General features: G+C 37.6%; 1 protein-coding gene across 1 annotated transcript; it reads right to left on the bottom strand.

The window, feature by feature from the left end:
• Positions 1–12,070: 12,070 nt before the first annotated feature.
• KCNK5 (potassium two pore domain channel subfamily K member 5) lies at positions 12,071–53,430 on the bottom strand. Its single transcript, XM_039337103.1, has 5 exons — positions 52,071–53,430; positions 23,167–23,278; positions 19,785–19,951; positions 17,713–17,881; positions 12,071–17,034 (listed from the first exon to the last, which is right to left on the bottom strand). The coding sequence occupies exons 1-5, from the start codon at positions 52,254–52,256 to the stop codon at positions 16,214–16,216; spliced, it is 1,455 nt and encodes a 484-aa protein (XP_039193037.1). The 5' UTR covers positions 52,257–53,430; the 3' UTR covers positions 12,071–16,213.
• Positions 53,431–72,089: the final 18,659 nt, after the last annotated feature.

Genomic DNA, 72,089 nt, shown 5'->3' with positions numbered 1-72,089 from the left:
CAGCTCTGTATTTGTTTTGATGTTGATTTATTGTTTTTAATAATTGTTAGTTGTTCAGGGTCACGTTATTAAGAAGGGCAGCCATACAAATTGAATAAAATAATTAATAAAATATTAATAAAATAATAAAACAAAGGAGGAGGGATTGATCTGGCAGAAAGGTATGATATAAATGTAGCATAAAATCAATATTTGGAAAAGGGCCCTTGCACTTTCTTATATGTTACTTTCTCCTTTCCTGATATGGCCAGTGAAGGTCTTGCTCTGATACTGGAGGGTGACTACAAAGAAAAGTAGATAATTGGGATAATTGAGTGAGAAAAGGGACAGTACAGAATGCAGTTGCTCTGTCTTCTGTGCTCCTACGGAACTTACATCAGCATCCTTTCTTATAAGGGAGCAGAATAGACACATAAAAGGAAATACATGCCTACTCATATTACATCTAGTGAGGCTCCTAGATATATAATTGCCCATTTTATATTTCAGTCACTAAAAACGAAAGACTTGTGCAGTGTCTTCCCATAATAAGGTTAGTAGTTATGGTATGAATAAAAGATTGCACAGCTGAACCTGAGAATCTGGTTCCTCAAAGTGGCTTGTGTAATATGGTTTTTTCTTTGTTTACAACAGTAAGAAGCTGATGAAAGCCTCTTCTTAGCAACAAAAATATAAGCAACCCCCATCACTAACTGTACACTGCAAACTTAAGATTCATCTGCATGATCACTAAGCATTTGTTGAACTTATGCACACACGTTGTATCAAGATCCCTCAGCCCACTACCTAGGCCAGGGGTTCTCAACCTTGGCAACTTTAAGACTTGTGGACTTCAACTCCCAGCTTTGCTGGCTGAGGAATTCTGGGAGTTGAAGTCCACAAGTCTTAAAGTTCCCAAGGTTGAGAACCCCTGGCCTAGGCAGTTCCCTGCTCATCTTTTGCTTTACATCAAAAGTGATGCTTTCACCTTCACTGTATGGAGCAGTGAATCATTCTTAAGTAAGTTGAGAAACAGGGCTTGCCATGACACTAAGCTACTCTGGGCAGGCCCCTCTGTCTGGTTGATCACCAGTGATTGTTAGGGATGTTCACATTTTGACAGCAGGAAAATCCACAGTATCAAAAAAGCATCTATTGCCTTGCCAACTGACAATAATAGGAGAACAAGAGGAAAGAAGGAAGAAAAATGGAGATTTCTAGGACTCAGAAGATCCACTTTTGCATATAGAGTAGCCCACACCTTCATCGTAAGGTCAAAACACCTCTACTGCAGGAGTTTGGCTGCCAGGTCTTTGGCTTTGCTGTTTCCAAAGCCAAAAGCAGCACCAAAGCAAGAGGTGAGGTCCACTGGTCTTCTGATAGGGTCTAGGATAACTCGTCACAGCCAACTTGCCATGGCCAACTCCCCACAGCCAACTTGCCGCAGGACAAGAGTTACACTAATATAGAAGAAACGGTGGAATAGAATCATTGAAGAAAGGATGCAAAAGAAGGGACAAAATAAAATGTGAATGACAAAAATTAAAATTATTTTAAAATTATTTTAAATAATTAAATTGAATGGTTGAATTGTCCCACAGTGAGTTGGCCCATAACAAGTTGGCTGTGGTGAGTTGTCCCATTCTGCTTCTGATAGACCACTGCACATGTGTCTCAAATGCCTTCCACCCTCACTGGGTACATTAGCCCCTTTCCATGGGTTTAGGAGTACGGTCTTCTGATAGCAGATCTGTGGGTGTCTGCAACTGGTACCAAAGGAACTATTTCCCTACCCTGCCTCTCTCTTCCACTGGGCTCTCAGTGCAGGCAGAGCCCTATACTGTTTTCATTGCTATGGCAGAACAGAGGTTTTGAAATGCAATCAACCTTTTTTTGAGCTGCTATGTATTTGTGACAGCTCCTACACAGCATTTACGACTGGTTGAAGCATCATGTTTTGTGATTTTTTTTGCCATTTTCCAGCAAAAAAAAACCATTGGATAAGCTGGATTCGTACCTATAATGTGTGATTCACTTAATGACCCTCATAAAAACAGTCACATGACTTAGCTTGTGACTACAGCAACATGATTAAAATTCTGGGCTCAATTTTGATGGTAAGTCAAGAGTATTTGCACAATTCACTTACAAACCTCTTCATCACTTTGTCAATCTTGATCTAATTTCAAGCATTTCATTGAGCTGTAACATTGCTTAATGTTTCTAAGTAAAGCTTTTGTTGTAATCTTGGACACTAGTGACTATTGTTCTATTTCCGTAATTCTTTTTCTGACCAAGGTTGTCTGCTTGGTGACATGTTCTTGATACCAAGTTCTGTGGAGAACAATTGACAGAGCAGTAGCTGGCTGCTTCTCCTCATAGGATGGAACCATTGCTAGTGCTCTCTCCTGTGATGAAATGGATTAATGGAAGAGAAAGATTTTCCCACTCACAGATACTTATATACTCAGTGAAATATAACTGAAGTCTCAGCAGAAGTGATCAACTATATGTTTCTAGAAGAGTAAACCAAGGGAGTTATCATTCTTTCTGATTCACAGTGGTAACATGCAGTGAATCATCACGAGAGACAGAAGGCTAGGGACTTATTTACTGGACTGAATGCTGGCAGTGACAGGCATAGAATCAGTGGCATAGAAAGATTCTTCTGCATTGTGTCATCTTTAGGATTTACTCCTATAAATAAATTTCAAATCTTTCTTCCGTGATGATTCATCACAAATTACCTGAGATAATATTTCTATTATGTTTTAGGAGGAGCAACTATGTCCTTGAGTTACACTTCAGGAAGACTCACTTGTGCTATTACATTAAACAAATCTATCTTTGTATGCATTTACAAAAGGTGAAAATGCAATCAACTGCAATCCATTGTAGCAAAATGGGACAATGAGGAGAACAAAAGGCAATTTTCGAAAGGGCTGTGTGGTCAAATTTCAGAACTATAGATGTTAATTTTATTCTGAATCTGTTTTAATCTTCTTGGGATGGGAGAAAGGGCAGAAATAAATATTGTTTATCTATACTGGCTACAATTTTACATAAACATAGATTGCAAATTGCATGCATTTTGGGCAAATAACTATGCGTTCATAATCATAATAATAAATAAATGAAATGTAACTGCACTTGAATTCAGTGGGAAAAAAAATTTCTCCTGTGAGTTATATCTGGGCTACAAAAATTCAGACAATTGCTGTGTGATAGCAAAGAATGGTCATCCAGATTTTTGCAACACAGATAATAAAGTCATAATTTATTAAATGTACATATCATCCAATTCACAGTAATAATGGTACCTTCTCTATGTATGCAATTTACTTAAATAACTGTTTTAAGGTATTGTTGCCTTTATGATGACTATTCAAGATAAAAATTTTATCTCAAGAAAAACATTACTTCTAAATATTTTATTTTTGTCATTTTTTTTCTATATAAGCCTTGTCAAGTTTAAGTTGTGTCTTTCTTCACACAAATACTTCTGCTTCCCCCCAACCCCCGGTACTTTTAAAAACTCTTTGGTGGGTTTTATAATTTTCCTTCTTACTATGGCCTTTACAAGATTTCTATTCTCTTAAACTTACCTACAAGATTAGCTGAATTGCAGCTAATGCTTTCACTAGTTGCACAGTCAGATGTTTAGATTGGATTTGGCATTTTTTTACTATCTATCTGAAGCTGTTTTTTACAGACCCATGAGTTATCAATGAGATTCATATATATTTTCATATATTCATTCTTATATATATGAATATTACAAGACCTGCACATAGATTAGAGAACAAATGAAAGTGTATGATATCATCAAAAGAGTAAAAGAATTCAAATGGAAATGGGCTGGTCACATAGCAAGAAGAACTGATGGAAGGTGGACCAAGGCAGTCATAGAATGGATCCCACTTGATAAAAAACATCCACAAAAGAGATCTAAAACAAGCTGGATTGATGACATCAGCAAGTATTGTGGGGCCAATTGGCAAAAGGGAGCTCAGGACCATATTGGTTGGAAACGTGTGGAAGAGACCTTCATCCGAGTAAAGTTACCTGTCATCTCTACAACGAACCTGGCTGAAGCCACCTTGTTTGTTCTAGGTTGCCATGAGAATGGGAGGGGGGGGGAAGTGGAGGTTTTCTGCTAATCTAAACAATTTTCTGTCCTGTGAGAACTTAGGTCATTTCTACTGGTCGGATGGGGGATTGGGTGTTCTGTTAGAAAGTCCACCAAACTATTCTATTGGGATACATAATGGATTGCATCATATTGTGGTGGGAAGTTTAACTTTGTAATAGTATAACTCTTTGGGGGGGAATTTCAGACTTGGTTTCACTTTTGTTCATGCTAATACTTTGTAACCAATAAACATGTTCTTTGAGGAAGCATCTAGCCTTGGAGTTCTGATTTATGTGGTCTCATCTACTGAAACCATGACATTAAACCAAATCTCCTAAAATCTTTTGCCTCGGGATTCTGAGCCCCAGTCACCTACCCACTACTTTTGGGAGGACAGCAAAGACTCAGGGAAGAAGCCGAGATGGAAAAGAAGGGAGAATTGGCCACTAGCCTCAATGCACTGAATCAAAGCCAAAGCAGAGGAACTCACAACCTTGACGTGAGAAGTTGATTTGGGCCCATCAAGAGCAAGCTATTCGGGTCACTTCCCTCTACAGGGAGAAAAAGAAGCTCCATCAGAGTGCCTATCAATGCCTGTTCCTTATGACAGTGATGAGGAGGGTGAAGATGACGATGGTAAGTCGACCCATCCCACCTTTCGCCATCTCCACCAAAATCATAGTATCCAAGACAGGTGCCCAAACAGATTTAAATGTTCTAATTGACTCAAGTTGCACCAAATGCTTAATCAATCTCTCTATGGTGCTAAAGTTGGGGATCCATGCCAAGCTAATGCCCCTGGCCATGAAATTTGAGCAGGCAGATGGATCTCTTATCAGAGGAGCTCCTGCCATGCACCTGACCGAACCAGTGCATTTGGAAATGGGGAGACACCGGGAAATCATCTGTTTCATGGTGGTTCCTAAGATGACTGGGGCTGTAATCCTGGTCTGGCTTGGCTTGATAAGTGGTACCCCATGATTTGGTGGGAAGATTGAGTGAAGACTCTTCCACCCACGTCAACCAGCAAAATAAAGTGTCCTGCTGCAGCTGACACCCAAGGAACTCTTGAGACTCTAAAAGCTGTTGTAGAACACGTACCAGGGATCCAATCAATACCGAGCGAATATCAAGACTTGGTGGAGGCATTCAGTGAAAGGGAATGTGATGTCCTCACCTCACACTGAGCAACTGTACAACTGACTGTGCAACTGACTGTGCCTGCCCAGAGCCAAGCTTCTGAAGCCCAAAATGTACTCTGTGACACCCAGAGAGATGAAAGAACTGAGAGAGTACATTGACAAGAACTTAGCTGTGTTCATGCAATTGATCAATCAAGTACTCTGTGACACCCAGAGAGATGAAAGAACTGAGAGAGTACATTGACAAGAACTTAGCTGTGTTCATGCAATTGATCAATCAAGTACTGCATGATCACTTGTTCAGGGGGGTCTTAGTCTACTTTGATGACATCCTTATTTACACCGAGACCATGGAAGAGCATGTCAAATTAGTGTGCGAAGTGCTCAAGAAGCTGTTGAAAGCTAAACTTTATGCTAAGCTCTCTAAATGTGAATTCCATCAATCGCGTCTTGACTACTTGGGGTACAGAATTTTGAGTGAGATGGTGGAAATGGACCATGTCAATGTTAAAGTGGTGCTGAAATGGCCACCCCCATGGACCCACAAGCAGCTTCAAAGTTTTCTAGGATTCGCAAACATTTACTGGCAATTCATTCCCTTGTTCGCTAAGATAGCTCTGCCGATCACTGAGCTATTGAAAACTGGAAAAGGAGGGGGAAAGTCCTGAGCTTGTCAACCTTTACATTGGTCTATGGAGTGCAAAGCAGCATTTGAGCATTTAAAGAGACTGTTTGCAGCTGAACCCATTCTCAAATACCTTGACCCTGAGGAGCAATTCATTATCCAAGTTGATGCAAGTGATGTAGCCATGGGAGCAGTACTTTTACAAAGAAACCAAAAAGGAGACCTACAACCTTGTGCCTACACTTCTAGAAAACTGATTAATACTGAGAGGCAGTGGGCTTTATGGGAGAAGGAGGCTTTCGCAGTAAGGTGAGCAATGCTAACTTGGAGCCACTTTCTTGAGGGGAGCAAAGTTCCTTTTGAAATATGGACTGATCATAAAAAACTAGAAGCACTGAAAACCCCTCAAAGGTTGTCCCCTAAACAGGTCCAATGGGCACAATATTTTAACCATTTTAACTTTACTTAAATATTTCTTGGGAGGGAAGAATTTTTTGGCTGATGCCTTGTCAAGAATGCCCCAATACAAGAGCCATCAAGATGAAATCATTAATTCTATTATTCTGCTACTGCAATAAATTTCTCAGGTGATCACAAGGGATCAGACACAGGGGCAATCTACCAAGACAGATAGCCACGTGACCCAAAAGCTCAGGGAAGAATTGAAGACCGATAACTGATTCCAGGAGAATAAACCCCTGTTGGCCTATTGGGATGGTTTGGCCTGGAAAGGGTCCAAATTATACCTGCCAGGAATCCCTCAGAATTCAAGCCTTCAATACAGTCATGATGCCAAGCAGGCCAACCACTTTGGATTTTTAAAAACCTTGAATTTAGTTTGATGGCAGTTTTGGTGGCCAGGGATGAAAAAAGACATTGAAAGCTATGTAAAGAGCTGGGCCACTTGTGCAACCATGAAGAAACATCTTGGTAAGCTCCCAGGGTTATTGCAGCATGTAGCAGATCCATCCCAACCCTGGGAGGAGATAGTTGTGGATTTTATTGTTGAATTACCAGAGAGTAAGGGAAATATGGTAATATGAACTGTCATTGATCTCTTTTCAAAGCAAGCCCATTTCATTGCCTGCTCAGGGTTCTCCTCCACTCAAAAAGTAGCCAAACTGTTTATGAAACACATCCACTACCTCCATGGAGTGCCAAAGAAGATTATATTGGATGGGGGGGGGGTGTCCAATTTACTGCAAGGTTCTGGAGAGACTTTATCAAGTTAATTGGGTCCACACAAGGGCTCTCATAGGCTTTTCATCCAAGCACGAATGGATCGGCTGAATGTATAAATGCAATGGTGGAGCAATACCTCAGATGTTATGTTAATTACCAACAGACTAATTGAACTGACCTCATGCCTTTTGCTGAAGTGGTATATAATAATACAGAGCACAGCAGGACTGGACTTACCCCATTCAAAATAGCTACTGGCTGAGAGATTGTTCCTATGTCTGATTATCCACAGGAACCCCCTGTCTCGCAAACTTTAGACCAGTGGGTGACATTGTGGCAGGGTATTTGGGCCAATGTAAACAAAGCCTTAGCCCAAGCCACAAAAATGTATAAGAAACAAGCTGATAAGAAGCGATCCCCTCAGAGAGTGTTTTATGTAGGGGAGAAAGTCTACTTATCTACCAAATATTTAAGGCTCAAATTACCTAGCAAGAAATTAGAACCAAAATGCCTTGGCCCCTTCCCCATAACTAAACTTATAAATCCTGTCACAGCTGAATTGAAACTTCCTCATTTATTAGGAAAAATTCACCCTGTTTTTTTTACTGCAGTTTGCTAAAGCCTGACAGAGAATCCTCACTACAGCCAATCCTTAAGAAAGCACTGGATCCCATTTTATTTGAAGGGGAATCCCATTATGAAATCAAACACATTCTCCATTTGAGATTGTATAAGGGAAAGTTACAGTACTGGGAAACGTGGTGGATTGCATCATATTGGGGTGGGAAGTTTAACTTTGTAATAGTGTAACTCTTTGGGGGGAATTTTTGACTTGGTTTCATTTTTGTTTGTGCCAATACTTTTTAACCAATAAACATGTTCTTTGAGAAAATCTCCAGCCTTGGAGTTCTGATTTATGTGGTCTCATCTACCAGAACCATGACATTACCTTTTAAAATTTACTGATGGTGATTGTAAATATTATATTACTAATACTATTATTAAAATTACTATATCAATCCGTATGCTTTCCTTGTGATTTATATATACTGTAGTTACAATTTAATAGTTTGTCTGAATCCAGCCAGCTGTACTTTCTAAAAAACATTGTTAAATAAACCAACCCTTCACAAAGTGAATAATGTCAGCACAATTACAATAGTGCAGCATTACAATCTCCACAATCAGAAATAAGTTGATAAGAGTATGAATAAGTTAATAAGTTGCTGAGCATATGAATTAGAAGAGGGAGTTCGGCTAAATGTCAAATCTAAATGTAATGTGTATCTATAATTGCTTTATATAGGGGAGCTCATTTTTGGGGGAGGGGGAAACCTATATTGTTAAGCCTACATTTATCATTTTGTCAAAATATTTATTTTCTAAAATGGAAAATGGAGCAAAAGTAATAAGTCAAGGTAGAGTCTGAATTAATGTAAGGACCAAGCAGAATAGAATCTTGAAAAGCAAAAAAATCATTCTATATAATTTTTCACATGATATGCATCTGTCACATTATTGTCTTTCACAGTAATCAAAGTTATGTAAAATGCAAAAAGTACGATAAAACAGATAGGAGAAAGAAAAGGTGTAAGTAAGTAAAATAAATTAAAGGCATGCAATAAGAAAAAAGGAAAAGTAGTTAAAGAAGTTAGTTCTATTTTCCCATAACTTTTATCCTTGCAAAACATCCTTGCTTCTTTCATGTCCATACATTTCTTTGTATATTCTCTTTTGATCTTTGAATTTCTTACCTATGTATTTTATAAGATTTCATTACCTCGATCCAACCACAACTTTCTTGGTTTTCCCATTCATCCATCATTATATGTTTGTTTTTCAATTCAGTCCTTTAATTCTCTACTGTAGATGATCAAATTAAATTTAGAGGACCAAAAGTTAAGTTCAGTATTCTTCATATATTTATCAACAGTTCCTACATGCTTACCTCATGTCATCTATGGAACTCAAAGGAGTATATATCAATCTATTCTCCACCCCCTTCATCATAGTAATCCTAAACAGGTTAAACAGACACAGTAATATGAGTCACAGTTTTCAATAAGCAATAGCTTGTTGGGTAAGCCACATCTGGTTAGTTTCAATCAACACAGTAGCCTATAAATCATGACTGGCTCTATATATTGTGTGATGTCAAAAACAAAATTCAACTTTATTTATTATAGCTTGTATTTATTATAATGGATATACTGTGTGGTTCTCGCCAATGATTGATACAAAATAATTCAGGATTTTTTTATGGCCAATTATTCAGATTTCTTTAATCTTAATCTGACTCTGACAATCCATCTGGTATACCGATACAGCCCAGGTTGTCAGTTATGTAGGTCACATTGCCAATCTTGAAAAACAAGACAAACATAGCTCCTTTAAACTATAATCAATGTTAACAATCATTAGAGAACATTGTTTCCAAATACTCCCAGAAACTGATTACAAGGAGATAAAAGCCATAAACCTAAGACGTTTTTACTTCTTAAGAAGATAACAATCAACAATTATAAAGATCCATAATTACTCTGAAATATTTTTAAGATACATATTGAGGCCTTGCATATTTCCAAAGTTACTATACACTGATAACACAATCTATGAATTCTCTGAATGTAGTTCTTTAGGCATTTGTCTGCAAATATTTACTGCTGTATAACTGGAAAATAGCAACAAAATCTAACAAAGGCTTTGCAGAGTCTGAAAGTATATACTCTATAAAATTACTACACAATGATGTAGCAACCCCTCTCCAAATTTTTCAACCTTTATACTAGAGTTCTCCAATCTTTCTGGTTTTGCAAATGGGTAGGGAGGGGAGAGAATGGATGGTTTGCGTGAGCAGCCTGCAAGCATGTGTGCGCAGCTCCATTTGTGCTCACACAAATGGAGTGTGCATGCATGCACTCGCCTGCTGCTTGCACAAGTGAGGCTGCGCATGTGCACACATGCATGCATACTTGCCTGCCATTTCCATGGCCTAGTTGCAAACAGCTCATGGCTCACTAGTGGGCCACAGCCCAGAGGTTGGTGACCCCTGCTTATACCATTTAAGAATTTTAATTGGCCCAAATATGTTTAGTACTCCTCTATGTGTCACCTATGCTTTCAAAAATAGTAGATTTAATTTGTGAAGTTTTTTTCACTTTCTCTGCCTGAAAAAAAAAAATAAAAGTCATTTGATGGCACATACTGTAGATTTGAGATTGGCCTGAATCACCCTTTATGATGGAAGGAGCTCAAGATTTTTGATTTCAAGATGTAGGTTTCTAATGGAAACCCCGCCCTGTAAAAGAATGTGGTCTGGTTGGAGCCAGCCCAGCTATGTCCTAAGAGTTGCCTGATGGAAAAAGATACACATCCACATTTCCACAAAGTATCTGGCAGCGCTTCCCATCATCCCTCACCTTTGGCATCTGCATGTGCATATGCAAATAAATTAATACTAATCCAATGACTTCTTTCTAAGAAAATTGAATCTCAAATAAGGGCCATCTTCCAAATTCTCACTCCTTGCAAGTTATATTCATGCATAAAATTGTGCTTATGATACTTTGATTTTATGTTTACAGTTTGTAATTTTATTACTGCTATGAGCTCCCCAGAATTGATAATCATTGCCACCCAGCTCCTTGACTATATCCTTCGTTCTGACAGCTTGGCTGAGATTCAGGCTTGTCAATCTCCTGCTTCCTGCCCGTTTGTAGCTCAATGGATGTACAGAAACTGGGAGCGGGCCAGATTTGACATCTTTGCTTCAGCCAACAGACATTTGTGAAGAAAAGTCTATGAATTAATGTCCTTTCCAGACACTCTTATTCAGAATTGTTTTCTCTCTGATGAATTACAGCTCTCTCCTGCATTTCTAAGCATGTCCCCCTTTCTTGAAATGTGCTATTGCAAAGATTTTGTATATGGGAACACGCAATATAGTTAGGATCATGTAGCAGGACACATGCATGCCAGAACAAATATAAGTAAGTACTGGGATGGATTAAATGAAACAATCATTAGAATTCATGGGAATGAGCCTTATACAAAGTAGAGCTCTAACAAAGGACACTTAATTTTGAAAAGAGATACATTTGGAGCAGACATCCAAGACATGAGTGTGGTATGATGGTTATGATGCTGGACTAGAATCAGAGACACCCACTGCCATGGAAGTTGACTTTGGATCAGTTAGTCTTTCTCAGTTCAATATACCTCATAGGGTTGTTGAGGAGAAAAAAAATGGAGAGGATTCTATGTATACTGGCTTTGAGTTCCTGGAGGAAAAGTGAGATGTGAATAACATGCTTTGCAAGCAGGTTAGTCAATGCATTTTATTAATCTTTTCCTGCTTTGAGATATTGGGAGTTGTTGCTTACCAACCATTCAGCAACTGAAGTTATGATGGCACTAAAAAGGAGACTTACAACTCGTCTATGAAGTTGAGGCTGTCACAGTATCCCTATGATCATGTATTCACAATTCAGGCATTTGGCAAATAATGTGCATTTACAGTGGCAGTGTCTCATGGTCATGTGACCACCATTTGTGACCTTCACAGCCAGCTTCCAACCAGCATTAGGAAGCTGACAAGAAGTCATAAGTGCTGATCACTTGTGACATCACGCCTAAAAAACAGAAGCAGAACTGACATCATAGTCACGGCACATTTCAGTTTGTGCTGTTTAGTGATGGAATTGCCGGTTCCAATTGTAGTGAATAGGTGAGGGCTAAGTGATAATGGTTATGTTAGCCAATACTATGGTGAAAATCCCAAAATTTATCCCAAATATCGAGCATGTCCCCTTCAAATAGCCATTTTATTATGTTATTTACGATAAAATGGGCTTCTGTCCAATTGTATGGTGGTCTGAAAGTACATTTTAAACATGTATTTTATGAATGTTCAATGTCAATGCTAACTTTCAACAAAATGTTAATTAAATGGAAGAAAGCCATTACAGTTCATTTCTCATCTAGTCCCTTAAAGAATGAAGACATTGGGTATTTTTTTTTAAAAAAAAACCTTCATTTTTATTGAAAAAATGTTAAAATAAATTACATTTTATAAAGTCTAGTATTTACATACAGTGATTCCAGTGACAAAGTAGCAAAAAAGAACAGATCAAAAAAACCCTTGTGTCTCTTTATGTGATGGAGTGACAGAGATGAGTTCAAGACTGTACAGAATTTGTGAACTATTTGAAACAGTGATGCCTTAGTTCTAGGAGTTCAGTGCAACACAGAAGATGTAAAAAATAAAGATAGGTCAAACTGGTAGGCAAAATTTATGTCTCAATAGGAATTTTTATGAATTGTTTTTTTATTTCCAATTAAAAAAGATGCAAAGGGTAACATCCTATAAATGAAAGTGATAAACCAGGCCACATTTAGGGATAGAAAACGATAAGAATGGGCTGTGTTTTTGTTATGTTATGATATATCCATTGCCAGCAATGGAGTTAATCATATCTGCAAAGAAAGAGGACCTTTTTCGAAATGTTTCACTCTTGCTTAACAGCATACTATACTCTGTTCTTTCAATGGCACATTTTAAAGTAAGTATGAGTAGTGCGTGCTTTACATAAACCTGTTATGGAAACTGTGAATCAGTTTTGTATTAAATATACTTGGAAATCAATAGTAAGAGTAGTTTCCATTCTTTATCATTTTGCCATATCATTATTGGAAACAACCCCAGGAAATACTACCAGGTTTAATTAATTGTGGTTATGGGAAAATTCTACTGAGTAATATGAAGAACTCATCTCATTGCTTCAACTTCTGAAACAATTTTAGTTTCCAACAACAACACAGTGAAGTTTACCTAGCTAGGTTCTAGGTATTTCTGATCCAACTCACAATATTGGTTATAGGGGAAAACAGAGAAAGCAGTATTAGGGCTTCACGATCAACAGTTTATAGAGATAACTAGGAAGAGCCCCTCCCTCTTATATTGAAACATATGAATACTATTGATGCTCTGGTGCTTTTGATAGTTAGCAACCATTTTTTTTAAATGTCTTCTGTAAACAGCTACATAACATGAGCCCAAAACTGATCTGGTTAGCTCTGTTAAACTGTACACTCCTCCCTCTCCAATAAAAATGCAGTAGTGTTTTGTAAATCTTACATTCCAGGGTATTTCATCTTATGCAAATTCTTTCTAAAATGTAGTCAAGGAGCCAGAGAATCAAAGATACTACTATTAGGTACCTTCTTTCTGAATGATTTTTTTTTAATAATTACTTCATCCAATTCTACATTCAGTACAAAAATTGTCTCCTTTGTCATCATCTTTAATTTATTTGTCCAAAACCATAAATAAAGACTCAGAACAAAAAATCTAGCTTTTCTTAAAACATGGAAGACAATATTTCCTATCAGTAAGAAAGATCAATTCTCTAATAGGGCCAAGTTATCACCATGTAATGCCTGCTGGAAAATTGTACTCAGATAAAGGGCAATTAAAGACATTATGCAGTTAATAAAACATTTCATACATCTTTTTGCTAGTCACAGTGAGTAAGTACATTTTGTCCTTTCACCTGTAGCAAGGCACAAAATGGAATTATTAAGAATTAAGGCTCTTGTCAATGGTCCAAGCACTTGGAATAAATCTCCACTAATGAGATCTTCCCCCAAATAGCAAATCAAAGTCTAGCTATCAAGTTTATCTTGATTTTAAATTTAAAAACATGATGCTTATTTAACAGCTAGACAAATCCCTAGATTTATGGGGCACTTTTAAAGGAAGGTATTAATACCCTGTGCATCAAACCTGAAGAGCAGCACCAAGCTTGAATTTTAGAAAGGACCTTATTTCTAGATGCAAGCTGTTTCAAACTTGTATCATTTCACATCTGTCTACCTGTGCAATCCAGCACCTAAACAATCCAACACAACAGTCACCCTAAAAGCAGCAACATACACTTATCGTGCATTCTCACCTTTCTGTTCCTGTACTGTATTTAAAATGTTGTAAAACTTTAATAACATTCATTTTACACACTACTGTGTGCTTCTTTAGTGCAGAGGCAAACTTTTAGCCACTCATTTATGAAATATATCCCAGAATACATCAGCTTGAAAAAGTTACTTTCAGGACCTCCATATATAGTTTTGTCACATGACACAAGTGATACTCATTACTAAGAACCGCACAATTAGAAATGTAAATTTAAGGCAGCATCTCTGGGTCTTTGAGTTGTTTGATGATAAAGATGGTTTACTGTATAGCAATAAAAATCAACCTTGTTTTTCAAGGAACCATCTAGTCAAAATAGCTACCATGTTTTAGTGAGTAACAAGAATAGCCTCCAAAGGGTAACACTGGAACCTTCAATGAAATAACTGTGTGAAAATACAACTGTTGGGTTCCTTAGTAATTACATTTCTACAAACATTTATGCACAAACTGTATACAATTCAAAACAGGAATGGACTTTTTTCAACAAATATTTTAAAACTGTCTGTTCAAGAAGAGTTTGCTAACAGGAGTGTTCATCTAGTTAGAGACATGTTTCTAAAGATAATAGAATACATCCACTCTCACAACATAGTCAAAATTACAGCAATTGAGTGGATTTGAATGTTATTATTCACAATTAGTACCCCAAAATTCCACTTGGCCTTATTACCATTTTCAATTCCGAAATCCTCTCCCCAAGTTTTCAATTGCCATAATTTTCATTCCATTTCTAGACTAAAGCCACCGAACTATAACATAAAAGATTTACACTGGAGTGTAAATCATCCAAGTAGCTACAGTACTTATACTGCTAGAATATTATTGAGAATTGTTTTTCAGTAGAAAGTTAAAAATCAGAGGCAGTTTTCTACTTTAAAAATAATCCCAATAATTGTGACAGTTTCACAGCAATATAAAAAGATGGATAAATTTTGATGTGACAATTACATTTTGTTACTTCTGTAATACTTCTCATATTCCTTCTTTTGTGTTAAGGGAGTTCATTAAAAATAAGCTAATATCTTATTTAGAAAGCCAGCTGAAATACTGGTGGTATTTCAGCTCATAAGACAATATTACCAATATTACCAACTCAAAAGTACTGGATGGAGTGGAAAACTTTATAGAAATGGAGCCACTGACAGAACAAAGAAGAAAGTTATTAAATCCTTCAAATGGAACTTCAGCTATTCAACCTATTCAATAAGATACACTGATTCAAAAGCAGAGTTCCTTTAAACTTCACTTAGACCTATAAATGAAGTTCATTCAAGTATAAAGTATGGATGGTGAAAGAGCACTTCTGATGCAAAAGAGAAATTTGTCACTGTGCTTTTCTTCATTTTTAAATGTCCTCTATGTATCTTCTTGCACCATTCTGTTTTACTTATTTCAATCAGTTATATGTGCTTTTCATAAACACTGAGAACATTTGGAAATATTCAGCTTCTTGTCCATACAAGATCCATACTTCCAGTAGATTGATCCTGTGTTTCAAGTTAGTATATTTGTTCATGAACTTCAGCTCATAATTCAACAGAGCTATATTTATTAACTTAGACAGAAACTAGTCAAGCCACCCATGTATCTCAACTCTGGCCTTCAGGATACTTTGCTCTTCCAGTTCAAGCATTCCTTAAAGGAGAATGAAAAGAGTTTTGTGGTGATTATGACAAATCAATAATTTCTCCTCTGAACCGTGGCATGATTTGTATTGTTTCTTCAGAGCTGAAGAGTTAGTGCAGTAATCCAATGCAATCATGGCCTGCAATAAACTCAAAACCAGTCTGACTGCAATCTTAAGAACTTTACTCAGAAAGAAAGAAAGAAAGAAAGGAAGGAAGGAAGGAAGGAAGGAAGGAAGGAAGGAAGGAAGGAAGGAAGGAAGGAAGGAAGGAAGAACAGGCAGGCCCAATACGTTTAGGCTTTTCCTCTCTTAAATTCAAGAACCACCAAATCCCTAGAGAACCTTCAAGGTTTTAGAACAATTATTTCATAGTGAGTAAAATTCATCAATAGACAAGATCCAGGCAACACACCTTTTCAGTCAGCTAATAGAAGGAAGTAGCAGAAAATATCTCATAGGATATTCCTTCTTCTTCACTTATGGTTGTTGATTCAGATCGTTATCTGTTAAAAATTTGCATCATATGATTGCAAGAAACTCCCTCCCACCTTTCTCACGTTGCAGCATTGGCAGTATTTGCTGTGTTATAGTCATTCATAAGCTGTTCGTAAGGCACTGATATCTCCATCTCATTACCGGTAAAAGTAGATTCATCAGAGGATGAAAATTTCACCAGTTTCTCGGGGGTTTGAGGCTCCTGTGCAAGATTGTCATCCACTGAAGACTTTGAAGTTTCTTCATCATCTGAAAGGTCATCCTCTTCATCCTCATCCTCATTTACAAATGTTATGTTGGCATTTTCAAAAATCAAAGGTCGATAATCCCGCGAATCCCATGCTTCCCCTTCTTCTTCACTGATCCGGTCTAGCTGATTTACAAACACATTGCCCTCAACCGGGCTATCTCCAAGATGCTTGTCAGTCAAATGCCTCATCACGTGATAGTTCTGCAGTCCAAGAGAAACCTTGTCATAGTCAAACATATTGTTCCTTGTATACATCACTTTGAGATCTTTATTGGTATGTTGTAAGGTTGGCTTGGTTTGCTCTGAGTTGAGAATTTTGTCACTGCTTGTTTTCAAAGCCTTCTTTCCAATCTGCTTAATGAGATCATTGTAACTGTCTTCCTTTTTGGAAAGAAAACTGAATATGTTAATATCTTTTGTGTTAGACATCTGAAGAGCTTTTTTGGTGGGAGAGTGATTTTCAAAGGATTCTTTTCTTTTTTTCCTTCGTTTCTTGATTGCTTTGTGAACTTCTACAAACATGCTGACCTTCCAATTGACAAACAGTGAAAGCCAAGCAAGGCCTAGGTAGATCCACACCTCCACAAAGTATCTATAGAGGGAGTGATAGTTCATATTTGGATTCACACCTAAAAAGAGAAAAAAAAGACAGTGCAAGAAATATAAATTCAGCTACTGTACATCTGTAGGTGTTCCATTGATCCAGAAATTTGTTACCATTAGTAAAAACTCAACATTTTCACGGATAAGTTGTGCTTATGGCACATTTACAGGAAGTTTCAGCAAATCTCTAGAAGTCTAGCTTATCCCCTTTCTGTGACCTCAGAAATCAAATGAGGCTCAGATACTAAGCTGATAGCAGTCTACTCTGAAAATTACAAAGAAAAACATTCAAAGTTGTTAACTAAATGATTATACAGTCAGAATTATTTCTAACTGATGATTATTTCAATATCAAACACACACAAATAATAAATAACATTCTACAATATAGGCTTATTTATTTGTCAGGCTACCCATAAGTTTAGACAATGAAAGCATTGTAGATATCATCTGTCTTAGAGGAAGCAGAACAGCAAATACACACAGTTCCATGGTTGTTCTCTGAGATTTTTTTTTTTCATCTTATCCTTCCCTCTTTTTTTGTCTTAAGTCTCTACATAGCACAGAGACCAACATATTATTTAATCTTAATTGCAATTACTTGTAGTACTGCTCATTTCTATTTGCATGTTTTAAAATCTTTAAAGACATATTCACAAAATTTGCACGTTAGAAGCTATTCAAATGACAGCTTTATTACTGACCAGCAACATAGTCTCCAAATCCTATTGTGGTGATGGTGATGAATGAGAAGTAGAGGCCTTCAATGTAATCCCATTTTTCAGTCACCATAAAAACCAAGGGAGGAAGAACTAAGTGAACTAGAATGCCCCAAATGATGAAGATAGCTGTGCAAGTAATTTGTGCCTTTCTCTGTAATAAATGGAAGGAAGAAGGATCAATCATACAGTGCAATCTACATTTAGTAGATTTTTGCCCATATTTAGAAAATCCATCTTGTCATATTTTTTGATATACTATCTTGCAGCTACAACAGAATAACTAACTATAAGCTATAGGAAATTGCTATTATTTTTGGCTATTTTGTGCAGATGGAAACAAGGTTGAAAATTTCTACTTTACTTCCTGTTTCATGTGTGTGCACGAAGTCCTATATGGTAGATTAATAACATGTCATTTTTGCTTGGTGAAGTGTTCTCCTACTCCACCAGCTATAAAAATAAATTGTAGAAATTCCTTGAAAAATGTCCTTTTCAGAACACTTTTATAATTTCTAATTTCCCTTTAGAGCAGACATGTCAAATTCACGACGTCATGTGACATCACGCAACGTATCGGGATTGCTTTGCCATTGCTGGCAATGGGGTGGGCGCGGCTTCCGCGTGACGCATCCAGCCCGCGGGCCAGCAGTTTGACACCCCTGCTATAGAGGCTCTGTAACACATTTCATAACTGAAAAAAAATGACACACCAGATGCATTTTCCAAGACTATAACCATATAAAATATGATCTGTTAAAACAATATTCAGGCCTAGAACATAAGCACTGCTCTGCTGGATTGGACCTCTGTCAATCTAGTTCATCAGTGTATTCTCACTATGGCCACTCAATTGCACAAGGAGACTGCTGGTTTCCAGGAGATGACCTTCAGATGCAAAGTCTCTGATTCTCATGATTTTTATGAATTGGTCCAGCATTTTTTTTTTAAAGTAGCCAAGCTGGTAGTTATCATGTCATCCCAAATTCCAAAGATCAATAAAATGTTATGTTTAAAAAACAAACTCTTTTGTCTGCCCTGATTCAATTTCACTGGGTGAATGAGGAAATGAATGAGAGGTAACATAACTGAGGTGCACAAAATTTTGAATGGTGCAAATAAAGGAGACAACAAGAAACTATGTTCCCTTTGTGAAAATATAAGAATTCTAGTTCCTATATTTTATTAACACTATTGTTCTCTTTATTAACACCATTTAAAATTTTGTGCACCTCAGTTATGTCACCTCTCATTCATTTCCTTTCTAAATGAAAAAGCCTCATAGAGAAGCAGCTATGGCCCCTTGATCATTTCAGCTGATCTTAACTTTCTCTGACTATACTATATCCTTTTTGAAGTCTGGTGACCAGAGCCAGACATAATATACCAGATGCAGCTGCAACATCGATTTACATCAGGGCATTATGATACTGACTGGATGAATTTGCACTAAAATATAAATTGTTAGCTTATACTGGTTTACATTCAGCTTTCTTATTAGTCAAGGAAGCTATAAACAGCACCAAGGAACAGGAAACAAATAACTGACATAGCAAAATGCAGAGGTTGCATAAGATGGGCAGAACATCTGTCTAGTTGAGAAAGCAGAATTTTCAAATTTAGGGAATTTAAAAGAAAGGAAAAGTGAAAATCCTATGAAACCACATAGTTTTAATACAGGAGCAAGAAAGTGACACATACAATTTAAGCAGATTTGTTTTAGATAGTATTCTGCATTCTTACTTTAGAGATGATAGTCTTTCACTCATCAAATTCCTTGCTATAAAACAGTTAATACAGAAGACCTAGTGACAGTTCTGGGCAAAAAATCCAAAATTATGAAGAATTATGCCTTTAATAGAAATTATGTTTTTTTGGGGGGGGTTTAGCATTTTTATCCAGGGGCAAAGGTGTGGAACTGGAGAATGGATTTTTAAAAAAATCACATTAACTATTAGTTAGGATTTGAAGATGCTAGAGAATCCTTCCTTAAATTGGATTCCATATAATTTCAATAATTTTCATGTGCTAGAAGCAAATTAAACAGAATTCCATACCAGGCTTACTCCTCTCTTTGTCAGGAACTGGCCCAGCCTCTTGGCACGACCACCAAAAAATTTTCCCAAAGCACTGATCCATGTTAAGCAGAGTGGAACACCAAAAAGTCCATAAAAGATACAGAAAAGTCGTCCAGCTGAAGTTTTTGGAGCAACATTTCCATAACCTGAAAAATAATATTGTGATAAAAAGTTAATCATGCCAGGATAGTCACACATGATAAAAGGTGTAATTTGTCTTTTATGATTAGGTGCTGAAAAAAATTATAGAGCTTATTCACAGATGACAGTTTTATGCATGATGTTCTCATGTTGGATTTGCTTCTATCATGTACAACATGATCATTTAGAATGTGTGACTAATAGCACTGCCAATGTCTACAGCATCACACACAATAAGTAATAAAAGAGAACTGACCTGAACAAAGGATTCTATTATTGCATTGCATTGTGTAAATTACTTGAACTTAAAAAAAATGCTTCTGGCTCTGAAGATATTTTTTTAAAATGAAAAGTGATTCAGACAGCAGTCAATAAATTTGCAGCTGCAAAGATGCTGACTGAAGCATTCCTGCTTTTCTCTCTACCTTCTGTGGATTTCATAGACTTTCCTCATTTGATTTCCATTACTAGTCCAATTCTCACTATCAGCTTCTCAGTGAAAACCTCTAATTGTTCCACAGTGCATCAAACTGGAGGAAAATCACCTATTATAAAGGGCCCTGTGTTTTATTACATTGTTTCAGCTCTCAACAATTTCTCAGCAAAAGAGAGAAACAGGGCAGAGGCAAGAATGAAAACAAGGCCGAGTGACTATTTATTATTAAGAGGTTGGTTATGAGTAATCAAGTCAGTGTGGACTCTTAGCAATCTCATAGACAGAGATTTTTTCCCATGTCCCTAAAATGGTCTATCAGGTCTTCCAATGGTGACCATTTGCCACTACAACTGAGTCTATCCACCTTGCTGCTGATTGTCTTCTTTTCCTCTTTCCTTCCATCTTTCCTGGAATCACAACCTTTTCCAAAGAGTTAAGTCTTTGTCATAATATATTCTAAGAATATATTTTTCATAATATATCCTAGTCATTTGTGCCCCGAGTGACAACTCTGGATTGATTTCTTTTCTTGGCTGTCCATGATATTCTCAGGAGTCTTCTCTACCTTTCTTATCCTGCTCCTTCAAAGTCCAACTTTCAGTTTCATGAAGTATCACAAATAATATCATCGCCTTTGCAATTCTGAACTTTATAATTATAGACACATCAGGGTGTCTGAATATCTTTTCCAAGACCTTCATGGATGCTCTTATTCTGTGACATATTTCTTGATTGCTTGTTCCTTTATTACGGATTGGTGATCCTAAAAGGCATAAACTATCCACCACTTTAACACAGTACCTTCATTGTTAATTCTAAGGGTAGTTGTCTATTCTAAGGTCTGTTCTCATTATTTTGGTCTTTATGTTTAATTTAGTTCCATTTTTTTCACTGAGCTCCTTGACTTTTATTATTAGAGCTTGCGGATCTTTTGCTTTTTCAGTTTTCAAAGTAGTGTCATTGATAGTAGTTACTGATATTGATATTTCTTCTTCCAATTTTAAAGCCATGCTCATCTTCCAAACCAGCTTCCTTTAACATATTCAGCATATAGGTTGAATAAATAGATTATAGAGATTATATAATCTTGCCTCACTCCTTTGCCAATCTGGAGCCAGTCTATTGCTTCCTGACTAGTTTAAAAGTTTCTTACAAGGACAATGAGATGTTTGAGATTCCCGTTTTTAATAGCACATTCCACAACTTGACATGATTGACAATTCAAAGGATTTTTAATAATCTATTCAGCACATAATGACATTTTTTTGTATTCTTTGGCTTTTTCAATTGCATGCAGCAACAATAAAGTCTCATATTTCTTTTCTAAAGATTGTTGAACATTTGACATCTATTTTTCCATGTAAGGTTCTAATCTACATTGGGGGACCCTAAGCATTTCTTTGCTACAAAATTAAGAATATTGTACAATATTTCTTCTAGTTTTGTTGGCCACTATGTCATTCTCCTGATTGGTTGGTTATAGCTTGGTTATAACCTTGACTGATTAATTTGTATATATTTTAATCTTATATTTTAAATTTTAAATTTTATGTCACATAGTATGCCTTATTTTAATTGTGATGCTTCTGACCTGAATAAACAAACAAACCTTGACTAATTCTTCTTCAAGTTGCTTGCCATATTTCAATGGATAGTCCATTAGTTCCTATAGTCTTTTTTGTTAACGACTGGAGTGCTGATCTAACTTCATCTTCTAGTACAGAGTTCCCCAATGTTTCCAGCTTTGCAGACCGATGGGGGGGGAGAAGGGGTAGTTCCGTGCAAGCGGCCGGCAAGCACATGTGCGCATGCTGCTCCATTTGCATGAGCGGTGTGCACATGTGCCTGCCACTCACACAAATGCAGAATGTGTGTGCATTTGCTGGCCCTTTCCATGGCCCAGCTGCAATCCCCTCATGGTCCACTACTGGGCTGTGGCCCACAGGTTGGGTACCCCGGTTCTAGTAAACATTGTGAAAGCCAGAATATAAAAATGTTGTATTAGTTTTCTTGAATTGTTTATGGGAAATATTGGAAGAGAGGAACCATCATATATATTTGAAATAGATTTTAATAATAGTAACAAATAAAACATGGCACTTTATTTGATTTAGCAGCAAGGTTTCTAATTCCCTTTCCCACTTTCCCTGGTCAGTTTGTTTTCCAGCACTATGTGTGTTCTGCATCAGAACAAACAAACATTGTAACTCATGTTTTTTCTGTATCTTACAGGGATAGCACAAAAGCAAACCAGAAAAAAAATGTAATCCAACAGTTCTGTTATCATATTTATTCTGTAATTTTTCCATCAAAGTCAGCAGTACCTTGAGAACTGCGGGAAAAAAATTTTTCACTGCGGTATTGTAAACCACCATCTTGAAATACATAGCTTTTGAAAAATAATCTGCTATATATTCAGGAGAAGCTTGTGGGTTTATAAATCCAATTATTAGGCATTTCTATGAAAGAAAAATATTGTCATAGAAATCTCTATTTCCTCTGTGCTTCTTTCCCTATATTTTACATAACAGATTGATTCAAAGTCAGTAAATACGGAATCTATTCCTACTAGGGCAGGTACAGCTATTCATGATGGCAATATCTGTGTCTCTAAACTGCCAGTCTTAAAAAGGCAAAGAGACATTAAATTATAGAAGGCTGCCAAACTAAGACAGCATATAATCAATCCCCTCCAGCTTCCTCCAATGTTTCAATTTTTCATTTTATTAAATAGTATTTCCCCATATTGTGAATGAACCCCCATATGGACAAACTGATACTTGCCAATGGTTGTAATCACCGTAGCAGCAAAGATGACAGCATTAGGCCAGTTCCAGTAATTAAATGTATCATTAGCATCAATTGAAACTCCTTGCCCAGCAGCTTCTGAGACCACCTATAAAAAAATGATACAATCATTCAAAACACAGCAAAATATATTAAAAAGAGAGAAAATGTGTTTTTTCCAATTCTTCATATGTTTGTTGTGTAATGATAAACATGGCCATAGTAGATAGTTTTAAATTGCAAAGAAAATGTACTTACTACCAGCACAAATATAAAATGTTCAATAATTGTGGGTTTTAGAAACTAGAAAAGCAGCAATACATGGTAAATAATTTAATTCTGAGGTCATTTGGAAAAATATAATAAAACCCTTATATGCAGAAACTAATAACCTAAATTTGAAAGGGTGGGTGGGTTGATCCTGTTGTTGTGTTTAAAAACAACCAGTGTCATCATCTCTTGCAGGGCAGAGTAATGCTAAAAAAAAAAAAAAATCAAAACAATAGAACCACAGTGGAGTGCTTGTATGTTCACTCTATTTGGATTAGCTTACATCAGTGTTTCCCAAACTTGACAATTTTAAGGCATGAGGACTTCAACTCCCAGAATTCCACAGCCAGCAACGCTGGCTGTGGAATTCTGGGAGTTGAAGTCCACGTGCCTTAAAATTGTCAAGTTTGGGAAACACTGCCTTACATGAAACTGGACCTCTCCAGTTATTTTTCTTTGCTTCGTTTGTTAAAATCAATTTTATATTATCCGGTCAAATCTCAAAGATCAAACTGTCTATATTTATTACTGATTACTGAAATTTGATTTTCAGTATCAAAAGCAAATTAGATTCTGTGATTTTTAAAGCATTTTTTTCCAAGCATTTATCCAGTAACATTATTTAAGAAAATCAACTACTGTTCTGCACAGTCAGTACTTTGAGGCAACTTACACCTTTTCTTATTGGCCTATTTATTTATATAGCCACCATTTCTCCAGGAGCTCCAGGCACATGGGGATCAATTATATTTTATTCACAGTAAAATAACTTTGCGGGATAAGATATGTCACTGACCTGGCATCATTTAATGGCTGAGAGTGAGTTTGAACCCAATCGTCCTGGTTTTAGTTTACATCATTGTGCTAATTCTCTGAGAGAGGCATGTGCACACATTCCAGCAGAGAGAAAACCAATGTAAAATAGTCTAGTAGTTGAAGCATTTGACTGGGCTGGCGAAGACCATTTTTAAGCCTTATTCAGCCACCTAGTTTACTGCATGACTTTGGCCAGACATATATCTCAGCACAAGACTTTTCTTCTGGTGATAAAATAAGGTTAGACCTTCACGTACACCTCCTTAGGCTTCAGAAAATGATGGGACAGCAATGCCACAAAATACACAAACAATGAATCCATTGAAAAGGATTCATTCCTTCAGTGAAAAGGAATGAAACAGACTTGAATAATCTCTTCAATAAACAAACTATCTTTGCTTTAAGTAAATATTTCATAGAAATTGAAACCTAAAAGGTTGATCTGAAAAATTTGGATGTGGCTTGCAAAATAGCCCACATCATCTGTCCCATAATACAGCATGGATAGAAAGTCAGGCAATGCCAATAACAACATACCATCTTCTATACTTCCTGTATATGTTAAATAATACCATCACTCTCTGTTAAACAGTGAACAGGTAACACTGATTGTAATGCCAAGGCATTCGTGTAGAAACATCTGATAATTATAATCAGTCTCATAGTTCAGGGTCAGATAGAACATTGAGCACAAAGGTTGGCTTTATAAAAAGACAGAGAAGAGTAAGCAGAAGATAAGAATAAAGTTAATATCAAAACAAAATGCATAGAGATTATAGTTATAGCAGGTGAAGTCCAGGTCATATTGTTCAGTCCTATGTCCTCCACTGCAGATGGAATGGCCAATGGGCAGGAGGTGTATTCTGGTGACAATTGAAAGGGTCTCAGCTTCTCCCACTGTCACCCCACACTCAATTCCTGATTCAGAAAGGATATCTAAAGTCAAATACATTCATGAGCAAATCAGTGATGTGATGGCTTTGGTGCCTGTCACCTCTTAAAACAACTATAGCTGAAACAGTGATTCAGTCTGTCATGATCTATGCTACCTGGAATCACATGAACAATTGCTTTGCATAAGTGACCTTGCTTTGCACAACAGTATCCACCCAGTTACATTAATTCATCATACTACTTGCATGTTTGAATGGCTAGAGCCATTTTTCTGAATCTATAGTTACAATGACACAAACATATAAATTTAATCAAAATATGAAGAAAATAAAAGCTTGTGAACGTGACACTAGTTTCCCCACAATTGCCCCACAAAATAGGCCTGCCTGCCTGCCTGCCTGCCTGTCTGCCTGCCTGCCTGCCTACCTACCTACCCATCTATCTATCTATCTTATGCGAGATATTTAGACATCACTTTGGCCATTTCAGCTTTTAAAACTTCAGGACCAGCAGAGTATATACAGATGTAGAAAAGGATCATTTTCTGACAAACACATGTCTGTACTTCTGCTTTTGTTTCTGTTTTACTGCTAGCTGTTAGGTTAAAGGAACTGTGTTAAGCAGAAGTAAATTTCACTGGGCTTCATTTGATTTATGTCATTTTTAGCCGTTAACAAAGTTTCCACCCAAATGATTTACTCTGATTTCTTATCCATGAAATAGCTGAAACAATCTTTAAGTGTTTGTGTTGCAGGGTGAGAGGGGAAAGCATTAATCAGCAGATGGAAAGGAAGAACCCATCATTTCAATTCATATCCTGAGGAGGCTGCAGGGCCAACTCTTTTCACTGCTGTGTCAACATTTCACAAGTTTACACTCATAGCTGTTCCTCTGCCAAAGATGCACCTCCCTCTGGTCCCTATTGGCAGGCTTTGACTTAGGATGAGCTGTGGCCTTGCTTGACACCGCTTTCATTATATTTCCCCCATACTTTAGTTATAGTACTTCTTAACACAAGATTAAATCAACAAAAATAATTTCATAGAGCACAGACTAGCCATAAAAAAATCAGGAGAGTTCTGACAATTTGAAGTGTGAAACAAGAATTATCCTGTTATTGCTTTTAATAGAGAATTTAATTGTTATTATCTACATTTTTTCCTAAAGGTCCAATTTTTATTATCTGGAAACTGCAAAACCAAAAGAAAAATCAAAAGACTACATTTATGGCAATTATAAAAAGTCATAGAGACTTAGCATTCTTGGCTGAAAGTTTTTCTTTGCAAGACTCCTTGCAAATTTCATGCATTGTCTAAGCCATAGCTATTTGTAGGAAATTCCCTGCTGAAAACCATGCTTTTTAACACAATATATCTAAACCTCTTTAGATTTTTAGAAATTTGAAACTATATTTTGCTATTTTGGGTCTGATCAGGAGATAACTGAAGGCATTGTTCTATTAATTTGTAAAGTAATTGTGTATTATGGAAAGCAGCAACAAAACCACAGGATACATCTATGAATATTTGTCCAACACATGTTTAAAGCCACAAGTGTAATCCATTCACATAATTAAATCACAGACCCCTTATAATTTGGATTTCATGCTTTATAATTCTTTGTTATCCACCCTGTGCCTACAAGGAAGTATATTTTAAGTTTAAATAAATTCTAGTTACAGAATACAGTCAAACAGGATTTTTTTCCAAAAGTAAATCTTGCCTTTTAGCTATGCTATACACAGAAAATACATATACAAGGTTTGGCATATATAATCTTATTACTTTTGAGATTAAAAAAAAAATCTTACAGGATAGAAAAAAAATTACATAATGCAAAAGTATCAATTGGAGTTGAGTTGAAAAGGTTCTGCACTGTGACGAACATAAAACAATTGAGCATTCATACAAGCAAGCACTGTATGGGCCTGTGAACTCTCACCATACAAATTACTGAAATAATAAATCACAGGCAGTAGTTTGGGAAGTGGCAGGGAGAGCTAAAACCTGAATTCTGGAAACATTGCTCAGTCCTCTGGATGTTTTTTTAAGGTTTTAACAAAACAATAATGTAAATCTTCAATTTAACACACTAATGGAAAAAGGGGTGTCATCAGTGGGAGCTGGCTGTTTGTTAAATGGCAAATAGGATTTTTTGAATGTATAAAAGTCCATGTAAAACACTTGAGCATTATCTCCACTAATATGCTAAACAGGATTTTGATGGCTGCTTTAGACAAGTATTGTTAATTATATCCAAAATACTGATTCAAAGTTCATGAAAACAAGGTTCCACTGTAAATATCTTCTGATTGTAAACTTCCTTGAAAGTTATCCTTAACACTTGGAACAATTATGTGACAACTGACTAAGCTCCCTCAAAATTTTGTTATGAATGGCAGCTATTTTTTCTAAACATACTAGGGGCATTATTATCTGAAGTTATATTGGTGCAGTCAATTCTGATCAACTTTGATAAAGTGGAATATTACAATAATAATATTTAACAACAATGAAACTTGTTACATTATAGCCCCAACAGGTTTCACTAGATTATGTTAATAGTTTGCCCCCTTGGCATAAGAGGTTTACATGCCAATACAAGTAGGATCAACAACAGAGGCAGCAATAACATGAGTATTTTTAGTGCCAAGGAAGAGCTATATTGAAAGCATAAAATAAGTTATTGACTCCAGAATTCGATATAGGATTGCCTGAATGTTTACCAGTAAATACTTTTAGGACAGTTGTACAGTATTTTGTGATATTTAATGTATAGCATTACTCAAACCTTCCTCTCCCCATCCCCCATCCCTATTCACCAGTGTTCTTTCAGAATTCAATTCAAGAGTTGAAAATTCACCACAGGGCTATCAGAGCAGATGTGATGTAAACCATCAGTTTCCTGTACGGCAAAGTGGTGAATTTGTTCTCCAATATACTTTCCAATCCTCAAGATACAGTCTTTTTTTCCTGGCAGATAGGCCCACTTTCAAAGAAAGCACCAAGCTACAAACACCCCAAGATGGCACTTACATTTTAATTAAAATGATATTTTTAAAGTGGAGCAGGGAGAACAACAGGCATCTGGGGACTCCATTCCATACCATCATTGTTAAGTACTTTAAAAAAAAAAATCTGCTATTACTGAGGCCAATGAAGCAAATTTAGTACACAACTAAAGTTGGAGATATTTTGTTTCCTACAGCTAGCAAAGTACACACAAGCTGAGAGAAATCATGGCATGGGCTATGCCAGTGGTTCTCAACCTGTGGGTCGGGACCCCAGTTGGGGTCGAACGACCATTTCACTGGGGTCGCCAAACAAGGCTGTCCGCCATTTTTTCCCCTTTTCTTTGGCCACGCCCCTGGCACCCAGTGATGTATAAGTGGTTGGGGGTCACCACAACATGGGGAACTGTATTATGGGGTCGCGGCATTAGAAAGGTTGAGAATCACTGGGCTATGCCAAGCTAACTTGGAGTTGAAAAATGGGAAATACTTTTGTCATTTTAGAGATGATGTCTACAGCAAAAGCCATTTTAACATACTGTACAAATTGACTTTGGGGGGAGGGCTGGAAGAGTATGAACATTTTGCCCATTATTCAATCCTATATTAAACTGTTAAAATGTGATATTAGTTTTGCTTGTCAGAATTTGGGGTCCTTTTTTAAAACTGCAGACACAATTCAGCCATCTCATATAGTACAAATACTATGACAGTTTTATCCATTATCATAAATATTTCTCCCAATATCAGATAAATATTATAGGAAATCAGCCACTTTAGTAGTGGTTAATTAGTAGCTCATGTGGCCTGGACCCCCCTTAAGTGCAATTGGTGTCAGTACCCTTCTAGGCATTTCACAGAGGAAAATAATAATAATAATAATAATAATAATAATAATAATAATAATAATACCTATCCCAGGTCCTGGGTAAGGACTCGATAGGTAGACAAAATGCCAAATCCAGTCTGAACATCTGGCTGACTGTGCGATGATCCATAATAATACCAAACTGCCCTACAAGAAAGACCAAATGAAGAACAGAATAGAGGCATGGGAAGACAAAGCACTACATGGCCAATACATTAAAAAAATAGCTGGGAAAGCAGATATTAACAAGAACTGGCAATGGCTAAGAGCAGGAAAATTGAAGAAAGAGACCGAGGGACTAATTCTGGCTGCACAAGACCAAGCCTTAAGGATAAATGCATATAAAGTCAAAATTGAGAAGACAGCAACAGACAGTAAGTGCCGCCTATGCAAAGAAGCTGAAGAAACAGTGGACCACCTGGTAAGCTGTTGCAAGATTGCACAGACTGACTACTAGCAGCGGCATGACAAAGTAGCAACAATGGTGCATTGGAAGATCTGCAAAAAATATCATTTGCCTGTAAGCAAAAACTGGTGGGATCATAAATAGAGAAAGTCATAGAAAATGATAAAATTAAACTGCTCTGGGACTTCAGAATTCAAACAGACAAGCACCTGCAACATAACACCCCAGACTTAACAATTGTCGATAAGAAAGACAAAAAAGTCTGGATAGTGCATGTGGCAGTGCCTGGAGACAGCAGAATAGAAGAGAAAGAGCTGGAGAAGATAACAAAATACAAAGACCTACAAATAGAAATAGAAAGACTGTGGCAAAAGCAAGCAAGGGTCGTACCAATAGTCATAGGCTCCTTGGGTGCAATCCCAAAACAACTGGAGCACCACTTGAACACCATTGGCATTGACAAATTCGCTATTAGTCAATTGCAAAAGGCAGCCTTATTAGGAACTGCTTCCATCCTGCGATGATATCTGTAATACCATCAAACATCCACATCTGCCTATCCCAGGTCCTGGGTAAGGACTCGATAGATAGACAAAATGCCAAATCCAGTCTGAACATCTGGCTGACTGTGCGATGATCCATAATAAAAAAAGTTGGAAGGGATCTTGGAGGTCATCTAGTCCAACCCCCTGCTCAGGCAGGAAACCCTATACCATTTCAGACAAATGGCCGTCCAGTCTCTTCTTAAAAACTTTCAGTGTTGGAGCATTCAGAACTTCTGGAGAAAGGTTGTTCCACTTGTTAATTGTTCTAACTGTCAGGAAATTTCTCCTTAGTTCTAGGTTGCTTCTCTCCTTAATTAGTTTCTTGTCCTGCCTTCAGGCACCTTGGAAAATAGCTTGACTCCCTCTTCTTTGTGGCAGCCCCTGAGATATTGGAATCATGTTATCATGTCCCCCCTCATCCTTCTCTTCATTAAACTAGACATACCCAATTCCAGCAGCCTTTCCTTATTGTATATGCTTTAGCCTCCAGTCCCCTAATCATCTTTGTTGCTCTTCTCTGTACTCTTTCTAGAGTCTCAACATCTTTTTTACATTGTGGTGACCAAAACTAGATGCAGTATTCCAAGTGCGGCCTTACCAAGGCATTGTAAAGTGGTATTAATACTTCAAGTGATCTTGATTCTATCCCTCTGTTAATGCAGCCCAGCACTGTGTTGGCCTTTTTGGCAGCTGCAGCACACTGCTAGCTCATATTTAAGTGATTGTCCACTAGGACTCCAAGGTCCCTCTCACAGTTCCTACTATTGAGCAAAGTACCCCTTATACTATACCTGTACATTTGATTTTTCTTGCCTAAATGTAGAACCTTACTTTTTTCATTTTGTTTTCATTGAATTTCATTTTGTTAGATAGCGCCCAGTGTTCAAGTCTGTCCAGATCCTCCTGTATGTAAAATGTGTACAAGCAAATTATGGCTGCCTCAAAGTATATCCAAATCATACTTGATCACTGCCAATCTCAGTTTCCTATACCAAACATAAGTGGAAATGTTATGTCCCTACATTTAGCATCCTAGACCCCAGCTGTTTACATAGTAGCACATAGTCAGGGTCAAGAGCAAGCAGTTAAGGAAGCAGCTCTTGTAAGTAACTCAGCCACTTGACATACCAACCTCTCAAATGATTCTAGAAAATTAATATAGCCTGGCTGATCATTTTTTCTCTGGTTCCCTTATACCTCGTAGTGTTATCTGAAGTTCAACTTCACATTTTAATTTTCTGGAACATTCTATAACCTTTGGGTAAGAGAAAACAAAAAACAAACTCAAACTAGTAGGCAAGATGCTAGAAGTCACTGTCACCTACTGATATTTTTCACTTTCATTTAACTGGCACTTATTGAAAAGCAAACTAAAAGGTGCAATAGAAAAAAAAACCACAGGATAGGACTCAGCATTCCTCTGTACTTCATTTAGGAAATAAGAGATCATAATTAAAAGTTGTAAAACTTCACAAACACTCCCATCTGAGAACAATATCAATATTAACACAAAATGTTTAAGCATATTATTGTCTAAAATATATTCAAGAGACATTTCCTATTTTGATAATTTGTTTCAGCCAAAAACTTCAAAGTAACTTCTTACTAAATTCAGTCCCATAAATCTTGAAAACTTCATCAACTGCATAAACTCTTAGCTAGAGTTGGAATCCTTTTATGTATTTTACCAGTCCACAGGTTACTGATAACCTCAATCAAATTGGAAATGTTTGTTTACCCTTAATTTGTTGTTATGACTAAATTGAACTTAACATACTCTCTCTATATATCAGAGTTTTGCCATTTCTTGAAATAACAACGTAACATAATCTTTTATATATTAATTGGCATACAAATTCAATTCACTCATCTATTTTGATAGATGAATTTTAGTTTCTTTTGGTAAGGATGTGGAATAGTTATTCAGAGAAACAGGGCTAACCATGTACCAGTGGCCATCATAAAAATGAGCCCTTCTTCACTGATATGTAGAGGTGATGGCAGAAGTGACAAATACTTCCTCAAAATGCATGTTACTGCCCCTTTAAATCAGTAATACTGCTATTTTTAATGCTATCATTATTTGGAGATTATATACTTTAGGTATCTCAGAATATGTTTTTATTGTTTTAATATGCAAAGAGGGCGAAATAAATATGGCCTAATCAATCAATCTTTATTCAGTCATAGACCAGCAAATAAAACACAAAAATCACAGTTAAAGTAATGAAGGAAAAATATAATTGTTCTAAAATATCTAAAAATGATTAGAAGAAATATTACAGCACACTGTACAAAGTATAGAACAATACTGGTCAAGGAAATAAAAACAGATTGATGCTATAATAACAACTTAAGAGAAAACAAATCAGAATGACCAGGATATTTAGTAAAGAATGGGGATAATTCCTGGTGAGTACTTGCATAATGGGAGTAATACAGAATAATGTGTTCCATCATTTCAATTATTCATCCATCACATGGACACAGTCTCTGTTCAAAGAGGATCTTTAGGTATCTCCTATCAGTTATGGCTGATGGGGGGTGGGAGACATTGGCTAAGGATAAAGTCCTCCTGCGTTTTTGGATCATTATGTGGTTAAGATATCTAGGTGGTTGGACAACATGTGCAGAGTAGCTCAAGAAGGTGTTTCTGGGAAGAACTGGAGAGTCTGTTTGCAACCTTAAATCAATAGATAAATATGGACCACAAACGAGCAAAAACTACAACAGGCAAAGGAAGAACAGAATAAGCTAAAACATATTATATATAAGATCATTCAGTCTAGTTTTTCAGCATTGTCCATTCTGAACAATATTGATCAGACTTTCCATTCCTTGGTTAGAATACCAGTTCATGAGCAGAAAGTCACAATAGATTATTGATTCATGACAGGAAGTCTGGGGGCCACATTACCTTTCCAACACTGAACAGTAATCTTTTCTGCTGCACCCCATGCTCACTTAATCTATAGTTATTCATCAAATACAGCTAGTCCTCAACTTATAACAGTTCGTTTAGTTACCATTTAAAGTTACAACAGCATTGAAAAAAGCATTGAAATAAGCATTGAAAGGAGAAAGGTCATAAAATGGGACAAAATTCACTTAACAAATGTTTCACTTAGCAACATAAAGTTTGGACTCAGTTGTGGTTGTAAGTTGAGGACCACCTATATTAAAGTTCAAAATTTTGGTATATCAATGAGATTATGGTCAAGAATTGCCTCCATTTCTACATCCTCTGCCTGTGGAGTCCAAACTCTTTGAAATAGTTTTGTAACCTTTTCCAGATGGGTTAGTACCAACAACTGTTTTTCTAAGTCCTCAGTAATCACCTTTGTTCAAGCCACGCACTTTCACATTCCTTTGTTGGGAAGTTCCAATTTTGATAGTTAATACCCAGAATTCTGTTCTTTAAATAAGAGAAAGCCTCCCACACTGAGCCCTGATTATCATCTCATTGATTGAATTCCCATTCAGATAAACTGTTAATTCCTAGAAGTCACATACTTTTGCTACATATAGACATATTACTTTGGAGCTTTTTCCTCAATGAACAAATATGTTTTTGACTCATTGATTCAGTTAGATTCTCTTTATTTAGTTTTGAGATTTGTGTGGAGAATACCTCAAGTTTTAGATCAAATTTATGCAGAAATATTGAAAATTCAAACTTTTAAGGAGCACTAAAATTTACCTTTAGTGCATGGATGTTAATTGGAGTAAAATTGAGAAGTAAAATCAGCATACTCATTCTCATCCGTTAATTAAAATGAGAGTGATTCATCACATGGACCAAAATTCACTTTACATCACATAAATATGAATTTCTACCCTTTGCACTATAGGTCTTTGCAAGAACTGTCTAAGTAACATGTTTCCATTTCTCTTGATCCACTCACACAAAGAAAAGTAAAAAAAAGTTCAAATTATACTTATTAACTTTATATTCTTTGATAACTGTTTAAATTTGCTAAGGCTTTAGTCAAGTTTTCCTGTACTGTCTTTTGTATAGGACTGATTGTTGCCAATAGATACCATTTGTTCATTTCAGCAGCTGACTGCTGATTCCGCAATTCTTTCTTGTGACATGAGCAGCCATGTAAATTTGATGAATAAATAAGATAAAACCGATTCCTTTTGTAGTTATCTTTGCAAAGAGTGGCAACAAAGTTCACTGTGATATTGCATTATCTCTGCTGCAGTATGAATATTTCAAAGTTGTGCAGGCTTAGTTAGATAATTTTATGCACAGCAATGGGTTATTTCTTGAATCAGAGTATAATCAAAATAAATGTTTAGATGTAATCTTTTCTTATTATCAGGCTACTTATGCATTAAAATGATATCATTGTGGAAAAAGTAAAATTTAATTTTTCATTAAAAATATAAGGATTGCAATCTGGTTGAAATCAATAAAGCAATCTGAGTAAATACAAATAGGGATTGCACAGAGATTAAGAAATTAGAGATATGTACCATTTTCAACTCAAAAATCAGCATGGGTAGAACTCTGATGTATGTTGAAGCTCTTTTTAATACAGAAAAATATAGATCTGATTATGGTTTTTATTGTTCTTTCAATATTTATATAACAGTACTGCTACTCATAGATATTTTAAGGCTATTTTGCGAGATGGAATATGGGATAAACTGCATTGCTGTAAATAATGGAATGATTCAAGCTTCAACAAATGGAATCAACATAAATTGAGGTAAAAAGGGTTAGAAATACCAGGATAAATGGCTTCAGAATATGCATACCAAGGTAAAGTCTATCCAACAATCAAGTTTAAGGATGCTTAAAAGTATTTAATCTATGGATTATTATCACTGTTTAGTGTGGGGAATACAAAACCTTATAGTTATTGATAAATTATCTCAAAACATAACTGATATCTTAAGCAAATTATCCATATACTGTATGTAATATATAGATTTGTAAAAAAAAAAAAAATCCTTAACAGAGGAATAAAATATGACAGCCTAAGCATAGTATGTGGTTGGAATCCTGCTTATAGTAATCCAGAGCTGAGTACTTTTCCATGAAAAACTAGGACTCAGACTGCTGGATCACACCCAAGGCAAATCAGTATCATCTCTGAACTTTTAACCTAGCTGCACTATCTCAGAACAAATAAGTAGAAGCTAAGGAAAACAAAGTTATCTCTGCTTTATGCTTCTCAGTAAGACTAAACTTGCTTTCTCTCCCTGTCCTCAAATCACAGAAGCTACCTCTTGTTAATAAATTAGAAGCATTCTTGAAGACAACAGCATCTCTTGATAATGAGTCTTCTTAACAAAATACTAATTTTAAAGTAATTTTTTTTAAAAAGGGCAGAATTTATTATTAATGGTTCCAATAAGTTATGGACCATGAATGGGATTCTTAAATTTATGAAATTTGATGGCAAGGAAATGGAAAACAGACCCAGTTTTCTGTATTGTACAGCATTATATATAAACCTTCTATAGTTTTCTAGGTTCCTGCAAGCATTTCTAAGAAATTTGTTAGCTTGATGGATTTTTTTAAAGCACTAGACCACCTTTTTTATCATTGCAGTTTTAGATATATCTTTAAGACAAACCAATCTTATGCACATTTCTCTGATACTAAGTTTCCTTAATTACAATAAATTTACTTAGGATTGGGCTATAAATTCCAGAAAGCTAGACACACAAGAAAAAAGTAATATATTTTAAATGTGATATGTTAATCTGAGAAACTGCTTGTATGGGCCACTGGAAATATAAACACTTTCATAGAAAATCTGCATCTATCTGGCCTATGTAGATAGATCAAGCAAGATTAAAGAAAACATATTTTCCATATAATTAAAAAGGCAATGTTTGAACAAACTATAAAAAGCAAAGTTACGCACAACTGTTTGCTGTTTCATGGAGTTGCTCTTCATAATTCTCTATTTTATGGCCTTTAAAAAATTCTACTTAGAAACATTTTTTGTCAACACAAAGGAAATTACAGCATGGGGAATAGGCTTATCTGTCAATATTCTCATACTGATGTACTTGTATGCATGATTAACAGTAAAACTGCAGTTGTATTATTGTACATTAGCACAAATGCAATCAATTTTAATCCAGATATGAATTGCTGAACACAGACCATTTCATTTTTTCTTCTGTTGCTTTCATATTTTTATAGCTGCTCTCATTTGCCTTCAGATGACTCTAATAAAATATATTATTCTAAGTAAAGTAATTTCGACATAATCCTTTCTCACATTAATCAGCATCTTCTTCACAGAGAGATATGTAGTAGAGATAAACACATCTAATTCTGTTTTCTTGAACTTTATACTTCATGACCTGTATATATGCAATATGTGTTTTTGTATGTGTGTGTGCGTGTGTGTGTGTGTGTGTGTGTGTGATATGTGGGTGAATACAGCCAAGAAATAATACCTCCAAGTCCTTCATAAAATAGTTATTCTTCATCCCCTAATAACATAAAAAAATAATATGTAGGATATATTCTGTCCAAATGGTGGCACCTGCATATTCATAAAATTACAGTATTATTGTATACAGAATATAGTATTATATATAATAGAACCTTTATTACCTTTATAATGACCTAATTTAGATAAAAAATTACTCCTCATTCAGTTCTCCGTTCATACACAGAATTATAGCCAATAGAAATAAGCATATGACAGGTCACTGAACTGTATTCCAAGCCTTTTGTGTCCACATGGGAATCAAAATCAGCAACACACCTAAGACTCATAATTAAACTTTAATGAATTAGAAATCTCATTGTACTTTGCTACCCAGGAAATTTAGATGAAAAAAATTAAAAGCAATAGGGCTCTAAAAATTTTACTTAAAGTAACTATTACACCAAACTCTAGCCATGCTGCTTTAACAAAACTACATGATATTTACATCAGACCCTTTCAGCTCATGTAAATATACTTGTCCTCTTAACAGATTTCTGGGTGTTCAGAGAAGAATGGTCAAGGAAAATTATTTTTGTTCTCCAAGTTCATGGTTAGCATTTAATATGCAATTACTTTGGACAGTTCATGCCTGCATTTTACCAATATTATTCAAGTGGTGTGAGGGATTCATGAAATCTGACATTGTCTAAAGGACTACTGTATTCAATCTGGGCTGCAAACACTTGGAAGACCAGTAGATAACAGCAAAGAGGTACAGGGATTTAAATCCTTGTTGTTATTGAGAGGCTTTCCTGATTTTTGCAGCCCAAATATTCTAGCCCTAATGTCCATCTAGTAAGTGCTCCAGGTTTTGGTAAATGCCTGCAAGAAACTTTCCTGATAAAACTTTTTGGCTTCTATCCGCTGCAGCCATTTGGTGGAGTCTCAGTTCAGACCAAAGGTTTTTAGCAAGTTTCTCGAAATTGTGCATTACCTTTCACATTTTTTGACTGGGATGTTAGAAAGAAATAGCAATAAATAGAAATATTATAAGCTGGATCTCAAGTTCTCATCCATGAAGAGAATATAGTTCAAGGACACTAGGATATGGAGGCAGAGATGACAGGACAACTGAAAAACATGCCTGCTCTATAGTACTGCAAATCATAACTGTTGAGTCCGTGGCGGGAAAACAGACACGAGAAGCAGCTGGAGTTCTCAGGTTCATTTATTCAGCGTTCAGCTTACAGGAAGATGGCTTCAGCCTCACCCAAACGCCTCACAGCCTCTTATATAGGCAACTCCCGGGTAAATGGGTTACTTTTCCCGCGCCAGCACCCGCGCATGCGCATGGCGCTGGCGACAGCCTGTCTGGTCCCGGGCAGCTTTGCACCTGCCCGGGACTGCCTGCAAACGCCCGAGCCGTTTGCAAGGCTCGGGACATAACACCCCTTTCCCCCGGGCTAAAACTACTACCAACATACAACATTTATTTTATACGACATTTTGCTCCCCAATGTTCCCACTGTTTACTGGCTTTTGCTTTGCCAGCAATGTTATGTAGTCTTCTAGGTACTTGGGAGATTTCTTTGCTCTCTGTGACCTTCTTAGCTCTGGATTACTGGCATAAGTCCCCTGACTGGAGGGAGGCGTGAGCCTGTTCTCTCTATTGTGCCCTGGTGTCTTCCAAGGACTGTGCCCCGATGCCTGGCCTGCTTGCTTGCCCACCGGGCTCGTCAGGCCAGGGCTTCTGTTACTTTGTGACCTGGTTGACCTACCTAGCTGTAGACCCTCAGGCCCCTTGAAGTGATAGCCGCTGCTGGGCGTCTCTGTAGAACCTCCTAGGTCAGTCCAAGACCTGTCAGGAGGCTGTCCATTCCCTGAACCCCATTCTGTGCTCGGGCTCGTGTGGGTTTCTGTACTTTCCCAAAACTCAGGTGTTCCCTGATTTGTGCTAGGGTTGTTGTAGTCGGGACTTGGTTCCTCGACTAACTCTGTGTATGTTTGACCCCCTGTAGGATTTGGGGTAAGGTCAGGCCAACCTTGGGAATTGTGTGCCAGCTCTCTTGCGGGGAATGATTTGTTGGGATGCCCCCGGGTATCCTCCGTTGCTGGAGTGCTGTGTGATGTGTGTGGAAAGTGAGTATGCCCCGGGGTGACTCCCTGGCTGGAGTAGGCGTGAGTGCCTGTTGTGTGGGTAGCTCCATGACTTTCTTTTCGGAGCAATTGCAGAACCTTGGGACGAGCCGTTTGTGGCTCCCTCAGTGGAGATGGGCAGTAGCTCTTGCCCTTCCCTTTGCTCCAAAGGGTCCCCCTCCCCCCCTGGAAAAGACCCAGGAGTCTCAGCAGAAAAGTCTCGCCTAGAGCGAAGTTGGTCGATGTGCCGCCGCAGGACACGACCGTTGTCCAAGGGCAACCTCGTAGGAGAGAGGACCTGTGATCCTGGACACAGAAGCGGGGACCCATGTATGACCAGGCCCGTAATTGCGAGCCCAAACCGGGGCACCCACAAGTAGTTGTCTAGGTGCCCTAGGATGTGCGGTAGATGAAGGCAGTCTGTCCGGATGCAACCGGTCAAGTCTAGTAGTAAGTTGGCGCCCCCAACGAAGTTCAGCTGGACTTCTCCCTGTAGAAGTGGACGGTGTGGTGCGATAAGAAAGGAGAAAGTCAGCCAACCTGTGATGCCAGTCCCCGTAGGTGAGTCTCTTCAAGGCGTCCTTTGCGATGCGCACCATGCGTTCAGCCATACCGTTGGTGGACGGTTGAAAAGGCGCAGACGTGGCATGACGAATCAGGTTTGCCTGTAAGAAAGCTTGGAATTCGGAGGAGGTGAATTGAGGGCCGTTGTCGGACACAATGACATCTGGCAGCCCGTGTGCAGCAAAAATCCCCCTCAGTACCTGAATAGTCTTTGCAGTGGTGGTGGATGAGACAGGCACAACCTCAAGCCATTTTGAATGGCTGTCAACAAGGACCAAGAAGAACTGGCCTGAAAGGGCCCAGCGTAGTCAATGTGCACCCTAGACCATGGGGACTGTGTTTCCTCCCATCTATGCACAGGAGCTTGGGGCATCTCTGGGCGAGATCGTTGGCACAGGTGGCATGCGTGTACCCTTAGCCTCAATTATCTTTATCTAAACCAGGCCACCACAAGTGCTTCGTGCAAGAGCCTTCATACGAACAATGCCAGGATGACCCTCGTGGAGGGATTCTAAGACCCTAGTCCTCATTGAGGTGGGAATGAACAACTCTGTTTCCCCAAAGCAGACAACCCTGAGAAAGGGACAGTTCGTTTCCTTTTGGACCAGAAACTCTGAAACTCAGGACTAGGGCAGTGCTCAGGCCACCCGGACAGGACCCAGGAGCGGACACGTGAAAGTGTGTGATCTGTACCTGTTTCAGCGGTAACATCCCTGGCACTAAGAGGGAGCTCGGGCAAGGCTTGGATTGATAGAATGTTGACAGCTGGCGCAGGGTCAGCTTCTACTACTGGCAGAGGCAATCTACTGAGGCCATCAGCATGGCCCATTTCTTTCCCAGGCTTGTGGAGTAAAGAAAAATCATATGCAGACAAGAAAATAGACCACCTAAGCATTCTAGGGGAAATGATGTGGGGAGTCTGCTTACGTGTGGTAAACAGTCCCAGCAGAGGCTTATGGTCAGTGAAGACCGTGAAATGCCTGCCATATAGAAAATCGTGGAATTTTTTAATCCCAGCAACAACAGCCAGAGCCTCCCTGTCTATCTGAGCATAGTTGCGCTCAGCAGAAGACACTGTTCTGGAGTAATATGCAATAGGAACCTGAGTTCCATCAGACCTGAGGGGACTCAGGACAGCTCAACCCGTAGGGGGACGCATCACAAGCGATGCACACATGGAGAGACTCGTTGAAATGTGCAAGAACACTGTTAGAAGTGAGCAAGGCCTTGACTTCTTTAAAGCAAGCCTCATGTGCTTGTGACCACAGCCACACCAGCTTGTTTGTCTAGTAGCCTGTGAAGAGGCTCAGCTGCACTAGCTTTATGGGAAGAAAAGAATTGTAGAAATTCAGGAGGCCTAGGAAGGCCTGAAGTTCGGCCTTAGACTTTGGCCTGGGTGCTTCTAAAATAGCAGTTAGTTTGGATCAGCAGGATGAATCCCAGCAGCATCAATTTTGAATCCCAGAAATTCAGTAGAAGGCACCCCAATCTTGCATTTGTCTTTTCTGAGCTTGAGGCCTGATTTCCTGAATCTTAACAGGAACAGCCCTAAGCCTTTCAGCTAGAATGTGTGTGGAGTCTCCTGCAATCAAGACATCGTCAAAGTAGGGGCAGACCCCTGGTATACCTCGTAGTGTGTTTCCATTACGCTTTGGAAAATCCCAGGAGCGACATTACTCCAAACTGTAGCCTTTTTACTTTAAAGGCTCCCCTGTGGGTCACAATGGTCTGAGCTATGGCAGCATCATCATCAACAGGCAGCTGTTGATATGCTTGAGCTAGGTCAAGCTTTGCAAAAACACGCCCCCCCCTTGAGAGAGGCCAGGATGTGACTGACCACAGGAACAGGATAGGCATGTTGCTGCAATGCCTTATTGAGTGTGCATTTGTAATCAGCACAAATGCGAATGTCCCCATTTGCCTTTAGAGGCGTGACAATGGGGGTCTCCCACGGGCTGGAATCAACAGGTTCTAGGATTCCCTGTTGGATTAGTTTGTCTAGTTCAGTGTCAATCTTACTTTTTAAAGCAAAAGGGACCCTTCTTGCTTTAATCCTAATGGGAGTGACAGTGGGGTCTAGCTTTAAGGACACAGGTGGTCCTTTGAATGTGCCCAGCTGGGGGCTGAAAACATCTGCAAATTCTTTGCAGACTTCCTGTAGGTCGAGTGTTTGTAAGCTGTTGAGTCCTGTGACGTGTATCCCCAGGGCCTCAAACCAATCGAGTCCTATGAGACTCGTTCGTTCACCCCCTACTACTAATAAGTCTAGTGGACCTTCAAAACTCTTGTATTGCACGTTAAGGGTGGCCTCCCCCTTAACACACACTCTTGAGTTCTGAAAATCTGTTAATACAATATCAGAAGGCCTTAACTTGGCCTTAGACCCACTTCTGGAACAAATCTTCCTAAATGTATGCAATGAAATGATGGACAGGGCAGACCCCTTGTAGCTTCACGTTGAGTGACAGCTTTTTCTTCATGGGCTTGTGTATGCCTGTTCTACAGATGCTTCTTCGCGAAGCGCAAAAACCTACCCTATTCTGGCTGGGGAATCTGGTACCCTTCAGGCGTTCTTCTTGGGGTTGTGCCTTTCGTCGGCCAGGCACACAGCTGCAATGTGCCCTTGTTTACCGCATGCCCGGCAGGTAGCGGAGCGGAACTTGCAGTCGGTTCTCCTGTGGCGACCTCCACAGCCGATGCACTTGAGCGGAGCCGAAGAGCTTCCCTTCTGGTTCTCTTCCTTCGCGGGGTGTAGACGGTCGACTTCCTCGTCCGGATCCTCCTCGGAGTTTCGTCGGACGTCTTCCTGGTGCACGGACGCACCCTCTGCACTGTTTCTGATCGGCCGCATGTTTTTGACGGCGCCGCCTGCTGCTTCTTCTGCGGTGACTTCCCTTAAGGCGTCTTGGAAGGATAATTCTTCCTTTGCGAAAAGTCTCTTTTGTAGCTCTCGATGCCTTAACCCGCACACGAATCGGTCCCTCAGTCGTTCCTCGAGGTCCTTGAACTCGCAGGGCTTGGCGGCCTTCCGTAACGCGGCGATGTATTCCTTGGCTGACTCACCGGACCGTTGATCCCTTTGTTCAAAGATGTGGCGCCATGAGATAACGGACACCTTGGGGTTGAAGTGCTCCTTCAGCAGCTTCTTCAGGTCTGCGTAGCTTACAGACTCTACTGGGACAGGTGCTGCAAGGTTTTCTGCGATTTCGAAGGCGTCTTGGCCGCAAACGCAAAGCAGGGTGGCCGCCTTCAAGCTATCTTCCCTCACTTGGTTTGCCTTGAAGTAGTTCTCCATTCTGGATACGTAGGACTCCCACCGCTCTGGATGTGAGACGTCGAATTCCGAAAGCCTTCCGATTTTCGCCATCTTCGGATCTTCAGGAGACGGGTCTATCAGCCAGCCTACCCCCGAATGCGCACCGGATTGGCGGGCAGCTGCCGAGTCGACGCCGTTCCTCTTCCGCCGCTCAGGACTCCTTGGGTAAGCTTACACTTTTTCCTTTCCAGGTAGTGCAAGGCATCCCATCCTCGTCGCCAGTGTTGAGTCCGTGGCGGGAAAACAGACACGAGAAGCAGCTGGAGTTCTCAGTTTCTTTTATTCAGCGTTCAGCTTACAGGAAGATGGCTTCAGCCTCGCCCAAACGCCTCGCAGCCTCTTATATAGGCAACTCCCGGGTAAATGGGTTACTTTTCCCGCGCCAGCACCCGCGCATGCGCACGGCGCTGGCGACAGCCTGTCTGGTCCCGGGCAGCTTTGCACCTGCCCGGGACTGCCTGCAAACGCCCGAGCCGTTTGCAAAGGCTCGGGACATAACAATAACTATGAGCAAAACCTCTTCAAGTATGGTATATGTTCCCACCAACGATCCAATTAGAATTTAGCTAATAGGATATATACCGGTAATAAATCTAACTGTTAAAGGAAGCATGGACCTTTTAAAGCAGTTTATATTGAAGAAATAAATAACAGCCGTACTTTGAACACTGGATTATGACTATATATAGTATTTTTGGCACCAAAACTTCATGCTTTATACAAATTGTGGTTGGCTCATTATATAATTAACATAGTTGTATGTTACATTGATAAATCGTATACAAGCAGATCTTACCAACAAGTTTTCCAAGAAAGGAGACCATATTTACATTAAGAGATATTTGCATGTGTGATGGCATGGAAGGAAAACCTGCTATTGTTCACATTTTTAACAGATCATCATTTGCTTGAAGCAAAAGGTTTCTATTCAGTATTCTTTTTCACCTTGCCCCCATTTTAATATTCTCCATATCTATTTATAAAGAAAAAGTAAACATCACAAACTTCCTTCTTTTAGCCAAGTTGCATTTTCAATAACCACTGAAAACGGAACACCCTTCTTTTGAAACAAGTGCAGCTGCAAGTGTTATTGCATCATAAAGCCTGAAATGTGATCATCTCAAAAGTTTGGTCACAAAAGGGACAGCAGCTGTTGAGACTTCAGTCCAAGAAGCAGCTGTCCATGTTGGAGGAGGTTTGGATATAAATTCTTAAGATGTCTTCAAAATCAAAGCTTGAATACTGCCTAAATGTTTCATGGATTACTACTGTCACACACATTTTATACTATAGTTTTACATCTCAAAGATAAAATGTATCACTGTTTAACATTACTTTAATTGTATAAAATTGGGAAAGTAACATTGAGAAATCTCTCTAGAAGCTTAGCAAAACTGCTCTGTGATACAACATTTCTTCAACATTTTAAATTGATTATATATAATCAAAAGAAATGGACTTCATAGAGCAGATGACAGAAATAGCCAATCATTTAGGTAGTTGTCCTTAGTCAAAAGTTTTTCTGGTTACTCTTTCCAATTTAAAAATGGAAGTTATTCAGGTTTGGTTTGGAAAAATATTCTGCTCCAGTTCCAACAAGGAAATTCAAGATACTTTCGTGATGCAACACACATTTATTTGGGACCCTGACTTAGTGACTTTTAATTTTTTTAACAATACCCAGAATATGTAGGGCAGAAGAAAATGCTTTATCAAAGACAGCATTCTCTTCTTTTAAAACTACGAATATGTTACAGTATTCATATTTAGAATTAACTGTAGCTGCTGCAACTGCTTTTCCCCCACCCTGCAGTCTAATCCAAATGAGACAATGGTATGGTATATCTATCTATCTTAAAAGGCTGTGAAAACCATTGTCCTTAATTCACTGTCTGTAATACAAACTGCTCTGCTCTGAATTTATGTAGTTTAGTAGATGATTGGCAGGAGCTGGCATGAAGAGTTTCTAATGCTTTAAAAGAATCATTTCTCTTTGGAAAATTAGATGCTTCCCTTTAAATTATGTCAACAAAATAAACCTCTGTAATTCCTATGCACATACTTTCAATTTGGAGTCGGAGAAGGCTCCAAAGGGGACACAAGATCATCACAGCCTGACCTTTCAGTGGCTTGATTTCATGCAAAATACCAGGATTCTCATGACATCAGTACACTGCATGATCCATCACGAGATTTCTCGTGGGCTTTATGGAATCCAGAGATTAATGTAAGATAAAGTTATATTCCCAGTTAATTTCATAATGAGCATAAGTAATGGAAGATATGCTAGGATTAATTTCTTAAGCACAGTTGCACCATAGAGAAAAATCTACAGCTGCATGGTAAACTTAAAGCTTACAGACTTTTCTCTGCACAAACTTATGTCAAACATGTAAGGAGACGGTGTCAAATGGTCTTGGGATCTTGGCTCCAATACGCACTTTCCACATGTAATCTGCTTTCATAAGAACCATGGATGAACCAAACTTTTTTAGATGTAGGGCTGAAACAGACTTATGCATGCCATCAAATCAAACTACTACCTGTCTTATGAAATAATCTTGTAACAATTCTAGAACAGTTACTTATTGCCCAACTCATACAGAGGAAAGAGGATAAGATCTATGATAGCGCTGTTTCTCCCTGGCCCCGCCAGATAACATGCACTCTAGCACATGAGAGGGGAAGTGATCATCCAACAACTGGTGGGCAGATAATGGGACTGAAGCTGATTAACAAAGAACTCAAGCTGGATGGAAGATTCTGTTCCCATCATATTTGATACATGTACTGGAGAAAGGGATAACCTGAAGGGAGACTGGTCCTTTATAATGCTTCTACAATTACATTTTGACAGAATTTTGAGTTGCAAAGGTCTATTCTGTCAATAATAGATATTTGCACCATGACAGTATCATACTATTTTGAGCACTGAGAACAATGCCAGTAGTAACCATCTTAAGATATTTGAAACCTACTCAAATAAAAGAATGCATTGGTTGTGCTATGAACTGATCAACTTAAGAGACAAATTCACATTTTTCTATGGCAATGTCATTTGGACCTAATGCTGTTCACTGGTAGCCTGTAAAATTTAGAAACGGGTTTTTTAAAAATGGTTCAGATAAAAATCTAGGAGTTAGGAAGTATAGAATCCTATCAACATTTTTAAGGCTACAAATTGCATGTTTGTGGGGGGAAAATGAAATCTTTCTGTTAGCTGTGTAAGGTGTACATTTCATATAAAATTTCCCATAATATTTTAATAACAAAATCATTATCAGTAACAACATCTGCAACATTTTCAAGTCTTCTGTTAGGAAACCTAAGAGGTGAGAGATATAATCAGATTTACTCTCTCCTATCTGTTGACATGTGAATCAAACATTTCTCTTAAGGCACTGACAACACATTTTGACATAAGACTGGAACCATAATTATAGAGTATACTTTTTTAAAAAAAGAACAATAGTCAAATATAATTTCCTGAAGGAAATACAGTGAGGTGTGCTAAGATAAGTTTTCAAAGCTATGCTACTTTAAACAAGACTCGGCTTTCTCTAAAAATTATCAATTTGTAAGTCATGACAATATGATAATTTCTCTCCCCTCCTTTTTTAGGGGATGCCCTCCCATTCCCATGCTATTCTGATTGTCACTGGGATCCTTTCTTTTACAATGCTAATAAAGATCCTTTCACCAACTTATCCAACTGAGAAAAAAAAAATCCTATTTATTTTTGCTAAGAGGGAGAAACTCTCCCAGCTTGCCTCCAAGAAACTAATGGATTATATGGCTGCCTGCTTGCTTCTTTATCAACCAGCACTGGTGCAATGTGTTTAATTAAACACTAGCACTATATTTTTACTTCTGTAAAATTGTCAGAGCACAATAAAAAAGTTGTCCAAAAATGTTGTCCAAATTTAAGTACACCCATTTAAAAAAAAACAAAAAACAACTAACTGGCAAACATATCCTTATTTTAAAAATACAAGACAGGAAATGGAGAGAAAAGAGTGCAATACTGTATTAATTTTATGCAAGATGTAATGGGAAGTGTTGCAAGATGCAAATGACACTGTGACAAAAACTGAATCAGGCTAAAGTGCTTTAATGGCATATTGCAAGTTTCCTATCAACTAGACAAAGCTGTGCACTAAGATAGATGGGCGTACATTCAACCTGTTACTATAGAAGTGCAGAAAATTTATCTTGCTCACATTCTAAATAACAGAGTATGTCAGCCCATTAGTTAGTCAATCAATCAATCAGACAGAGATACCAGAAAAAAAGAAAACAAGTTTCATTTTCCTAGTGGTTGACTACTGACAAAGTGGAAATTGCATTAATTTATCAAGTGTGAAAAAAGGCCCTGGCTAATTAATTTGATATAAGAAAATATAAACCCTCCATGATATACTCAACTTATGACAGCAATTGAACCCAACATTTCTATTGCTAAACAAAGCAGTTTTTAAGTGTGTTTTGTCCCATTGTATGTCCTTTCTTGCCACAATTTTTAAGTGAATCACTGCTGTTGTTGAGTTAGTAACATGGTTGTAAAGTAAATCTGGCTTTCCCGTGGACTTTGCTTGTCAGAAAGTGGTGAAAGGTGATCACATAGCCCCGGGCACTGAAACTGACATAAATACATGCCAGTTGCCAAGTATCTAAATTTTGATCACATGGCCATAGGGATGCTGCAACAGTTGTTAAGTGTGCAAAACTGTCATAAGTCACTTTTTTCAGTGCCGTTGTACTTTCAAATGGTCATTAAATGAATGATTGTAAGTCAAGGACTACCTGTATGCTAAGATTCATGACTAAATGATACTGTTCAGTAGAGTATGATATAATTAACCCATTTTTGAATTGTCATTGTTTTCATAAACATATTTCTAAGGACAGCCTGTCACTTCAGTTTCACAAATGATAATTACATTTGACAATATGAAGTAATCAGAGGTTGCAAGGTTGCATTTATAATCATCTTTGATAGAAGGCCAACAAAGTTCTGGAGAAGCTTTTATTCCAATACTGTTACTATATATAAGTCCTCAATCTTCAGAAATATTTTTTTTAAAATGACACCTTTGATTTTGACATGATGTAGTTTGATTGAGTTGGGGTTAACATGTTCCTATTAAGGTGGGATAGGAGAAAAAAAGTATAAACTAAGAACCATGGGATTCAAAAGGTAGGAGCAAAGCTTTAACATTTTTGTAGGGAACCCAAACGTACATCAGGTACTGTGACCCATTCAGAGTATCAATCAATGTAACTGTGCCCAAATAAGTTAAATGTAAGTAGAAAAATAAAATTAGCCCAGTGGATAAGCTGTGATGTTATCTTTCATACATTATTTATTTATTTTATTTATTAAATTTATATGCCACTCATCTCACTCTGCCAAACAATTCTGCGTTATTGTTCTGTATAAAAAAAGTAATGGACCAACAATTCTCATATTTTTGTTGCTTTGTTGCCCAGTATTCACAAAACACAAATACATTCCTGTACCCATACAATTTCTAACTGATACTCTTCTTACATCTGAGAAAACATGAGCTAATCTTCAGAAGCTCTTGCCCAGAAAAGTTGCCACCCTATGCATACTTATTAGATAATAAGTCCTAAAATCAGTAGATACGTTCCAAAATAAACATGCATAAGATTATGCTGCTATTTTAAACACACCCCTGCAGACATACAAAGAAAAATGTCTTTTCTAACAGTTCGATTCAGAAGTTCATGACATCTTGTAGGACAGAAATGCACCTGTGGTTTTAAAGAATAAAAAAAGTTTCTTATGTAATTTGTTACAGGAAATGAAAACCAGTTACTAACTGTTACAGTTTATGACTCAATGAAGCAACAAAATAGGAACATTTTATCATTACAAGTTATGTCTATGTTATTTCATTGGCAACATAAAATGTAAAAAATTATTAAGAAAAATTTAGCATGAACACCAACTTTTAAAACAATTCATAGATCATTACAAATCTATACACTCTAAATCAGCGTTTCTCAACGTTTGTGTGATGGCGACCCCGTCACACGGACGTGCCGCACATGCGCAGTGCGCATGCGCGGCGCCACCCCGAGGGGGGAAAATGGCGGATCGCATTGTTTGGCGACCCCCGTAAAATGGTCATTCGACCCCAAATGGGGTCGCGACCCATAGGTTGAGAACTGCTGCTCTAAGTTCTAGCAATGTCTGCTGTGAAATAGAAAGCCATGGAAATGCAATATTTTGTTACATTTAAGCACCATCTTTCAGATTTTCAAGATATAGGATTAAAGACTAATTAGGAGTGGATTCTTTTTGTGTGTGCAAAAATTCAGAGTTAGAAGAACACCTCACTATATTAAAACTAACATCTTCTAGCGTTTGATTTTGAACATGTTCCTTTATGAAAACAACCATTTTAAGGTGGGGGGGGGAGAAATACAGCTTATTTGTAACTTCCAGGAAATTGAGAATAAAATAGGAGGAAGATAAGATTTAAAAAAGAGAATATATAACTGGAAACCTGATACAGGCCTCACAGAATTTGGGGGAGTGAAGAAAAGTAGGTAGAATTTACAGTATAAGCAGAGTGCAAGAAACAAGTTGTGTCCAAGTTGCATATGAGAGCTACTAGGATTTGAACATGGGTGTGGCACAATAATTTGAGCAAAGAAAAAAGGAGATAGTCATACCAGCAGAATTCCTGGATTCTGCTTTAAGAACTTTTAAAAATAAGTTCTAGATACTCCAATATAAAGTGACCAAAATTTTTCATTAATGGAAATGGAAAACAAATGATTTGTATTGCCAAAAAAAAGAAGAAGAAGAAAGAAAAGGAACCTCTCAAAATTTACTAAAAGAGAAAACATGCTCAGCGTGAAAAAGCATACTTGCAACACATGTTTAAAGGTCTTAGTAATCATAGTCTTAGATGATCATTCCATTCAATTAAATTATATGGACTCCGCACTTCACTTAGACTGATGCAACAAGTACAGCAACAGATGTAGGATCAGTGGTACTGAAACTTAACTTCAGGAACTCTTTCCCCAACTTCCTGGGTACATTTTAGGTACAGTTTGTTAAACTGCAATGAAGAAAGGGGAAATGCTAAGAAGCAGAAGTTTCTGAAGAATGTCTTGCTTTCCAGGTAAATACTTATACTTCAAAGTATATAGACTTGCCTCTTAAATAGAGCAAGCAGCTTTTCTGAAAAATTTGAAATAGCCATCAGCTGTGTGAATGGTTCTGTATATGTGCCCCAATCGCTTCAGCGGGTTATATGCAGTAGAAGAATTTCAATTTAGAAGTCTATCAAGCATCTTCCCACGTAGGTGTAAGACAAGAAAATACAAGTCTATGAAGAACAAGTAAACAGAGCAGCACTGTTTGATGCATCAAAGTTTAATAACTTCTCTGTCCTGAAACAGGGGACTTTTTCAATTACAAGTGGACAAGAGGAAAATCCAGCTGTAGAATAATTTGAACAATATGGAGACACAGAGTAATTGAATTCATGGACTGAAATAGAGGTTATACATCATGCTAGTTAGCTCAGTTCTCTCAGATCATGACATATCAGGATGTATTTATTTGGCTTACATTATAGGTTCATCCAGTGAATTTTGCACTAATTTCTCCCAATCTCAGTTAACTCAACTTAAATAAGGTATTAATGGCCATAATGACATAAGCCAAATTGAAGACAATTCAGTGATTATAAAGCACTGTGCAAAGTGAATGATGCTACGTGTAAAATGCAAAATGTGATATACAAATTCATTATAACAAAACTATTTGCCTTTCCCCCCTCTTACCTCCAGAAAATTTGTCCATCTTACAGAAGAATGGAAAGAGGAAAATATATAATATTCCAAACATGAAGCCTAGGCTAAACTCAGTAACTGGTTCAGATTGTACCCATTTGTCAGAGTTCAAAAAAGTTAAAAACACAGGTGGAAGACTTGCACTGGAACTGTATTGCTTGTGCCTTCCTTTCTCAAACATACGATCTTCTAGAAAGTAAGCCATATGGTGCACATTATTTTTTTTCTATAATTTTAAAAGCAGACCCTGCACCCACAAATGCTAGGAAAGAAAAAAAAATAATGTAATCCATATATATATATATATACATAGAGTAATGCCAATATCAAACAAGCTATTCTTTTACAGGAAATTTCCTTGAAGACTGTAAACATCTTCAAAAAAAGATTTGCATTCTTTAAATATTGCAAGAATTGGATTGTTATCCAGAAAAACTTTCTTTAAAAGGCTACTGCAGAACAGCTAATATTTCTATGCTAAAGACTAACATTTCTATGCAAAAGGCAAAAGGCTAGAAGTGCAGCAAGGACTTGGCCTAAATTGTGACTCACTCAGTCATAACAAATATACTGCATTCTTTATTGTACTCTCTGGCCTCTGGGCAAGACAGAGCTTAACACAAGTGCCAGACAAACTTTCCTACTTAATGGAGCTTAACAGATAGATAAGAAGGGGCAGGCAAAACAAAGACCAAGGAAGGACACATTCAGCACCCTCCTTTGTTTTTCAGATCCTTATGAAGTTCAGCTAATTGGGTTCTTATAGTAAACTCTCTTGAAGTCTTCAGCCTTTCTACCCACTCTAGAAAAGTGTCAAATGCACTGGGACTGAAAGTCCAAAAGCAGGGTTTTTTTTTTTAAATGAATGAATGAATATTGAAGGAACAAAACATTGCATAACCCATACCACATGGAGGATAATTTCCAGTGAATTATTTCAAAGCTCACCTTTGACCTTTTGAGAACCAGAGATACACCAGCAAATTCAAGGGGTTAGGCTGTATACAATGAGAAATTTTACTTGCCTGTTGACATATAACCCTAACCTTTTTGGCAATAATCTTAAACGTCACCATTCAAAAACTGCAAGAAAACTTACAACTAAAAATTTGATTACAAAGTAGGCCTCCCTTGCACATTAGTGACATAAATACGTTGTTTTCACCTGCTCACATGGTAAATTTTGGAAATGTTACTGTGGAACATTTGGGAAAAAAGAAATTGCAAGCAAAGCACCTGCTATTGAGATAAATGCACCAATATGGCACTCAGTGTTTTCTTAGCAAAACATATAATCCCTGCTAAAATACGACCAGCTTGGTTTTTCACCGTATAAGAGAATGAACCAGGTGAATCTGGATATGTTAGATACCTGCTTTTAAATGTAATTTCAGATATCAATATTTGTTCAGCAAATCCATACTTTCCACTGTAGCAGAATTCAGTGTCTCTGGATATTATTCATGCCTTGTTAAGTTTGTGCAATTCAGTGCAGGAAGAGACACATACCTAGCAGGAGGCCATCAGAGTTGAACAATGTTTTTACTGTGTTCAAAGACCTGCCTCCTGCCTCCAAGAGAAAACCAAAGGCGTCTAATTTCGAGGACAATATCTCTCTTTTTTGCAAGGTGAGAGAGAGAGAGAGAGAGAGAGAGAGCAATGAGTGCAGGGCAGGCGCATATTTTAATTATTGCAGGTGCCATTTGCTTAAGCTTACAGCGTTAACTGGCGCCCTTTGAGAATCTGCAGCAATGCACTTTTGAAAGGAAGACAACCCATTTTGTTCGAGTCGAAAGAGATGGCGGGAAAGAAGCTTTTTTTAAAACTCACCTGCAGGATCTTATCTAGCCCCTCCTGGCTCAGACAGGGAAACTCTTTCAGGAGCTCCGACTTTTTCTGCTTGTAACCCTCGGCCGCATGTTGCAAATGAGGATGCTCCAGTACTTCGAAGATAGCTGCTCCGATGGACAGGTAGAAAATAATCGCCGACGTCAACAGAGGACCCCTATCTACCATGGCGGTGCACAGCAGGTAGCCTCAGCTCCAGAGGAAGGGAGAGGAAATGACTCAGGGGTGCCTCGGCTGGAGAGCAAGGCGAACCCCGCTCCGTCGGCAGAGAATGCCACGGATCCTCGCTGGCGCGCTCCCTTTCTTCACCCGGCCTCGGCTTTCCTCCTACTCCCCCTCCAGACTCCCGTTTTTACTTTCCTCCCCACCGCCGCCTCTTTCTTCTCCCGGTTATTGCTCTGCTGCTCTTAGACCGCTCGGCTTCGGGCTGCTCCTCCGGTGTCCTCGCTGCCACCGTCGTTTGAATTTGGAGCCCTTCTCTGCTCCCACTCGCCTCCTCGAGCGGCGCATGCGGAGCGTTTCCCAGCTGGCCGCCACCAGCGGCGGTCCCGAAGAGCGGCGAGTGAGAAAGAGCGAGGGTCCCTCCGCTCAGTCCGGCTGCACGTGGCGGGGACACCCCTCCCCCCCTTCAAGCGCTCTACGTGGGCTTCGATCGAAACCACCGCGACTACTGAGGAAAACCCGCGCTTCCGCTTTGACTACTTCGGCCCGCGCGTTCGGCGGCGCTCTCGCAACTGAAGCGTGGCCCAAGTCTGTGCGCTGTCTTTAGTACGGAACGCCCACCCCGCGGTGCCAGCTTGTGGGACGGCCGGAGCCTTGCTGCTGCCACCGCCTGGGTGGGGTGAGTTGCGAACAGCGCAGATAACTGAGATATATCCTGATTCTTACCTTGAAGTAGGTGGGGTCCTGCGTAATTCGCCGCGGCGAGTGACACCCACGCCCGCATTTACATTCCCCGGCCCTCTTAAGGACTGCGTGGAGGATAAGACGCTGGTCAGGTGCTTCGAAAGGAGCGAAAACCTTCAGATTGGGTTCCCTCGGATAGAATCGCTGCCTTGTGACTGTTTGAGACTAAGAGCCTATCAGATGAAGGGAGCGGCTGATTGTGCCCTAATAAAGTGGCTATTAAGGTAGACCGTGTCTAAGTATTTGAGGGGCTATCACAAAGTGACCCGCTGATTGTCCCCTAATAAAATTGTTATTAATAGACTCTGTATCTAAGCATTGGAGGGGCTGTCACAAAGAAGAAGGGGGTCAACTTATTATTCAAAGCACCAGAAGGCAAAGTCAGAGACAATGGATGGAAACTAATCAAGGAGAAAAGCAATCTGGAATTAAGGAGAAACTTCCTAACAGTGAGGACAATTAACCAATGGAACAGCTTGTGTTCAAAAGTTGTGGATGCCTCATCACTGGAGGTTTTTAAGAAAAAACTGGACAGCCACCTGTCTGAAATGGTATAGGGTCTCCTGCTTGAGCAGGGGGGCTGGACTAGAAGATCTCAAAGGTCTCTTCCAACTGTATTCTGATTGATTGATCTACTTTTAACAGCTCCAACTCTCTTTGTTCTTCTGGGCTTTGCAGGAAGAAAATAGTGAGCCAAGGCCAGGATCGGTTGGATTGCATAGGGATAAGGGGTCATATTGTGAATGATACTGTAATAATTAAGGCTCTGATACTTTAATTGGCAGAATGGATCACGTGTTTTCTCAGTGTTTTTAAAAAATGTTGCGATGATAAGCATGAGTCTTTGAGTGGGTCAAGACTTGGTTCTTGCTGTAATAGATTAATATGGCTGGAACTAGGTAAAAAAAATGGTTTTATAGCTAAATCTCATAAATGTTATTCCCCCAGAGCTATGTTGACAGGGAGAATGGACGGTCCTCATTCCACATTGTGGATGGCCTTTGGCTTTGATGGTGTCTTTGTTTTCTTTTCTCAATGGGTTTAATTTTCCAGCCACATCACTGACGGATTGGATACACTACAGTAAGAGGATCATGTACTGCCTTTTGTTAGGCAGTCTAGTGGGACAATTTGGGCTGCTGACTTTGCCTGCAGAACGGTATCATGCCAATCTGTTTCCTTGTCTGGGCCACTCAGTCACCACTTGTGTTAGGAGTAGGTACTTCATTTACTTTCCTCCTGGCTGATGCAGCATCATCCCTTTTCTCTCTCATGTCCTCAAATGCACTGGGACTGAAAGTCCAAAATAACATGCAAGAAGCAGTGGCCATTTCTTTTACTTCTGCTCACTTTTTCTACCCTTCATAGCTAAGAAAGGTGAGCGATAGCAGTGGCTGCTGCTTCTGATAATTGTCCTATAGTTTCATTTCTGTATTCAGTGGTGAGTTGGAAATCCTGTAGCTTTTATCTATGTTAATAGAATTTATTTATTTATGAGACTTATATACCGCTTTAAGTGCAAGCACTCTCTAAACGGTGTACACCAGTAAGCAATGTATATATATATATTTACATTGCCCCCAACAATCTGGGTCCTCATTTTACCTACCCCGGAAGGATGGAAGGCTGAGTCAACCTTGAGCCGGTGAGATTAATTAATTAATTATGGAAACATGTATAAAAGTACTAGCTCCCTGGAAAAGGCTCTAATGTTGGAAAGGAAGGAAAGAGAAGAGGATGACCAATGCAAGGTGGATGTACTGAACTCAGTCAAAGTGACAATGAGTGTCCTGAAAGAAGAGGTTTAGGAATAGAACATCAAGGAGAAAATGTGTTTTTACTTGGTCACTAGGAGTCAAAAAATGACTTGATGGTACATAATCAACCAATGCAAAAGTAATTTCTGGTCCTGACATCCATGTAGAGCTCACCTTTTTCATAGCAGTTTCCAGTTTTTGCTATTGCAAAATGAATCTTTAATCAAAGTAATAGGATAATGTCGTTGTGGATGCAAAGCTTGAACTACATGTGTACATCAAACCAGTATGACACAGAATGTCAGGCAAAGGTGAGGAAAAATGCAAGGCAGAAATTATATTTGCACAGAAAACAAGTCACACACATACTGAGAACCAACATTGCCAGTCATTTAAGGGACACCAGGAAAATGAAGTGCAGTTTCTAAAACTTTTCCACCCAACTATCATTGCAACATTGTTGAAAAAAATGTAACTCCTTGAGATAAAACAAATCAGTGCTTAGTAACTGATGTTTCTTTCTATCAGTTTCTGTTGTTTTTTCTCATGTACAATTCAATGCTGCAGAAAGAAAAGAAGCATATGCAACATTTGAAATAATTGTTCAGTGGGTAAGCCATTATGTGATTTGCAGAATATTTTCCGTTAGTTTAGAAATTATAAAACTTTAAATATGTTAAATTAAATATGTTAAATTATTCTCCCATACAGAGAATACAATGTAATTTTAATAACTTTGTATAGCCTTACATCATCAATGTCTGCTTGGATCGGGCTAGTAATAAAATGTGCATTATGACATATACCTTGTGACTTACATATTTATATCCAACAGCAAACACAAAAGGCTGAGATTTATTGTGACAGGAGAACAGATGTTACATAATTTTTGCATCATAGTTTGTAGTGGATGTCTGTGTTCTCCGCATTGTTTGTTGCTGTGTAAAATCATACAGGTGATTCAGTTCTCATTCATAATCTGAACTTTTCTGGAGTAATCAAAGAACAATAGCGGTAATTAGAACTAATTTTTGATTTGTATCCTATTCACATGCTCAGGCTGTCAGTGACTTGTCCTTATCCTCCATCTACTTTACAAATATTTTATTAGGCAAATTATATATGTGTGAATAATTCTCATAACTAATATGTATCATCCTATATGTACATTTATTATAGGAAGACTGTCAGAAAGTCAGGTAATTTTAATGCTTACTCTTTACTAGTTTCTCCATAATCAAAGCTTGATCATTTTTCCTTCTATCAGCAGTATGTGATTTTTTTATTTAACTGTGGAATTCATACATCAGTAGGCAATTCAGTGTTATTAATGTATTCTTTATTGTGTTTTTCCTTCTGAAAATTTAGTTACCTTCATTATTTTCAGATAGAATTTTCAGATAGACTGAGAATGCCTCGGTCTTTAGAAATGGAGAATTTGTTCTTGGTACCATAAATATCCAGTTACCTATATTATTTATATGATATCTGTATGATATATAACTGGTATCAGGTAGGTAAATACCTGTATTATTTCATGCCTTGACTTATTCTCACACAGTGCATAGCAATGCAGCCTTGATTATAAAGTAATCTACCTGGGTTGAGGCAGCAGATAAATTCCATAAATAAATCCTTTGTTCTATTTAATCTCTTCTTTCATATGTTGCTGTTTAAATATTGGTGTTTCATTTAAAATATTTTCCATAGCTTTCTGTAATCATTTAAATACCAATTCTTATTCCCAGTTTGTATAAGAACTAAAGGGTAAAGCAGTAATGCTAAGGTTCAAAAAGATCTCAAACTCAAATAGCCCCAAGTGCCACATAAGGAATGGGCCAATACACTAATAGAAAAACCTCTAATAAGTAAAAAAAATATGAATAAAATGAACCAAACTGCTCTACACAACTCCCCCAGGCTTTTCATAGAGCTCTCCCCTCCTACCAGCCCAGGGAATCCTGCAATATCCACCTGAATTTGGCCAGCTGCCCTCCCTATTCTGTTGCCAAACCACAAGCTGGGGGTTTGAGTTTCCTGATTTAAGTCTCTAATTTACCTCTAATTTAAAAAATTAAATGCCAACAAAGAGATATTGGTGGGGGGGAGGAGAAGATCTCTTTGCTACCATTCACTGATTATCCATATTTTAGCAATCCAGATGTGGTAAGCCTAAGAATCATACGCAATGATATAACTATAATGTAAATTGGCTATTGGATAATGAATTCCATGGTTGTAAATTGTTAAGTAATACAACAAAAGAATTCCATTTTAATAGGTTAAGAAAGTTAGAATTATAGCAATTTAAGAATTCAGAAAACAAGTTCAAGCTAGATATTGACTCAGATAGTCATGAAATAGGCATAGGATAAATAGTATTAAGGAGCATAGAAAATACATAGAAATAGGCTTCCATGTAGAGCAGGGGTGTCAAACAGCTAGCCCGCGGGCCAGACATGTCATCCGGAAGCCGTGCCCACCCCATTGCCAGCAATGGCAAAATAGTCCCGATATATCTCATGATGTCATGTGATGTTGCGAGTTTGACATGTCTGATGTACAGATTATCAAATGTTTCATTTATTTTAGTGGCTTTTATAGAGTGAAAGCCAAAATAAATTTATATTATGGACAGGATACGGGGAGGATGCCAAAGCTAAAGGGAACTGATGGTGTTCAGTTGTATCTATTCATTCTACATAAAATTGTATTGCAATTTAAATAAATAAAATTTATTAATCTTTGTTAAATATTACAATTATACAGATAAAGACTAATATGAACTACAAAAAATAAAAATAATAAATAGAAAGTGCATAAAAAAGAAAAAAACTTTAAAATTAGAAAAGGAAGAAAAAATAAGAATATAGCAAAGAAAAAGAAAAGTATATGAATGTATAAAGAAGTAATTTCCCTCTTTTTCACAACAAGTATAAGTAATTTTAACAACTTAATGCAGCAATAATCTCTTCTTTCAGTCATTCAGTCCTGCTCAATAAAAATCCATTAAGGGTTATCAGAAATAATGATGTAGCTCTTTTAACCTTGATCATGTAAACCCACTTTATATTCCTTCCTTTTACTTTTAATAATCTTTAATTCTTCAAAGATTGTTAAATTTAATTTAAAAATCTTCCATTTTTAACTTTCCAAAATCAATGTTCCAATTATTCTTTTTCGATGATGATGATGATGGTGATGATGATGATGATGATGATGATAATGATGGAGTTGGAAAGGACCTTGGGGGTCTTCTAGTCCAATCCCCTGCTCAGGCAGGAAACCCGATACCATTTCACACAAATGGCTGTCCAGTCTCTTCTTAAAAACTTCCAATGTTGGAGCATTCACAACTTCTGGAGGCAGGTTGATCCACTGATTAATTGTTCTAACTGTCAAGAAATTTCTCCTTAGTTCTAGGTTGCTTCTCTCTTCGATTAGTTTCCATCCATTGCTCCTTGTCCTGCCTTCAAGTGCTTTGGAAAATAGCTTGACTTCCTCTTCTTTGGGGCAACCTCTCAGATATTGGAGCACTGCTATCATGTCACCCCTAGTCCTTCTCTTCATTGATCCTCCCCTAGTTTTCCCTTAAACTTATATTTAAAAGTTCTTTCACTAAGGATTAAAAAAAACTCACTGAGAGTGACTTGTTGATTAGAAGGCTCTTAATAGTTGAACAACAGTTAATTCTAAACTTGATTAAGAAATAAGGATCAGCAAAACTTTGTCTATATATGTTACATTACACCAATAAGCTTAGATGGAATGTCCCATGATGTTCACCATGATCCTCATCAGTAGATTAGACTTAATTTCATTACAGAGTAAATAAAATTAAACTTTTTAGTTGTTCTTGATAAATATCCTCAGTCTTGACCATGATGACTAAGGCTAATAGAACATGGAATTAGAAAGATTTAAAGAGCATTATTAACCCATTGTAAATGGGAACCATAGCAAATGGGAACCAAAAATTTGTGCAAAGTCTTCATGCAAAAATTAAGCTCTCCAAAGAAATGTGAATAAAAATTTTAAAAAGCAGAATGATGTAATTTTGTTAGGGAGTTCCAGGTATAAGCTGAAGCAAGGAAAAAAAGGCAAAAGAAGTAAAAAGAATAAGACACCTTAGTTGGGTTTGTAAAACACAAAAACCAAAGTGTTTGATTAACTTGTGGCTCAGTATGTTGCAGTAATCTAGTTCATGGTTCAATAGCACAAAAACCAAAGTGTTTGATTAACATGTGGCTCAATATGTTGCAGTAATCTAGTTCATGGTTCAATTTATTAATTCTATAAACTAGGGGCACAAAAATGTGAGCAAACAATCTGAAGGAAACCAAGCTGAAGAAGTCAAAGGCAGAAATACATAGAGAATGCCCTGCTAACAAATATTATGTGCAATCAGGAAATTCATGATACCAACAAATATAGGAAATACTAATATTGCAAAAGTTGGCTTGAAACTCAACATTAAGAAAACCAAAATCATGGCATCCAGCCCTCTCAATTCCTGGCAAATAGATGGGGAAGAAATAGAGGTAGTGACAGATTTTATTTTTCTGGGCTCCAAGATCACCTCAGATGGGGACTGCAGCCAAGAAATTAAAAGACGCTTGCTCCTGGGGAGGAAAGCTATGGCAAATCTAGACAGCATTCTAAAAAGCAGAGACATCACCCTGCCAACAAAAGTGCGTATAGTCCAGGCCATGGTTTTCCCAGTTGCAATGTATGGCTGTGAAAGTTGGACCATAAGAAAGGCTGAGCGCCAAAGAATTGAGGCCTTTGAACTATGGTGCTGGAGAAGACTCCTGCGAGTCCCTTGGACTGCAAGGCGTTCAAACCAGTCAGTCCTAGAAGAGATCAACCCCGACTGCTCTTTAGAAGGCCAGATCCTGAAGTTGAAACTCAAATAGTTTGGCCACCTAATGAGAAGGAAGGACTCACTGGAGAAGGGCCTAATGCTGGGAAATATTGAGAGCAATAGAAGAAAGGGATGACAGAGAATGAGATGGCTGGATGGAGTCACTGAAGCAGTAGGTGTGAACTTAAATGGACTCCAGAAGATGGTAGAGGACAGGAAGACTTGGAGGAACGTTGTCCATGGGGTCGCGATGGGTCGGACACGACTTCGTAATTAACAACAACAACAACAATATTGGAGGCAGCTGATTGACACAATTACCTATTTAGTTATTTAAATGACAAAGCTACATGGTCACAAAAACTAGATGCTGCAGAACTGCAGGTGAATCCTGAGTATGGGCTGGCACATTTTTTTTAATTGTGAAATTCAGTTGACAAAGTTGAAACATGTAAAATGTGATTTTAAAAATATTTCTTGCATTGGAAAAGTAGAAGAAAGAAGTATTAAATATTGACAAGTGGCTTTAATTGTTGTAGGGATTTTGATTCCTTGAATTAGGATATTTAACTCTCCAGGCAGCTATCTTTTGCAAAGCTCTTTGAGAAGATTGGGCAAATCATTTGATAGGTTTTATTAATCATATTTTAGGAGATAATGTCTTTTTTGTCCAAGTCTATTATTTCCCAATAGTCATTTCTCTTAATTAAGTCAATGTTAACCATTACCTCTCTTTGCATAGTACTTACCAGCTATATCTGTATGACACCTTCAGTAATATAAGTTTTGGTAGGATTGTGCTGTGCTGTGCATGGGATCTTGAGATTGCACTGCAGTAGTGAAGAATAGCTATCCATGGGATTTCAGGAAAAAATCCAAATGTTTTAAGGAGCTGCCAACAAATGCATCTCCAAAATATCCTTTCCATAGTGCATCCAAAATGCTGCACAACTGTAACATATAGAACCCTTGTGGCGCAGGAGTTAGAATGCAGTACTGCAGGCTACTTTTGCTGACTCCCGGCTGCCAGCAGTTTGGCAATTCACGTCTCACCGGCTCAAGGTTGACTCAGCCTTCCATCCTTCCGAGGTCGGTAAAATGAGGACCGAGATTGTTGGGGGCAATAGGCTGACTCTGTAAACCGCTTAGAGAGGGCTGTAAAGCACTGTGAAGTGATGTATAAGTCTAATTGCTATTGCTATTACTATATAATAGCAATACTTTATCAGGTTCATTCATGTATTTATTATATTTTATATACTAAATATTATTTTTAATAATCCCAAATCAAGATAAAACTCAAGTCTGCAATATTATAATTTTCAGGTAACCAAGGTGACCAATTTCAAGCTTATCATGTCATTTAAACTGAAAGAGCTTCTATCTTGCATCATTGATAAAAGGAAGCATCCATGGAATATCATTCTTTCCTGAGGATTAGGTAGTCCCATTCCTTCTGTTCTTCTGCAGGGACCTAAAGACAGGAATCTTCCTCGAAGACTACAATGTGCATCTATCTAGAATGTAATGTATGAATGAAGCTTGTGTAATTTGCCTTTGATTGCTTTTGTCGTTATTGTCATTTGTGTTATTCCATTAAAGACTTGGTTTTTACATTCTGAAGTTTTTTTATTATTATTATTGTATTTTGTTTTATTTTCAATTCATTTTTTTTCATTTCTTTCAACTGCAACTCAGCCAGAGTTGCTCTTGTAAATTGAATAGCCACATCAATTAAATAAATATATAAATCCTAAGACTTGTAAGCCTATGCTACGGAAAGAGAGATCATATTTATTATATAGAGTAGATACATTATATCTGACTAACATAGTGTTTTACTATAATAGGTGTTTACTTCTATAGACTATGTTACATAATTTTAAAAAGGAAGCACAGTGAAGAAGGTTTCTGCCTTCTTGTTTTGTCTTTGCAGCTTGATGAAATGGAGTAAGTTCATCAAGTTAAAAACAGACTTAAGATTTTGAAATTAAATATAACAATCTTTGAAGAGCTCAATTCTACGGTAGGTTTCAAAATGGAATTCAAATCTTGATTTAATCTATAAAGCCCTTTATGACTTGACATCACCTTCAGGACCACCTCTTCCAGTCATATTTGATCTATTTGAAAATCTCCTTGGAGAGACTGTCAGTAGTGCTCAATCCCGGGGAGGCTGCCTAATGTTATTCCAGTAAGATCGCTCTAGTCCAGTGGTGGCGAACCTATGACACGGGTGCCAGAGGCGGCACTCAGAGCTTTCTCTGTGGGCACGCACACCGTCGCCCCAGTCCTAGGCCTTCAGCTGGATTTTTTTGCTTTAGGCCTCCATGGTCATATGAAAAAAAAGAGGTTCAATCAATCAATTTCAACTTCTCACGGGAAAAAAAAGAACTTGCAAAATTGGCATTGATTGATTGAACTTTTTAGTCCCACCCAGTTCTGCCATTTACACTGCAGCCACACCCACCCAATTGGCCACACCCACCCAATGGGCCACACCACCCGGCACTCAACAATACATAAGTGGGTTTTAGGTTGCAGTTTGGGCACTCGGTCTCTAAAAGGTTCGCCATCACTGCTCTAGTCTCTGGAATGGATTTCCCTTGGAGGTGTGATTATCTCCATCGTTAATAGTTTTCCAGAAGCTGTTTAAATGGAATTATTCCATGGGGGGGAGGGAAGGGTTTGGGAGAAATTGTGAATTATAACTGTTGTGAACCACTAAAAGACATTGTAGCACATAAATTAAATAAATAAATGAAACTGTTCTTTGCAAATTAATGGCATGTTGGAAAGAAATTAGATAATAAATAAGGCTTAGAATTCTGTCTATCAACAAGATCACTCCCTGAAAACAGAAGAGACATGACCAAATTTGGTAGGACAAGAGAAGCTAACAATAGCAACAAAAATACACGTACTTCCAGCAAGGGGGGGGGGAATCCTCAGTGCATTCCTAAGGGAGAGAGAATTGGACAATGACTTAGAATGATGGTGTCTGCTCCATTCTAAGTTCCCTTTCCTGCTGCTCATATGCTCCAGAATGTTGCTGCTATTAAGAGGTGGGAGAAAAATTCCAGAAACCTTGTTCTGCAACTTTCACTTACTTTGTCATCCTCTCATCCCTGCTGCTTTTGGGAATTTTTCAAGCACTGATTTTCATCACATTCTTCCCATGCCCAACTTAGAAGTCAACAAAGTTGTTTCTACCAAGCATGCACATAATTTATATATGCAAAAGAAACTTACCTGCATTTTGTTTTCTTGGGACAACTTAAACAATTTTATTTGCACCTCTGCAGAAATATGTAATTTTACTTAAGCCCTTTGAGATCTTTTACACTCCCAATGAATGCCTTAATACTTAAATCACCAGACATGCTAAATTTAGAAAATACATAAATTAACAAGAATGTTTCCCCACAAATCACTGTTGTATTCAGAGAACAATACTGAATGATTACATAACAATCAATTTTAGGTAATCAAATGGTGTGCTAAATTAATTATGCCTTCAACTATCTTAATGCTTGTAGCTGTCAAGTTTTGTTCTCTTTTTTAGTTTTAGCTAACATTTGGCCTCTGGGAGGTTATGGAATATTTGTGAAAGGAACTATATGGGAGATTATGGAATATTTGTGAAAGGAATATGGGAGATTATGGAATATTTGTGAAAGGAACTAAATAGTGCCTCAAAATAGCAAGCCCAATGTGTAGTAGAATAAATAGAGGGTAGATGAATTTTAAACAGTCTCCTTTCTGGCCAATAAAATGAAATAGGCTACTGAGTGTTAAAATGAATAATATAGAAATTATGGAAATATTTGAAACCAAATGCTAATTTTATTTCAGTGGAATTCTAGAAAAGTTAAGAATTTTAGACAGAAAATGTTTCAGTGATCAATCTGTAACTAGCATATCTGAAGAACATGGAACTGAAAGGAACTTTGGAGGTTAAGTTCCTTGATTTTTCTTTGAATTAACTGCTGGGTATTATTTTTTTTTAAAAAAAATATTTTTAAAAACTAAAAGTAAGCATTTGAAATATTTACAGGAAGACTCTACATTATATCTTCCTTGGATGATAATCATATACTTTTCTCCATAAAAAATGTATAGATTTTGAAAGTACTATGAAAACCAGGAGAGATAGAGCTAAAACTGAGAGATGACATTTAATGGAATTAAAGAAATTTAAATAATTACTTCAAATCTCGTTTTCCCATTCTGAAACTGACATATAGTGTATTACATTACCTGCTTGCTATGTTAATTAGATTTAGTGATTTTAGCTAAATACAACACATATATAATATTAAAATATAAGCTACAATGTTAATTACAATATTTTGCCCTCATTTATTTATTTAATTAGTTGTTAGGTTTAATTTCCCTTTGAATTCAGGAGTTCAAGGCAGTGTAAATATGGCTCCCTCCTGTTTTTCCTCACAAGAATAATCCTGTGATGTAGAGAAACTGAATGGTGCAAAATCACCCAGTGAATTTGTGGAATCTGATTCTCCCTGGTGTCATTCCAACAAATCCATCATTACACCTGCTCTTTTTTTTTAATAGCCATTTTAATGTTATTATTGTTAGCCAACCTGGACAGTTAGCTCAATAGCTTATATAAGCTATAAATAAATTTGAATACTAATGAGTTTCAGAGATGGAATGATAAATAGGAGCACCAGGTCTTCTTATGACTGAACCGATTGATATTCTCAAGATCCTAGGACAAGTGATGTTTGCTGGGCCAAAGATCAAATAAGATGGAGGATGACACTATATCACTTATTACATCATCTATAAAGTCAAACATATCTAGAAAGTTATATAATAGAAAGTTATATAATTTTTTCTGGAATTAAGTCTCACTGAAATTATTGGGGCCTAGTTCTGAGTTGGCATACACAGGATTGTGCTATAACTGTGTCTGAACACTGTCAATAATCTGTTTTGTATGGAATCATGATTCAGTTCATAAATTTTATAAATTTTATTTTTGCTTAAGCTATAACATGTTTGTACTAAATAAAATTAGAGTACTTTAAAAGAGACGTAAATTTAATGTTTGAAAAAGTGAGTGCAAAATGAAAGCCTTGCACTGACCAGCATGCCCTCTTCCTTCCCTTTGTCTGTTCCCCTGAGACTTTAAGGTAGCCTGAAAAGCACTGGATCACAACTGGTTTCCAGTTATAAAAGGAACATTCCAATCACACTGGAGAGTGGACAGTGAGTATCGTGTGTGTGAGAGAAGAAGAATTTTTATCCAAGGGAGTAGAGCAGCCATTAGCTCAGCAAGTGACTGATGGTGAAGAAGAAACTGGCTCAGTGGTAGGATTCAGCCAGTTTGCACTACTTCAGCAGAACCGGTAGCTAATTTTTTGTTGCCCAGGCCAGAGCCTACACCGAGCTGCTGGTAAATCACCTTTATTTCCCTTGTCCCTAGTCCAGACTGAGAAGCTGCATCTAACAGCCGCAGCAGGCTACTAACATGAAACTAAATCATAGCTAATGACTTGTTACAAACTCAGGAAGCAAAGAAGAACAGAATATTTCCTAAGACTATTTAAGAATTTGATAAACTTATAGGCACAGAGATATTAGTATAAGTACATTATAACATGGACTTAGTGATGTGTTAAGATAGGGGCTATGAAATAAATTGATTATTTTATATATATAATAAAATCCTCCTTGAAACACAGGGAAGATACCAACAGTGTTGGTGATCTGTACCATTTCTCAAAAGAACCTTCTCACACTTGGTATTAGCGGCAGGATGGTGCAGCAGCTGAGCCAACCATGCAAGATTTTTGAATGAAAGGAAAACAGGACCTGTACCCAGGAAAAGGGAGTTTGGACCTAGAAGAGCTAGGGCAGTACAAGGCATTGTCCAGGTTCTCTCCCTAAGCACATACACAGAGACCTGTGCTTACATAAGGAATTTGGAGGAGGAGGAGGAGGAGGAAAGCAGACACTGATTCCCAAGTACAAGCAAAATAAAGAGAATTTTCTTGATGCCTGGTTGCAGATTATAAGAGACATGATCAAGCAGCAGGATGAGGAAAGAAAAATAATGGGAGGATGAAGATATATTATGGAGAGATGCTGAATGAAGAGACTAATTGGAGAAATAAATACTGGATAGAGAGGAAAAGAGGAAAGTATTTCAAGAGATGATTGCTTTTTTGAGGGAAGCTTGAACCCTTCTTATTCCACAATGCCCAGTATAAAGAAAGGACCTAAAAATTTAAGGATCCCAAACTTTTACAGAGATGGAGGGTATATAATCTTTTTTGTGGCATTTGAATGTATTGCAGTTGCTTGCAAATAGCCTAAGAAGCAGTGGATGTTTCAGCTAATTCCATGCTTAACAGGAAAACCTTTAAGATTATTTATAGTACAGGGCTCCTTCCAGAAGTGATCTCTGATTATAATTTTGTTAAGGAGGCTGTATTATATAAATATGGAGTGACTAAATATACATTCAGATCAAGGTTTAGGCAGTATCCCTATGACCACAGGAAGGAGAGAGAGTGAGTTATTGGCAAGGTTAGAAGATATAGGAAGAAAGTGATTAATATCAGAAAAAATGATAAGGAGGATCATATTAGATCAAACTGTTAGGACAATTTCTACCAAGTTCTACCAATTTGTGTTAGATTCTGCCAGCATCACTTAGAAACTGGGCTGAAAGCTGTAATCCTTGCAGAGGAGTACCTAGCTGCATAAAAGGCAAAGTGATCAGAAAAAAGAGTTATAAATTGGAAAATGGCCACAATAGCAAACATCTAGATTAGCAAAATCAACACTTACAGGTGATAGGGAAGATAGAGTTAAGGAAACAGAAAGGACAAGAAACTTTCCCTCATTAGGAGTTATTCCAATAAGTTACCTACTGGAGGTATAAAAGACTATATCTATGGCAGGGCATTTAGCCAAGCCAGAGGACACAGTAAATTTTTCAAAAGGACCTAGTACAGGTCCTGAAGGACAAAAGATTACTATGTTTGCAAAAGTAAATGAGAGACACATAGTCAGTCTAATAGACACTGTGAATCCCAATATGTTTCAGAAAAATAAAGAAAATATTTACAAGTGTATATGGATAGGCAGCTACAGTGTCCTTAGAACAGACTCCAATTAAAATAGAAGGAACTATTAAGGGATCTTCTAGTAGAAAAAGTCCCAAAACTTCCTTTTGATTTTCTTACAGGAACCAATTTTTATTCCTACTGGAAGTAAATTAAAAACTTTAGTCAACAGAAGTCCTCAGAAGTAGTTTGAGTCACCACAAGAGCTCAGTCCAAACAAAGAGAAGCTATAAAAGATTGGAATATATTTCCCACACATTCAGTGTTAGTGGGAGTAGGGGTATCCAAAAGAGAAAAACATTTGTTTAAGACTGATAAAAGTAGACAGACACCCTACAAAGAATTTAACTGAGCCCTGAATGTAAACATATGGGGGAAACAACAAAAAGGTTAGTAGGTATTATAGTAGATTTATCCCTCATTTTGCCACCCAAGCCAGATTCTTACAGGTTTTACCTGAAAAAAGAAACAAACCAAAGTAAACTGTGGACTCCTATTCACCAAAAAGATTTTGACAGCGCCATAGATGAAACAGGGAATGGGTATAAAGGTTTGTGCTAAGGAACTGAAATATATGGGAAGACATTTGTGTGCTTTTAATAAAGGAACTGGTTTATATGCATTGTATATTGCATTTATGATTTTGTATATTGTCCACACCAGAACAATATTGCCCCTGATGCATGGACAGTGGATTGAGAATATTAATTTATTTCCTGACATTTAAAACAAAACCAAAATGTATTTAATTATGTTAATTATTTAGATTCTGTTCTCTCCTGTAATAAGGAGATTCAGCATACATTAGAACAAAATGCATTTTATGATATTAAATTAAAATTATTGTTGGTTTACTTGTTATAAATTATTTTATGAAACTCATTGCTACTATAGGATATCTTAATCCACCATTTTCTTGAGGTTCAGGAATATGGTAATAGATAAAACTGAATGTGGATATCAGTGCTTATACATACACAGTATACAGGTGTATGTGGGCATGAGGATACACATATTTGGGGACAGTATTTACTGGCTTGTAATGGAACTTCTGCTAATGCATGATTCTCTGAGCAATCAGTACAAATGCATTTCATCATAAGATCTAAACCTTAAATTACATACTCAGGAAGAGTTACTAGGCTACACCCACTGACGTGATCATGAGTATTCTGAAACAGTTGACTTGCAAATTGCACCAAAGCTTCAAATTTTGATACATTATATTGGATTTCTCATTGCCTTTATGGAACATTTGGAGATGGAAGATTGTGATTGCTTATCTACATCCTGAAGCTTTACAAAATGAAGGAAGTTTGGTTTTATGCTGTTATAAAATGTACAAAAACCCTGATTCTTCAGAGAAAAATGCGCTACTGTACTTGCTTGTCTTTTTTCTCAAGATGGCCAGTAACTGAGTCAGTTGACATTTAGCAAAATAGGGCAATAAAACCCACACATTAAAATTCTTTTTCTTTGAGGAAATATTATTAGATGCACCACACCTTGCCAGATTGTTTCCTTTGGTGTTTTTTTTTTCCTCTTTTTTTAAATAGCCAATCCGGAGCAATTTGGGAAAAAAAATATTTAAGTATAATTTAGTGGGAAAGAAACTTGTCAGTTAGGAGCAAGAGTAATCTTATGATTATGTCAATTATCCCTTTTTTTTCTGAACTTTCACTTCAGGCTCCCTTGTGATTTGAGTTACAACTAGCTATTCCCTCCCCCCCTTCAATTCTTGCAAAATGAGTACCCATGGCAAGGCACAGATACTTTTATTTAACATTCCTAGGGGTGGATTTTTTCTTAAGTAGTTTTCCATGCTAACAACTCTTATTATGTCTGCTGATTCAAAGTGCCTCTTTTCTTGACCTCATAAATTGTCCATTCTTTTTTTAACCTTCTTTTCCACTCCCCGCCTCTTTCTCACCCATTCTGTTTAAACAGTGTCTTTATTACTCATTCTGAGCACCTGTCATGTGGGCCCCACCGTTTTTCCTGTTGGTTGAGTTAATGAAAAAGGCAAAAATGGTTCATTTAAATGGCTAAAAATAAACCAAATTAAACAGAAAAACCACTGTGAGGAGAAACAGATAATACTGTTGTGAGCAATTCTGTGATTATCAATCATTCGTACTATTTGCATAGGTCATGAGTTGTTTCAGCCTATCCATCCAAAAGGGAAATATCTTTCAGCCAAACTATATGTCTAAGACACATTTGCAGTACAGATGTTTCCTAAATCAAAGCTATGAACAAATAAGTGTCTGAAAAATTGTTCTAGATCAAGCAAACAGAAAAAGGACAGTAAAGGAAGTCGGCATTATAGGAGCCACTGCTTGAGATGTTACTAATGGTGATAAATCAAAATGTCTGTTTAAAATGTTGATCTTCAAAATGCTTTATAACCCTATCATGCTTAACCTATCAAAGGCCACAGATGCTGGCAGGGGAGTTGCTGCAGCTTTTCCAGAAAGGGTTCTAGGCAGAGATAGAGTTTTATTCCACAGAATGATAAGCAGGAAATTTAACTAAAATATATGTTTTTCTCATTTTCTTGATATGGTATTCAAACAAAAAAAGTAATCATGAGAGAAATGATTTTGCTTCAAAACTGAAGTAAAAGAGTTTGAACATGAGGGAAGTTAGCCCAGAAAAGGAAATATTAAAAGGGCAGAAAAATATATTTTTCCTCAAAAGGATTTTTTAAAACCAAACCTGGCCCCAAATCTATCTCTCTGCCCCAAGCAAGAGCTAGCCCCATACAAAAGCAGATGTAAAACCATCAGAAAGTTGAAGCCAGAGCACTCAAGAAGACAAAGAGAAAATCTGCATGTCCTACCCAAACTCTAGGAGTCATTAGCCCCATCACCTGGGAAGCAGGATATGATAATAGGATTAAACCACAGATATCAATGCCTAGAAAAACACTCAGAAATAGCCTCAAGGTTCATGCCACAGGAACAGAAAACTATTCCAAACAAGGCTAGAGGGGGTATAAAAACCTACTGCCCATGTGAGCAACTCCTCTTTCTTCTCCTCTGCTCTTTCTTGCAAGGACCATCTTTCTGCTTCTCCAATAAACTGCAACCTTCTTCCCAAAGCAGTCACCATGTTGCTTATTTATCCCCAGCTTGGATGAACCAGGATGAAGACTTACTTCTGACAAACAGATTTAGGCTGCATTGGTATTGCAGATGAATATTTTGTGTAGCAGGAAACTTTAAAAATCTGATGAGAGCTTGTTAAGTGGTGGCAGGTAGAGGCATAATGTTTTGCCCATCTGCTTAGTTTTCCAGAAAACATTCTCCAGCGCATTTTTATTCCTCCAACTGAACTTATTTCTACTCTCAGGATAAGAGATAACTAATAACAGATGAGAGGAGGAAAACAGAAGAGAATTAGCAGGAAGAGGAAGATTAATCCTCTCCCCTCTTTTTTAACTGATTGCTTTACTTTTAGAAGGGTTCCTCATACTGCTTTATAATTGTCCAAGTGAGATTGTTATAATTCTGTGGTTTTAAAGGACCAGTTTTCTTCTGTGAGCTTCAGAATTAAAAGAATAACTGAGCTGGAAGGGACTTTGGAAGTCTTCTAGTCCAACCACCTGCTCAAGCAGGAAACCCTATGCCATTTCAGACAAGTGGCTGTCCAAACTCTTCTTAAAAAGCCTCCAGTGATGGATCATCCACAATTTCTGAAGGCAACCTCTGAGGATACTTGTAATATTCCCCTATGGGCCTGATCTATACTAGAATATTTAGCCAGTGGGATATGTTAAACAATGGGAGAATAAAGTTGTAGTATCTATGTGGGTCAGGATTCAGTTGTGAAGTCCTTGGTGCACTGGGTAGTATTACATGAATAGATTCAGTGAAATGGCTAGAAGGTAGCAGGCATGGAAGCTCAAAATGCAGAAGCAGGTGTTAATCTTGTACCAAAATAGAGAAGCTTGACTTAAAGTCACATCAATGACTTATTTATTTTGTAAATTATCTTCAATTGCTACTTTGGTGTAGCAAACACCATACAATATTTTATTGTAATGTTAGGCTTTTTAAATGAAAATAAAAATGGAGGAAAGATGTTCAAATGACAGTATACTTCAGTACTATTCTACAAAGGCAAATTACATAATTTCTGTAATTACGGGAATATACAGATTTGAATACATTTTTTCTCTATTAAAAAAACAATATACAGCTTGGAATGCTGTATATCCATCTGTAAGTAACTGGTGTGACCCAGGGAAAATACAATGAACTATTCCAAAGTATATACATAAATGACAAAAAAACGTAAAGCAAATTTTGGAGAAAATTTGCTACAAAGGGAAAAATGGAGAAATTGAAAGATTTAATTTACTAAATTTTATGATATACAAATGTTGGCAGAAAGGTAATAGAAAGGTAATGGTCTGTTACTAGGAATGAATGTTTATCAAAAGAAGTGGAAGTAGTTAGGTATAAGACTTTGCACTTGCTCACTTTGATAAAGCAAAAAAAAGATAGGAACAAAAATGAATTGGGACAGAATGAATGTGGATTTAATACAGGGTTGAGTACCTGTGAAAAAGAAGGATAATGAGGACATTTGGTGATTCTGAGGAGAAATACATCATGCGGTAGTTCATTTCTGACAAAATGTTGACTTTAGGACATAAAATAAAGAAGCCGTCCACTCTGAACCTTTATAATTTATCTCTGAACCTTTATAATTTATCTGCATGATTTGACAGTACTACTTTGTTTCTCTTCAGACTGTTATAACTCAATAGAACCCATTTATTAATGATTAATCCTATGATTTGACAGATTTCCCACTGGGGACAGCACTGATGATGTTTCCCACTGGAGCACTCATTGCTTTCCATCCAAACTTTACCAAGAGGATTCAAAACAATACAAAATATAATTAACATGATGCTATCCCAGTTCAAGGCTTTCAGATGTACACTAAAGTAGGGACATTCCTCATTTTGTCAAAAACAGTGCCTTAAAACAGAACAGAAAATTAAATAGAAAACAACAATTATCCAAATATTAATGATTGATTAAACAGGCCAAAGTGAAGTTTTACAAATGTTTCTACTTATTACTTTTTCCCATGCAAGACACAACTAAGAATGTTCTGAGAATCAAAATATATGATTCTATATATCTTAAAGTACAGAGTTGTTAAGTCACCTTCACAGTATTTTTTTAGTGACCATAAACTGAGCCCTTATAAATAAAATGCAGTACTGCAGGTAGGATACAGGTCCTTTTTTAGGCCTGGGTATTGCAGGTAAAACTTGTTCTTAACTGGTTGAGATTTCCTGGATAGTATTCTGTCTGTATGAGGATGCTGCTTGTTCCATTTGGGCATATAT

Source organism: Crotalus tigris, unplaced genomic scaffold (assembly GCF_016545835.1).
Source record: "Crotalus tigris isolate CLP2741 ecotype Arizona unplaced genomic scaffold, ASM1654583v1 scf7180000017668.6805642782:7212621, whole genome shotgun sequence".
Classification (NCBI taxonomy): Eukaryota; Metazoa; Chordata; class Lepidosauria; order Squamata; family Viperidae; genus Crotalus; species Crotalus tigris.
This window is presented reverse-complemented; position numbering and strand designations above follow the sequence as displayed.

Bases quoted from the DNA above. Each gene is read 5' to 3' on its own strand.
- KCNK5 (XM_039337103.1), bottom strand. From the start codon at position 52,256: ATGGTAGATAGGGGTCCTCTGTTGACGTCGGCGATTATTTTCTACCTG. The intron at 17,882-19,784 runs GTATGGAATTCT...CATTTATTACAG, and splicing joins CAAAGAGAGGAGTAAGCCTG to AGAAAGGCACAAATTACTTG. The intron at 17,035-17,712 runs GTCAGTAATAAA...TTCTCTTTTTAG, and splicing joins ATTTGGAGACTATGTTGCTG to GTGTGAATCCAAATATGAAC.